The sequence below is a fragment of the Chelonoidis abingdonii genome, chromosome 19 (genome assembly GCF_003597395.2).
Source record: "Chelonoidis abingdonii isolate Lonesome George chromosome 19, CheloAbing_2.0, whole genome shotgun sequence".
Classification (NCBI taxonomy): domain Eukaryota; kingdom Metazoa; phylum Chordata; order Testudines; family Testudinidae; genus Chelonoidis; species Chelonoidis abingdonii.
The window spans coordinates 24,836,326-24,908,414 of NC_133787.1; the positions used below are offsets into that span (position 1 = coordinate 24,836,326).

At 41.8% G+C, this 72,089-nt stretch overlaps 1 protein-coding gene and 1 long non-coding RNA gene across 2 annotated transcripts in view; both read left to right on the top strand.

Moving 5' to 3' along the window:
* Positions 1 to 8,178, top strand: part of LOC142047959 (uncharacterized) — a 16,094-nt gene extending 7,916 nt beyond the window's left edge. The window contains exon 2 of the long non-coding RNA XR_012657292.1: positions 4,204 to 8,178. This is a non-coding gene — a long non-coding RNA (uncharacterized LOC142047959). The remainder of the gene's footprint in view (positions 1 to 4,203) is intronic.
* An 11,845-nt stretch (positions 8,179 to 20,023) lies between these two features.
* Positions 20,024 to 47,542, top strand: GPI (glucose-6-phosphate isomerase). The gene is made up of 18 exons (XM_032766675.2): positions 20,024 to 20,265; positions 25,312 to 25,402; positions 26,687 to 26,755; positions 30,549 to 30,668; positions 33,275 to 33,358; positions 33,479 to 33,625; positions 35,719 to 35,790; positions 36,986 to 37,030; positions 38,054 to 38,107; positions 39,598 to 39,658; positions 40,809 to 40,852; positions 41,169 to 41,321; positions 42,015 to 42,144; positions 42,327 to 42,403; positions 43,859 to 43,987; positions 44,947 to 45,022; positions 45,105 to 45,171; positions 47,116 to 47,542. The coding sequence occupies exons 1-18, from the start codon at positions 20,147 to 20,149 to the stop codon at positions 47,237 to 47,239; spliced, it is 1,662 nt and encodes a 553-aa protein (XP_032622566.1). The 5' UTR covers positions 20,024 to 20,146; the 3' UTR covers positions 47,240 to 47,542.
* The last annotated feature ends 24,547 nt before the right edge of the window (positions 47,543 to 72,089 follow it).

The window sequence follows — 72,089 nt, forward strand, 5'->3', positions numbered from 1 at the left end:
TATAAGGCAGTTTTAGTCATTTATACTCAAGATACATGTTAATGTAGGAGCTGTAATTCTTGACGAAAATGTTTTTTTTTTAAAAGAAATAATACTTAATATTTAGGAAATGGTCTGGTAACGCTTCCTCTAAGATTGCTTTAAAGAGTTTCTGTGCAATGGTTACTACAGCATGGGGGACTGAAAACTACTACATTCTTTGGTTGGCTCTGGTGAGGGTACTGTAGCAAAAGCAACTTGACTTGAACAGCCATAGTGGTAATCTTACCACCTTTGGCCTACAATGGATATTTTCAGTTATGAAAAGCTGCCAAATAAAGGAGAGTTTAGAAATGGAGAATGTGATACTGTGAAAATAATTTTGCCAAGTTCTAGCTGAAAAACTCTCATTAATGTCAATGAATGTTGCACAGTTGAAGCCCTACACAATTCTTTGATAATGTACAGGAAAGCGTTGTTGACACAACTTAGTTCATACACACCTCCTTCCTGAAGTTTCCTTTATGAATATACATTTATTTTATTACAGTAGTGCCCAAAGGCAACACTGTACAAACATACAGGAAGATATTTTCTCAAGAATAATTAAATATAAACCACAACCTCAGCTTTCCCCTGAATGGCTGTTTCTAAGTGTTTTCACTACATCTCCTACCTCAACTCCTGAGCTGAAATGACTGCCCAAGGTACAGAGCAACAATGAATCAAGCTCACTGGAGTTACACCAGTGCAAGACAATTGTAAGTGAAAGGAGAATCACGGGTGATGAGGCATACCTGGCCTGTCTAGCAGCAGGGGAACAATGAGTCAGAAGTCCTGCCTCTCCCTTCCTTCACTGAATAGTCCTGCCTCTTCCTTTGGAGTGTTAGCAATTGATCACATATTAAATTCTCCTAAAATGAGAGGTTTGGAGGTAAGAATGGTTTACTATTTTTGCTGTCCATAGTTAAATAGCTGCTGCACCTTACTCCTAGGGTTACTGAATGTTAAAGGTGTGAGCAAACTGTACCTGCCCCCTCAATTTTTATGAACTTCACACTAACTGATCACATATTGCAGTACAACTACACACACTTAGGATTCTTTAGCTGCATTTAGCAAAAGCAACCAAAAGATGTATGAGGATAGTAAGAATGGAAAATAATAAATAGTCCATTATATACTCATTCAGCTCTTTTCTACTATCAGAGATTGCATATGTTTAGTTTCTTTTGGAATCTGAATAAGAGAGAGAGACATACCATATGGGACCTTATTTAAATTAGCATTCTACTATCAATAAATTATAGGCATCTTAGGGACCTTTGCAGTTACAGCAGAAAGAGGACAGAACAATGGTAGGAATCCTAAAAATGGAGTAATAACATGCAGAAGGGAGTATCATGTATAGGGAGAAACTACAGCCATTCACCTTCCTTTTTAACAAGAGAACATTTTCAGAATACAGACATATTGCTGTAGTTCATAGATTTCATCATTTTGTTATAAACCAGAGAGAAAAAAATAAGTTGAAATGCCTAATCAGAGTGAGCATTAGAAAAGGCTTACTAATTAATAACAGATCCTTTTGTGACTCTATCACAATAACGTTCACTTTCTGCATGGTTAATATGTACTAACTCAGTATGAGGTAAAGGTGATATGAAATGTCTCATAAGAAATTTCTTTGATATTCCATTAGTGCCAATTTTGTATTCAATTCAAAGATGACCTCGATATGTTTCAATATATTTGTATTGTGCTATCTCGACTGCTTTTCCACAAATACCATAAGAGATGCTTGAACTATAGGTTGTTACACAGATTTGAATGATAAAGTGCACAGACTTTGTCACATATGTTTTTGTTTTCCATTGCACCAAATGCTCTACAGAGAGCAAGATGACGAATAAACTGTAATATCTACAGGTCTGCCCATCAGCAGCAACATCCTGAGCTGGGGAGACAGAATGGAAATGCAAACATCTTTTGTAGAAAGCAACCTTAGGGACCATACCATCCTGATGTGGAAATGGCACCCAATGAACACTCATGAACAATACAAAAGCACTGTTAATATGCCCCAGCTTTCAAACCAGCAGCACACATTGTCCCTGACTGTGCAGATTATTGCTGCTGGACAGTGAATGATCGGTGCAGTTGTGGGAGGATATGATTTGCCATTGCCAGGACCACAGGACCACAAATGTGACCCCTTTGCCCTCCAACAATGAACCCATGCCTTCTGTTGCAGAGTGGCCCCTCTGTAGGCAGGGCTGGCTCCAGGGTTTTTTTCACCGCAAGCAGCCAACAACAACAAAAAAAAAAGCCACGATCATGATCTGCGGCAATTCAGCAGGAAGTCCTTCGCTCCAAACGGAAGCGAAGGACCCTCTACCAAATTGCCACCGAATACCTGGACGTGCCGCTCCTCTCCAGAGTGGCCGCCCCAAGCACCTGCTTGCTAAGCTGGTGCCTGGAGCTGGCCCTGTCTGTAGGTTTTGGTTGGAGTGTGCTTTCTGCCGTGCACATTCGCCTCTAAGGGGGTTGTGTTTTTGTCTTTATACTGGGGAAATAATATATTGACAGGATCCAGTGTTTCCAATTCTGGCAATCTGATTGCAAGTCTTGTCATAGAATCATGGAAGATTAGGGTTGGAAGAGGCCTCAGGAGGACATCTAGTCCAACCCCCTGCTCAGAGCAGGACCAACCCCCACTAAATCATCCCAGCCAGGACTTTGTCAAGGCGGGCCTTGAAAAGCTCTAAGGATGGAGATTCCACCATGATCTGGTGTTTTCTTAAAGCGACAGCTCCTGGAATCATGGGATTATGTGAGCATTTCAACCCAAACTATAATTTGTTTAGGGCCCTGTCTCATGATTTTTGAATACTTGGGACTGGCAATTAGGATTAAGTTAAATTAATATGTGGATATACATCTTGACCATATTAGACACTGTCGCTTTTCCATGAGCATATAGACAGTGAGCATGTAGCAAACTGAATTTAATCCTTCCTACATATTTCAAATATAAGGGCAGAAATCTGGGCAGAATGCACATATATCCAGTGTATAAAAGAGACATATCTAATTCCAGGATTCACAGATATAAATACAGGAACAACAATGGAGTAGACCTAAAGCTTGTTAGCACCCTATTCTATCCATTTATCTTTTGAAAGATATGTCCTCGATCCTGCAATAAGATCCATGCAAGCAGATCCTGCCAAGATCTCATTGCAGGATTGGGACCTAAAATTGTATAACAGAAATTCATCTGCCGACATAAATATAGATCAACTAATATAGCTCCATCATATGTCTGATCCTATTCCCATTTAAGGTAATGGGGATTTTGTGATTCACGTCAGTGGGAGCAGGATTGGGTCCACAGTTTATTAATTAAGGATCACATTTTCAGATGGTTTCAATCTGACCTCTAATCCAGCAAATAGTTGAAAATCTCAGAGTGCTTAGAAGTTGAAAGAATTTTATTCAGCACCTTGCAGGATGGACTGCAAAATTTTACCTGCAATTTAAGGGTCTGCAATTATTTGCATTATAATCATTCCTGTATTACCACACATGTTCACAGTTCTTTTTGAACTCAAAGAACTGTGATACGCAGACAGGCAAATAAAAAATACAAGCAGAGAGTTCAAACAGAATATGGAGAGGGAACAATGTCTGGGTGGAGATCAGTTTTGGAAGGCTCCACAAAAGTAGTGAGATTTATAGAGAGACTATGAGGATAATTCTTGGCAGAGAGTGAGAAGCTGTCTTTTGGTATCTACATTTAATTTTTTAAAAAAACAGGTTAACGGTGTTATCCTATTTCTTCTTCTTCTAAAATGGAAGTATAAATTACAGGGCAAATTCTTTGAAATTGAGACCAGCTGTAGTATGTTTGAATGTACAGTTCCTGAGAGGATTTTCAACACTAGTAATAATAATTCTTAAAATAGCTTTAAAAATTTTTGATAGGATACCTCATCTTTCACTGACACAATTTATTTAAATTGCAATGATAGCAAATAATAATTTTACCAAATCCTGTTTATAAATGAATATCAAACTGTTTGTTTCTATTTTTTAAGACCTAGAGATTATCTTAGCATATTGCTGAACAACCGTTTATCTTTGCTCACAGTCTGGTTTATATTACTAGGGTATGTGCTGCGGTACACCAAATGGCATTATCCAATTGGCTTTTATCTGTAGGCCCCTCTCTAGAAGACACTAATTGGCACACCATTGCTACTCCAGTCATGTCTTTTATAAACCCTGTAGCAGCCCCACTGAGAGAGGAGGAAGAAGACTGGCAGTGGGAACAATAACAGCACATAAGTGTTAAAACTTTTAACTCCAGTGGTTCAGATACGAAACATTGCCACACATGAATGTTACTGCCTACCTGCCATTGCTTCCCCAATAAGGGTCCCTGATAATCTAAAAATCATATAGTTATTAATAATGTGCAAATAAGCAAAATATCATCAATGGAAGTCACATCCCATTTGCTCTAGAGAAAGCCCTAATTCTCCAAATAGGTGTGTTACTCAGTGCTAATATTGGAAAGAAGCGAGCATTCTTCAAAGAAGCAAGCATATTTTGAAGAATATATAGTGAGGGCCTGGTCCTGACCCCGTTGAGGTGAACAGCTATCTTATTATTAACTTAATAGTAGCAGGAGCAATTCCTAATTATATAAAAAATGTATTTTTGCTATTGACCAAAACAACTCTCAATTATACATTTATATTAAAATTATTTCATTTGTAAAAAGGACATTTTTCAGGAAAAGTTTGGCATTTTCTCAAAAAGAATTACTTTTAGGACCTTTACTCTCTATAATGTAAATATATTCTCAGAATAAGTATAATAAAAACCTCTTAGGAAAAGTAGTTATTGTTCCACAGACAGCAGGCATATTAGCCACTTCAAAAAATTTAATAACAGCCCTTTGCAATTTTTTTCTTTCAAAGTACTACACTTGAAATCCTGATTACACTGAAGTCAGTGGGAATTTTGCCACTGATTTCAATGCAGCCAGGATTTTGCCCCAACTAATTGGCTCATGTTACATAAGACATGCAGAGACACTAATTCCCTCTGTGGGCTTAGCAAGTCACCCAAAGTGTGGGTATAGTCCGGAAAAAATTGGAAAACAAAACCTTACTAGAAGGATCTCCTCAGTATGTACACAAAAAATGTTTACTTACTTTTTGGATTAATAGTTTTTACTAGTATTTAGTTTTATTAGCATGGCAGAGCCAATGCAGAGAGACAGACAAGAGAGACAGCTTTTTTTTCTGACTTGGGCATCATCAACAAAATTATTAATTTAGTTCTGATTTCAGAAACTTCATTACTTGTCATATGAAGTCAGAAAAAGCACGGATCGATGTTAAGATCCCGCTTTAAATATGTATGCCTAGGAATTGCTTTAGAAAAATCTCTTGGAGTATTTGTAAAATGAGAAAATTTGATCTGATTGCCAAAGAAGGGAAAAAATAAAGATAGAAACTTACAATGCTATTTTTCCAGAGTCACTTTTCAGAGTAGGACCTGACATCAACATCTGTGCTTCAACTTCCCTAATTTAAAAAATGGGGGAGAAAACACACTCATATGTTGTGAGAATTGATTAGTTATTTTTTTATATAATTTTTAAATATGCTTCAAATAAACTGTAGCTACCACTTTTGATAACACCACCATATCAAGCATATCCTTTTATAATAATGGTAGCTTCCCACAGTAAAATGTAAGAATATATATTCAGAGTTGCTGTTGTTTTTTCACTGAGGAATCCCTATGTCTGAGAAAGAACAATTTGTATTATATTTTGGGGAAAGTACAAAATTAAGAACAGGTACCAAATGAGAAGTAGAGAGCAGCGTTGCATTGCTCTCTAGTGCCATCTGCTGCTCCAGAAGGAGTAATACATGGAGCCTAATTCTGATCTCATTAAAGTCAATGGTTGTTTAAATGTTCATTTGTGTGCAAACGTTAATGTTTACAGCACAATTGCCAGGACCAGGAGAGTCTAGCCTGAAGGCAGAAATCTAAATCTGAAGCAATTCAGTACCGTCTCAATATGTGTTCGTGAGCAGCATTTGAACCTGTGATTTCCATTGTAGCAGATGCTATTGAACATTCAAGGTTTTCTGCTTGTTGTTCCCAAAGAAAACCCTGGCTTTTTGCTGTGTTTGATTCAAGATACTGGAAAACACTGGAAAACAGCAGGCTAAATTCCTCCCAGATGAAATCCTGTTGACTGTAGGGGAATTAAACCAGGGGTGAATTTGTCCTGAAGACAGGGGATGTGAATCTGGTAGCAGACAGGTGATAATGAATAACTAATAATAATGACCTTTATTTGAAACAGGCATCATGGAAAAACTTTGACCTGGTACCATTAGCAAAACTGTGGTCAAAAGAAGGAGGAAAATAATTTTTGCTTAGGAGAGGGTGATCCAAGCTAAAGTGAGTCAATGGCAGAACAGAACAATACTTTGGAGCCTCCACAGCCACTACAAAACACTGCACAAATCTAAATTTTATTATTATTATTATTAGTAGTAGTAGTATTTATTATTCCTTCATGAGGTGCTATGTATCAGTGAAGAGACATGGATCTGGAAGCAAAATTGCGTAACTGTTTCATACAGTTAGAGGTGACACTAAGTATATTTTTCAATAAATAAATTGACCAGCCATCACAAACACAGTAAATGATGAATAATAAGGAAACCACTATTGGATATTGATATGCATCCTTGTACAGATTTGCTGAACATGTACTTTGTGGCTCCAGAATCACTAAAAAGTGCTGCCTTTGCAGAATGCGACTCTCAGTAGACATTCCATGCACTGTGGACCTGATATAGGAACACAGGAATTGTCATGCTGAACCAGACCAATGTCCAAATAGTCCAATATCCTAGTAACCCGTGTCTGACCATGGCCAGCACCAGGATTCAGAAGAAGGTTTAAGAACCTTGCAGTATGCATATATTGGGTAATATGCCCCCCCTCACATTAGGGTTCACCCTGATCTCTAATAGAGATTGGCTTAAGCCCTGAGACATCTGATTTAATATCCTTTCCACAAACTTTTTATCATTAATGATGATAATCCTGGATTTTCTTGAGCTCCATATAAATGTCCAAACCCTTTCTCAATCTTGTTAAATTCTTCTCCTCAACAGCTCCCTGTGACAATGAGTTTCACAGTTTAATTACATGTTGTCTGAAACAGTATTTCTTTTTATTGGTTTTGAATTTCCCACCGTTTAATTTTATTAAATATTCCGTGGTTCTTTTGTTATGAAACAGGAAGAATAAAAGTTCTCAGTCTGATTTCTACCATTAATTATTTTATATACTTTTCTCATAGCTCCTCTTAGTTGTCTCATAAAAAAGGTAAACAATGCCAATATTTTTTCTCTGTTTTAACTGGAGGCTTTTCCATGTCCATGATCATTCTTGTCACCCTTCTCAGAACCCCTTTGAGTTCTGCAATATCCTTTTAAATATGGAGTGATCAGTACTGCACACAGTATTCCAGGTGAGGCTGCATCATTGATTTATATAAAGAAATGATAATATTCTCAGCATTATTCACTATCCTATTCCTTATTCATATTGTTTGCTTTTCTGACTGCAGCTATATAGAAAGCAGAGGTCTTCATTGCACTGTCTACAGTGATATCCATGTCCCTTTCTTAAATTAATAGTTAATTTAGAACCCTATGTGGTGTGTGAGTAGTTTAATTTTTTCCCCTCAAATGCACATTATTTTGCATTTATCAACAGTGAAATTAATTTTCCATCGTGTTGCCTATTTGTTTTGTTTGTTTAGGACTTTTTGAATTTCCTTGCAGCCCTCTCTGGTCCTGAGTAACCTAAATAACTTTGGATCCTCTATAAATTTTCCTTCTTCACTACTCACCCTGCTTCTGAGATCATTAATAAATATATTAAACAACACAGGACCTAGTCTGGAATCTTGAGATACTCAGCAGTTAACCTTTTTCCATAATGAAAATTTACTATTTAATTCCACTCTGCTTTCTGTCTTATAGTCAGTTTTTGTTTCATGACAATATTGTGCCTTTCACCTAATGAAGCCTCCTATGGGGGAACCTTGTCAAAGGCCTTGTGAAAGTCTAAATAAATTATGTAAACCGGTTCTCAGTTATGCTCTACTTTATTGACACATTCAAAGGATTTTAAGAGATTAGTGAGCCACGATTTTCCTTTTCACAATGTGTGTTGGCTAGACCCTATAATATCATGCTCTTCCAAGTGTGTTATTGTTCTGTTTTTAATTATAATTTCAACCAATTTGCCAGCTACAGATGTAAGGTTTACTAGTTTATAATTCCCCAGATCATCCCTAGAACCATTTTTTAGCTATGTGCTACCCCCTAATCCTATGGAACAATGGCTGTTTTTAATGAGAGGTTAGATATTTTTATAGCACCTCAGCTGCTTCATACTTTATCTTCTTCAGAACTCTTGGATATATACCAGCTGGGCCTGGTGAGTTATTGCTTTTTAAATTATCACTTGGAATATAACTCACTAGCACACAGGAGTAGTAAATCTGTTTACATAACAAGAAAACCTGGAAGGTGTGAGAAATCCACTGAAATACAGATGGTGGGCCAAAGTATCTTTGGTGTAAGGAGATCACACTGACTCAGCAGCTCCCGCTGTCCTGGTCTGTATTATTAGGGACATTTTTAAAAACTCCTTTATGAGTGTTAACGCCAGTTATGCTTCTTCGGTGTTAACAATGTTGGAAGCCTGAGTACAGAGACCACGCTGCCTGAAACTGCTCTGAATAGATAAAAATATCCAGTGTTTAAGACGCTGATGGATCTCTGCCTGCACTAGGGCTCCCGACATCACTGCTACCTTTGCAGCTGAACAGCTGTTAACAGCAGTGGAAAACTTTTGAAAAATATTCCTAGCTTGGACAGTGCCACTGGGAGTTGTGTTTGCTCACATCAGAGTGGGAGTTGGGCCAGTGATTGTATTCTCTGGGATTTCTGCAGTTACAGCCTTTTTTTTTCTCTCCAGTAATTTTTTTCTTATAAAAAGCAAGATTTCTTACACCATTATAATAAAATCAGTGCACTTCCAAAGTTTGGGAAATTCAGATTTAGATCTAAATCAAGTCTGAATGTTGTGATTTGGGACACATCTCTAGTATTTTTAGGTGAGATTTTCAAAAGCACTCAGTGTTGACAGAAATCTCTTCCCAGGATCATTAATGGAAGTTACCATTAACTTCACTGGGGGCAGAGTTAGGCTAGCAATGAAGGCTTTTGAAAATCTTTCTGTTAATGATTTTATTGATTATTTCCTTTATTCAGTCATATGCTAGTTTTATGTCCAGCCTCAAGTGATTAATATTTACTTTTCAGGCAGACAATATAATTTCTAAGTTACATGATTCTGAAAGGCATTTTAAAAGTACAGTGTAATTATTATACCATGTAATTAACTGTGAGGCATGGAATCATGCATATTAATTTATGTATGAATAACAAACAATAAATGCAGTTCTGCCATCTGTTGGTTAGAGTGATTAATGTTCTGGAATTGCTCAACCGTTGGATACCGTGTTTTTACTTCTTTCTAAACTGTCATATAGAATTGCTGTGCAATGTTAAAACAGCAGGGGCGGCTCTAGCCATTTTGCCGCCCCAAGCACGGCAGCACGCCACAGGGGGTGCTCTGCCGGTCGCTGGTCCTGCGGCTCCGATGGACCTCCCAGCGACCGGCAGAGCACCTCCCGCGGCATGCCGCCTCAAGCACGCGCTTGGCGTGCTGGGGCCTGGAGCTGCCCCTGTAAAACAGCTACTATTTTCCACCTGCCAAGGAGGCTGTATTTCAGGGGTGTGTTATTTAGGGTCAGATTATACCCTTTGTGGAGCCATTTTGCCAGGGAGCTGGTGGAAATGGCAAGAGAGCAGAGCATGCATGTGGGCTCAGAGGCTATGCACAGATGGGCCAGATCCTCTTGCCTGTTACCTATGATCTGCCAGGTTTGGAGATGAACCCTACAGTCTTTTCTGTGGGAGACACTCTGCTCACACTGACAGGATGATATGTGAAGAATCTTCACAAGGGAGGCCTTAGAGAGATTTCCAATACCTAGAGGCCTGTGGGTATTTCCTGTGGGAGTGGATGATCTGGCCATCGTGTTCACCTGTGTAAAGTCATTTGAGTCATATGAAAAGTGCTACATAGATAGCATTTAAAGTATAATTCTACTTTCTAGCCAACAGGATTTTCATACACTGTGGGCCAAATCTCAATGGTGCAGTGAAACATGATACAGCACTGGGAGTTAGAAGACTGGGATTCTAGTTCCATCTGTGCCACTGACTAGACTAATCACTAGATTAACCTGGACAAATCATGTGGGTCAGTATTTTCAAAAGTGCCGAGATTGAGACACCTTTGGTCTGATTTCCAGAAGGGCTGAGCACCTGCCCAATGAAGTAAAAAGTTTGAGGCATTCAGAATTAGTAGACACATTTGAAAATGTAGGCAGAAGTGACTTGCTCAAGATAACTGTGGGTGTCGTAACAGAACACAAGAGTTCTGTATTAATCCTATATGCAGACCACTACAGTGTGACTCTCTCTAGGTCTGATTCAGTCCCGACAGAAGAAAATGTGTCTCTATTGACATCAGTGAGGGTTGGATTGGGCCTGATCCTATCTGAATCAGTGGGAGTTTGGCCTGAGTAATGAGTGCAGAATCAGGTTTTTTCTACTGTGAACATGGAAATTGATCAGTGCTGAGCACCTTTGAAAATGTGACCACTTTATTCAGGTCCCTAAATGAGCGCTTTGAAAATCTGGCCCTGTATCTTGTTACCAAACCCCTGAACCATCCACTACACTGCTTCTTTTGCTATTGCTCAAGTATTTTGTTCTCTTCGTTCATATGTACAGTACAAGGTTTTGTAGTAAAATGACAGATGTTTGCTTTCTAGTAATAAGTTATTAAAATGGGTTTAAACAGATAAAATAGTATTACAAAACCAAAAAGGGAAAAAGATTAATAGAATGCCAGAAAATTTGAATGAAGGGAAATCAGTCATTTTGTTATAACAGACTTGCTTTCTCTGATAAATTAATCACAGAGATAATCTATTAATCTTTCCAATTAACCTTTCTGATATATGTAAAATGCCTATCAGTAGCATCTAGGTCTTATACATCTCATTTAGAAAGACTAATTTCCAACCAAAAGGATCATATTACCATCCCTCCTTTATTCTGAAGCTTTCTTCCAAAATGGAAATTTAATTTGTCTTTTTCATGAGAAACATAGCTGGGTCATTCTGCAGCGGCCACTAATAGGGACAAGCCTTTGTAAAGTGATATGCCATACATTGTGTTTAAACGTGGGCAAACTCAGATTCATTCTGATCTCCAGTCATAGGAGTCTCCATAATAGAAGTTCATCCACAAAAAACACCCTGTCTTAACCGTTAACATTTTTACTCCAGGTTCAGTTAGCCTTAGGTCTTGCTGACATTGGAGCATTCAATTGGTTGTATTGCAGTCAGTTATTTTGAATCACTCTGTCGATACTAGCCATCCTAAGTTAAAGATTTTGCCCGGCATCTATACTAGGGCTGCCTTAAACTGTTTAGAATGTATATAGCTCTTATGATAGCTGTCAGCTGTCAAAGACAACAACTGCTGCAGCTGATGAACCTCCTTAGTCAGAATCTCTTCTCTGCCCTCTACCATAAAATCAATTGAGCTCTTTAATGTGGACAAGGCCTTACTGTCTCTGTACAGTGCAGCTGTTATGGTGGTCTGTAGAGGCAGTCCCTGAGTCAGCTACAAGCCTCCTTCCACTGAGAGCTCTAAAGATTAGGAGTAGAACTTTGACCAGAGCATGTCACTTTTATGCCATAAAAGTGTGCATGGTGCATTACAAAAATATTTTTTATTCTAAAACTCTCCAAGGAGTTTATACAATCTGTTTTTGTTTCTAATTTAATCAGGAAATGAGTACAACTGGGAAGAATGGTAGGGAAAAAGCTATGAAATGATAGACTCAATTAAAAAATCAAAGGTGTATGAAATAAAGAACCAGATTTTAAAATCTGAAACAAAGGTAGGGCAAAAGAAAAGAAATGGACAGTAGAGTACACAGAGATTATAGAGTTGGTCAGCTGTGGAAAGCTTGCAAAATAAGTATTAGAAAGAGAGATTTGAAGGCAGACTGTGTTATGGGGTAGAAAAGAGTCACGCAGGGATCTCTAGGAGTTAGGAGTCAAGTTTCCAGCATACAACTTTCTCCATCCTATAATGCCATACGTATCCCATCATTTTTGTGCCTTTCTTTAAATCCCACAAACCCTCACAGTACTTTTTTTGTCCCTCATCTATGACAGAAGCATGGAGCCCACAGAGCTCTTCACTATGCTTGTGAATGTTCAGGATGCATGATTCTCCTGCTTTTGCAGACCCACAGAAAGTACCCAACAATGGGGGACTGAGGATTTCTTCAACGTCAGATTGCTAAGACGCATACAAAATAATTGGAATTTGTTGGTGACATTCATGCAGCAGCTGCTGACAGTGGAGCGTGACATCTAGAATTGAGAAACATTGCATTGTAATGCAGGTTTAGGGCAACAAGCAGTGGCTTCAGAACTTCCAGATGCAAAAGGTCTGTTGTGATAATTGGGCCGACAAATTTGCCCTAATTATGAACTGTCAAAAATATGTAAAAGTTCATGAGATGGCACAATAACAAATGTTAGTGGGAAAGGTATAGTAACAAATGTTGGTGGGAAAGGTATGAAAGGGAGACAGAAAGACCAAATTAGTCTAAAGTTAAAGAGAAAGTCCTTGAGTTATATCAGACGGCCTGTGTTAAGTTCATGCTTGGTAAACAAGAAAATGGGAGTCTGGAAATTAGTGAACCAAAATTGGTGTGTTGGAAACTAGGTGTAATTGGTGGATAAAATAATGAGAGGATGGTCTATTTCACTCATCACTCCCTTTTTGGATCCCTAAAGAAAGAGACTTTTGGGGGAAAAATATGGAAGAACAGAGGCTAATGGAGCAAACTTCACCATCATGTCTGCCTCCATGCCCATTTCCTGGGACCCTGGGCCTTTGTCATCCTAATCCAGAGAGATGTCTAGACCAGATCTGGCCAGAGAGAGGGACCCAGGTGATGTTGCCACCCCTACCACCAGTTCCAGCTGAACTCCAAACACCACATGCGATGAAATGGATTGGACTTTAACAACAACAGTAACGATAGCTGTAGTTCATCTCAACATTTCTTCTGTTATCCAACAGGACAGTTATTAATTACTATCTTTGATACTACCTAAGAGACTGTTAAACAGGTTTTTTCCTTCTAGTACTCTCTTCAGCTAAAGGGAAAGGGAACAAAAAAGTTGTTAAAATGAAAGCTTTACTTAATACTTTACTTTTCAAATGCTTTAATTTTTTTTCTTCCTTTCTGTATCTTTAATCTTTGAATGGTGTGTTTGCCATGTGTGGCAGGGGGCTGCAGGGGAAACCCTAATCAGCTCCTGCCACTCCAGCCCCTATCAGGGGAAATGGGTTGAGGCTTGGCACTAGCTAGGCCTGGCCTGGAAACTGGCCATACCTGCCAGCCTTGTTAACGGTCAAAAAGCTTGGGAGGAAGTGAGTAAGGAGGGGCGGAGACCAGGATGTGAGAGTAGGCTCAGAAGGAGCCTGCTACCACTGAGGCCTGTGAAAGGCCAAACCTGTAAATAATCTGTAAATAGTTGGAGTTTGGTGGTGAGGACCAGACACAGGAATAAAGAGCAAGGGTGTTGCACCAGCTTGGAGTGATCCTGACTCATTGGGGAGTGGGCCCAGGGGGCAGAACTCAGCAGGGGTGTGCTGAGCACCCCATTACACTATGGTATTAAGCAGGCTGAGGTCACTGTATACCAAACCCTGAACCTTGTTTGACACTGTTTAATGTTGGACTGTGATTAGGTTATGTTAACACATTTGGCCTTTAAGATCAATGCAATAGGCCACATTCCCGGAGCTGTGTGCTGAGCTTGCCCCAGACCTCAGCACGGGGACACCAGAATGAGAGGTCCATTGACAGTGGAAAAGCAAGTGGCAATCACACTCTGGAAGTCTGGAACATCAGATTGCTACCAGTCAGTGGGAAATTATTTTGGAGTTCGAAAATCCACAGTGGGAGCCATTAATCATCTACTGGTATGCAGGACTGTGACACTTGGCAACGTGCAGAACATAGTGGATGGGTCTGCAGCAATGGGGTCCCCCCCTGAACTGTGGTGGGATGATAGATGGCACACATATCCCTATTTTGGCACCAGCCCACCTGGCCACAGAGTACATCAACAGAAAGAGATACTTTTCTATGGTTATGCAAGCATTAGTGGATCACCAGGGACACTTCACTGATACCAATATGGGCTGGTCACCGAAAGTGCATGACACTTGCATCTTTAAGAACACAGGAGTGTTCAGAAAACTGCAAGCAGGGACATTCTTTCCTGAATGGTGGATTACCATTGGCAAGATTGATATGCTAGCAGTAATTCTGTGGGACCTAGCCTACCTCTTGTTCCCCTGGGTCATGAAGAGAGATACTGGCCATCTGGACAGCACCAAGGAAAGAGTCAACTACCGGGTCAGCAGGTGCAGAATGACAGATGAATGTGCTTTTGGTAGATGGAAGGGATGCTGGTGATGTTTGCTCACTAGATTGGATCTCAGTGAGAAAAATATCCCAATGGTTATAGCTGCCTGTTGTGTTCTGCATAATATCTCTGAGGCAAGGGGGGAAGCTGCCACCAGGATGGAGAGCAGAGATGCTGGGGCTGTCTGCTCAGTTTGAACAGCCTGACAGAAGAGCCATTACAAGAACTCAGCATGGAGCTAAGTGGTTAAGGGAAGCTTTGAAAGAGCACTTCAATGGTCAGCCACAAGAATGTTCTATGCTGGACTTTGGGTGCTGTTAGGCATTGTTTAGTGCTTGCCATATATTTATAACTATGACTTTGTGTTTTACTGAAGCTATGAATTATGCAGCACTTGCTGTACATTTATAAATATTAGACTGTGTGGTTCCTTGAACTTATGCGTTCTGGTGTGCTCTGCATTTATAGTACTGGGTGCTTTGAGTGCCGCTATGCATTCATGCAATATTTGTAAACTAATAAATATTTTTTTTTTTTAGATAGAAATTTGAGTGGCAAAAACAATGCAGAAAAAGAGTGCAAAAAAACAACAACAGGAAATGCCAGACAAACTTATAAAATAAACTAATGGAATCTGATGTTTAAAATTAGGAAGGCAGCAAACATTTCTGTCCATTTCAGTGCATGAATATACTCCATTGTGGCTACGCATATACCAGCCATGGTTCTCAAAGGTCAGTGTATGTGAAGCTATGGATTTCCTTGCTATCTACCAGAATGAAATGGTAGGGTCCAGGATGCAGCATGTGATGCCACGTGGTATACTGAGGTGTGTAGGAGGCTGCTACCTTAGAGTACTCTAAGGACTGCATAGGATGAGGAGTCCAGGATTTTTGGACCTGCAGGTCAACCAGGGTGTGCAGCTTGAACAGACCTATTATGTCCTGTTGCATATGCCTCTCCTTTTCCTGCTGGGATTCATGGGCCTTTCATGGCTGGAGACAAATTTGAATGTAGACACATGCACAAATAGCTGAACACAAGATGAGTTACATCAACCTAACTTTGTAGAGTAGACTAGGCCTTAGATGGAACCCAGGACTGAGATACAGGCAGGGGCAGAGTCATGGAGCATCTTAAAGGTGAGGAAAGGACTTTACATTTCATGTAGAAAGATAAAGAGATCCAGTGAGAAATTCAAGGAGGTTGGATTATGTGGTCAGAGCAGTGAGAATAGAACATTAATTGTAATATGTTGGATTGTTTGAAAAAAAAGGAGAGGTAGGACTCAGAGTGGCCAGAGAAGAGAGGATTAAAGTACTCCAGGAGTGAGGGAACCATATTATGAACCATATTATGAAGGCATTAGCACTGGAGACAGAGAAGAAGGGCATACTTTAGAGGGAAAAGCAACAAAATGTGATGAGATCCTTGATGTGAAAAGGACAGGAAAGAGTTAAATTAAGTTCAAAGCTGTAGGTTTGAGTGACTGAGAGGAAGAGAAGTTGTCAGCAGTGATGGAGAAAACAGGAAGGAGAAGTAAGAGGAAAGTTGAGAAATTCAACTTTAGCCCTGTTAAGTTTGAGAAAGCAGCAAGACATCCAGGAGAAGCTATTGACAGACTGGAAGAGATGTAAACTTGTGCAGATGATAGAAATCAAGTAGTAGTTTTGAGAATAAGCAGCATAGAGGTGGCATACTACCCAGAGAACAGCAACAAAAGGGAGAATGAGGAGGAGAGCATTGAAAGAGTGGTAACCTAGGTAGGAGAACCAAGGAAGGCTATGCCTGTACTGGCTCACATCCTCTCTTACTGGACTGTGTATGTGCTTGCACGTGCTCCCAATAGGCTTTGTCTACACTAGCAACTGCTAGATGTGCCACAGCCCCCCTATTGTTTACATCTAAACCCCAGAAACAGATTATGGAGGTGAGTAGAGCGTGAGTAAGCTAATACGCCTGGGGGACGTGGGTAAGTGTATGCGCCAGGCTCTGACATGGTTCTGCACCCAGGCCAGTTTGCAGTTTGGACAGGGTAAGGAGTATTTACCAGGTCTTGAGTTTCAACAGTCCACTCTCCCCCACTCCCCCATTTCCTCCAGCACACTAAACCCTTTTCTGCTCGACACTTACCCCATCTATAAAGTCCCTGTCCCCCTGTGTTCACTGGTAGGAGTGAACTACGCCAACCACATCAAAACAGCTTTCCGCAGCCAGGGCCGAAGAGATGGGGGGAAGCCTGTACAAATTACCAGGGCCTAGCGGTCCAGAAGGGGGCCCGGGGCCTGGCTTCCCCAGCTTTGTTGTCCCTGTTTAGCCGGTCCACCCTTGCTTGGGACGTGGGGGGGGGGGGGGGGACATTTTTTTCACCAGGGCCGAACCGCTCTCAGCAGCCCTGCGCAGGCTTTTATAGATCATTAGACTCTAGGACTGGAAGGGACCTCGCAGAGGTCATCGAGTTCAGTTCCCTGCCTCTATGGCATAAGGACCAAATACTGTCTAGACCCATCCCTGATAGACATTTATCTAACCTACTCTTAAATATCTCCAGAGATGGAGATTTCCACAACTCCCTAGGGCAATTTATTCCAGTGTTAACTCCTCCTGACAGTTAGGAACTTTTTTCCTAATGTTCCAACCTAAATCTCCCTTGCTGCAGTTTTAAGCCCATTGCCTTCTTGTTTCTATCATTTAGAGGCTTAGGTGAACAAGTTTTCTCCCTCCTCCGACGACACCTTTTAGATACTGAAAATGCTATTCATGTCCCTCTCCAGTCTTTCTCTCTTTCCCAACTAAATCTCAGAAAGCCTCCGGGAGAATACTTCAGCCTTCCTTCAGCAGGTCATGTTCTCAGACCTTTAATATTCTTGTTGCTGACTTCTCTGGATCCTCTCTCCAATTCTCCACAGCACTTTATTGAATGCGGTGCCCAGCACCTGGACCAATATCGCGATTTTAGGGCTCATAACCACGCCAGAGGTAGAGTGGAAAATGACTGCTCGAGGTCTTGTTTACAACATACCTAGTTAATCGCATCGGCCAGAATCACGTTTGCTATTTTGCACAGTTTCTACACTTGTGGACTCATGTTTAGTTGTTGCGTCCACTATGACCCATAGATCTCTTTCTGCCATAGCTCTCCTTCCTAGACCAGTCTTTCCCAGTCCTGTATGTGATGAAAACTGATTGTGTCCTTCCTATAGTGGAGCACTTTAGCATCTTGTCTTATTAACCTTCATCCGGTACACTCCTGTTGGATAGTACACGTGGGTATGGGATCTTGATCCAAGAGCAGCTGCATAGGGCCCCCCGCGCCCCCCGACAATAGCTGATCAGTGTGTGGTCAGACTACGCTGTCCTCCACAACTCCTCCTTGTGCAGCAGAAACATACACCTGTACTGGGAAATTTCATGGAGGCTGGAGCAGGTGGGTAGTGAACGGCACTTGAGGCTTCAGTACAGGAGGGCAAAATATTCAAAAGATCTCTCCAGGAGGGCTCATCAAATATGCCCCTTCTACAATGATCTGGATTGGGCACTATCAAAGGCTCCCAGTACAGAGCTTGAAGTGGCTCATGACCCCTTCCTCAATTATCAGGATGCTGATGAGGGCCAGAGCAGGACCATGGAAAATGCCCCCAGTTAACCCAAAAGACAAGGAGCGTGTGATACTGGGCTATGGGTGCCACTGATGGCCCCTGAACGGCTGGGAAACCCCATCCTGTCAAATCCAGCTATTATTTCTGGAACTTCTTCTGGAAACCATGCATGGGTAGATCACAATGCTAAATACCTCGCAATGACATCTGCCTGTGCCGAGGGACACCTTTGTAATCTGTACAGCTGCTGGAAATGCACGAGGGAACACTGGCACGTGCTTGGGGGGCTACAAAGGTCATTAGCCATTTGTTCCTGTGACAATTCACACATTAAAGATAACTATCACAGGGCACCCTTATTAGGGTTTGTGCTGTGGAGGGTAGTACCGAATTAAAAACAAGTAAGGCTAATTGCTAAATTGACATAGGTTTTGTAAAAGCCTGAAAAAGTAATCTACATGCATGCTCCCTTTGATTGGTATTTTACCTCTAATTTAAATGTTAACATTTTACAATGAATAAGGTGATGTGCTCAGCATGACTCAGGAAAATATGGTATAATTAAATAACAATGGATGAATACATAAAGTGCTGTATTCACTGTCACTCAGGAAAATGGGATGTATTTTAATATTCTGTGATGTGTGATTCCAGTAGAGCAGTGATACTCAGACTGAGGCTCACAAGCTGCAAGTGGCTCTTTAATGTACCTCCTATGGCTCTTTGCAGCACATGGTATTAAAACAGGGAGGTGGTGTTTACCTTAGCAGGGTGTCTCCCAAAGCAACTGGCATACCCTTCTGGCCACAGCTTCTAGGAAGGGGTGGGGACAGGGGGTGTCTGTGCACCGCTTCCACAGCTCCCATTGGCCGCAGTTTCCAGTCAATAGGAGCTGCAGAGTCAGCAGTCGGGGTGGGGGCAACGTGCAGAGACACCCCCCCCAGGGGCTGCAGGGACATGTTGGCTGCTTCCAGGAGTGGCATGGCATGATGGGAAGGAGGCAGTGCAGGGCAGGGAGCTGCCTTAGCCCTGCTGCTGGCACGTCTCTGTGCGCCACTTGAAGGGAGGGGAACAGCGGGTCTCCATGCACTGCGTGGGGTGGGAGCAGCGCATGGAGCCACCCCAGGGCACACGGAGACGTGCCAGCAGCCAGCCACTTCCAGGAGCACCATGGGGCCACCAGCCACGGAATGCAGGCAGCCTGCCAGCCTGGGCCCTGCTGCACCTCTAGCTAGGACTCAGGGGCAGGTTGTCAGATGAAATTTTTCCCGCATTTTGGGGGGGCCTCTGTCATTGGGGGCCCCATCCCACCGCACCATCTCTGATCCAAAGATCCCAGTCCAAAGGGAGGTCCCGTCACCGTGCCAGGCCCTGTACAAACACCTCCCCTCTAGTCCCTTCCCCGCAGAGCTAAATGTACTTCGATACAAGGCAGAAGGAGAGAGAGGCGGCGCCTCGCGGCTCGGTGACGTTATGAAGATCACAGTCCGCAGGGCACAGTTTGTTGCGTCCCAGTGCAATCTGCCCCCCAGGCAAGGGGCTCATGGCCAGCCTTGGGTGGGCGGGATCGCACCTGAGGGATGTCCCGGCCGGGGGGTGAAAGGTGCTAGCCCGCGGGAGCGCTGTCACGGCCCCAGCCCCCTGCCCAGGCGGGCCATTGGCTCGGGCGGACGCAGTCCACAGGCCAATCACAGCCGCAGGAGCCGCAGCCGCGTGTAAGTGCAGGCCGGAAGCCGGGGCGGGCGCGGCTCGCCAAGGGGCCGGGCTGGCACTGGAGAGGCGGGTCTGCAGTTAAGAAGCGCCTGTCCGCACCAGAGCCTGCTCTGCCCGCCGCATCGCCAGCACCATGGCCTTGTCTAGCGACCCCGCTTTCAAGAAGCTCGCCGAGTGGTACAAGGCGAACGCCGCCAAGCTCGTCCTGAGGCAACTCTTCGAGGCCGACAAGGGCCGCTTCGAGACATTCAGGTGAGCCCGCGGGCGCGCCTAGCGGCACCGCCCCGGCCCAGTCGCCTCCCAGGGCAGCGGGCTGGGGCTGCTGCAGGGGGCCTTCCCAGCCCCCGCTCCCAGGGCTGCAGGCGGCGCTGCCTGGGCCGGGACCGCTTGCTCAGGCCCGCGGGGAGGCTTTGCGGAGCCCTTTCCCGGGCCCTGCCACCTGCCCGAGTAGGGCCGCAAGGGAGCGGAAGACGCCCCGGGGCGCCGTCTCCCCGCCGGCTGACCCGCGTTGGCGCCAATAGCCCGTTCCCCTGGTGCCCGCCCACCCGGGAGTGCAGCGCGGAGGGGCTGGGGGAATCTCCCCCCGAGCTGGTGGTGCTCTCTGGGTACTGCTGCCGCGGAGCCCTCTGCCTCGGCGGACTGCCCGCCTGCCCTTGATTCATCCTTGCGGCACGGTACGTGCTGGGAAGCACGGCGCGGGCTGCGGCGGGGAGAGTGGCATTGTGGGTCCGCCGTGTCGCGGCCTCTCGCATCAGGATGCTTAGTCATGGGGAGCCCCGGAACAAGAGGGTACTGAACCCCCCCCCCTGCTCTGCTGTCCCTGAGCAGAGCCGAACGCGGCCCCCAGCACCTCTGCTCCCCACAGAGTTACTCAGAGCACGTTGTAACAGCGAGACGGGATTGTGACACAGGAAGGGAAAGCACAAAGTTAGGCACAGACCGCGTTTAACGCTGCTCAGCCTCTCTCGAATGGAGCCAAGATTACCCCTGCCTAGCAGGAGTGATTAGAATTGATTTAACGTACACGTGTGCTAAATAGTAGTTATTGGGCTTCTTCAGATGGCTGTAGATCATGGTGTAACTATAGATACCCTAAGCTTTTGCCTTCTGGTGTACAGATAATTTCCTGTTGGGCATCACTTGGGTGGGAGATTGATGCAACTGTTGGCATCATCTTGAAAAGGGGCTTCACACTGTATGAACTATCTAAGCATTTTAAAGAGTACGTTGAAGACCAAGATGTGTATTTCTCTACATTAGTGTCTATGCTTTCTTGTATGCCTACTTCCTCTATGCTGTGTGTAATGCTTGCCCTATGACCCTAGTAACAAGACTGTGCCACCTTGTACTTTAAAATCTAAATTTTTAAAAACAAATTCCAGTTTCTTTGTAGCAGACAAATAAAATTCTGGCTTGCAAGGTTTCCCTGTCTCTAATACAGCATTTGGGACTGAATTTGATAGCTTCCCCTTTTTTTTTTTTTTTTGTTTTGTTTTTTTTGTTGAGAAGAGAGCAGGGATATCTAGAGATGTGACTAATTAAGATAAAGTTGAAATGAGATTATCAATAAAATGTACATCCTTTTTAAGGCTAGAACCCCTATTATTTCACTCTTACTTTGTCAATATTAGGCAAGCATTCTGTGTTATCCTGTTTGTTACATTCATCAATGGATTATACTCCTCCTTTGCTGCACCTCTGCCTGATGAAAAGTCACATTTGCCAATTAGTTGGAGGCAAGCGTGTACCCTTCCCACAATGTCACACAAATTTGAACTCTTCAGCAAAAACTGCGTAGGTCTCTTGACAAATGCTGAGAGCAGTTAATCCATCACCTGGATCATAGTTGACTGTTCCTTGAAATTCAATCTCTAGTTCTGGCACACTGACAGAAGAAGCAGATTCCAGAAGCATGAGTTGTCCACTAAGAATACCTGACCACCAGCTGTGGAGAGTTCAGCACCAAAACTGCTGGCAGCAGCGTAACCCCAGCAAATCATAAATACATAGAGATCGCAGACTAAGTCAAGCTTTTCTGAAGTAAATAACCAGGGCAGCATATACAGTGCTGGCATGTGCTCATAACAGCTTGCCCCACTCAGGAAAGACCACTACATTCTGCACCAGCTGAGGTTTGAGTGCTTCTCAAAGATTGCCCTAGGTAGAATGCATTGCTGTAATACAGCTTGGCGATTACAAAGACTTAAATGACTGTTGTAAGGTCTACGTCAGAAAGGAACAGAGAGCCTCCAGGCTAACTAATAGCGTGAGTGTAGGGGGAGGAAAGCATTACATGTCACCTGGGAATTTGAGCAGTGATGGATTTAAGGTTGCAAATGGCTTCTTAATATTTAACACTGTAGGTGGGAGACCAGTATTCTGTATGGTACCATGGTAATGGCTTTACACAAACTGTTACATCACTTAAGTGTGGATGTGGCTTACGTGACAAGTCCGTTGTTTTCGCATGGGTAGCACCATCTAATAGATGCCGCATTGCAGAATGTGCACTGTAGCAGAACACTATTGATCTATGTGGTTGTTTGTTTGTTTTTTTTGATTTTCTTCTTAAGAGTATGTGACACTCTCTAAGTAAGAGTTTAAAATAAAATTACATTGTACCCCTTTATACTCTAGATGAGGTCTGGGTGGTAGTTAGATTTGTCGTGGTAGCCCACAGCAGCTACAATGATCAGATCGTCTCTTATAGAAGATAAGTTGGGAAGTTCCCCTTCATTTGCCTGGATGTAGGGAGCCCAAGTTTAAAAAATATAAAGTTAAGGTAAAATAATTTACCATACATTGAATAGAATATAGTCTCTGTTCCTAACTTCCTTGTGTTTAATTGTAGTCTGGGATTGTTCTTAGAATTCCTCTGAATTATGAAAAAGCTATTAATATACTAAAGGCATGATATTTCGTTGGTAAAGTACGTTCAAAATTTGGGTGCATTAAGGGATTTAGTATCAATTTAAAAATGTGACAAACGTAACATATATAAAATGTAGCTTCTTAAAGAGCCTGTCTCAACAGGTTTTCTACCGCTTTAGCTCAATCTGTTTAGAACTGTACAATCCCTAATATGGATGTAGTTAAATGATTAAAAGGTGCCTATACAAGTATAGCAAGCTTTATCAGTATAAAGGTGCTTGTAGCAAGCTATATTGGTATAAGCACCTTTATACCAGTATAACTGCAGCCACGCTAGGGGTTGTATATCTACAAGTGTAGAGAGACTAGCCAGAGACTCCAGTTGGTAGGAGCAGCTGTAGCAGCAGCCAAAGCAGGGACCTTTCAGACGTGCAGAGAACTTTCTACAGTTTTGACTGGACTTTCTCTGCCCTGTGCTGACTGGCTGCTTTTTTCAACTCTTCTCCCTCACAGTTGTATCATCTCAGCTTCAGCCACACCTGCCCCTCTTACTTTGTTCTCCCCTTGCTTGTCTTCCTCTCCCCACTTCCTTTCAATGTTTTCTCTCCTTTCACTTTTCTTTCCATTTAGTTGATTCACTCCAACTTACTTCCCCCACCAAAATAAAGTGTGAAACTAAAGACACTTGCTGCCATCACATTGTTCACTCTGCTTGTGTGTTATACCCATTTCCCCTACTCTGTCTTGTCAATTTAGATTGTAAGCTCTTTGGGGCAGGATCTGTCTATTACTGTGTTTATGCAGTGCCTAGCAAATGGGGCCCCATTCTTTGCTGGCCCTTAGAACAGATACTTTGGCATTAAAATTAACAACTGTAACACCTAATCAAAATAGTTATCAGAAAAAAACCTGTGGTGACCAGGCCCAAGAGTAAAAGCATACTTAACCTAAGGAAACTGGAAACCTAGACCCAGCATTAGAAAAACATATAAGATGTGGTAGAACAGGCAGAACACACTGGTGTGCTGTATTTGAAGTGGGGGGAAAAAGAATTGTAGTAGTCTTACTGTTTGCTTTTCTGATGCCTGTCCGTTGTTCTCTTTGATGGTACCCTAAACCTTTTAGCCAAAATATCTTCCTTTCCTCATTCAAATCTGTACAGTAATAATCTTAGAGAAAGAAACAAAAAATACTAAATTAGTGGATCTAGATATACATGCTTGACAGAGTTACTGCTGTTAGAATAATAACCCTAGGCCTTCATCTCCCCATCTTGCTCCACCCTCCCTATTTGTGGCCCCTGCTGGTTGTGCCACATCAAATTTATTTGGGCTAGGGGCTATTGCTCTTGTTAGATTCCTAGCACAGCTGCGTACTCCAAAATAGTGTGTAAATTGTGTTCAGACACTGGGGAAAGAAAACTTGCTGCAGAAAGACAAGACAATAGTGAACTCAGGATCAGAATCCACATTGAGGTGTTGAGTACCTGCAGCTTCCATTGACTTCGGTGGGACTTGTGGGTGCACAGCACCTGGAGCAAAAAGAAAAATAGTATAGCCTAGGGGCGCAAGATTCCTTGGGCAGTGTTGGAATGAGCTATAGGAAACCATTTTGAATTTCCCCATCACAGGAGAAGTGTGCAGTGAAGATAGTCCTCAGTGCATAGATAATTAGGATGTATAAGACTGGAGAATTCTGTTACTTTGAGGGGTATGGAATAATTAGAGCTTCCTACTATAGCACTGGGCTAATAAAGTAGTCTCATCTTCCAAGAAGACTCAAATGCATGGCAATACATGATTTGTCTTGATGCTACTTCTAATAAACACATCTTCATGTTGCAGCCTTCAACAGATATAAGGCTAAAAATGCTGATCTGAGATTTAGACTATATTCTTCAAACAAGGATTAGTTAATTTGGCAAGCTCCACTGGGACGGTGAGGATTAGATTACACAACTCAAATGAGATTAATAATGAATGGAGCAGAGTGCATTTTTTTATACTTGGCGTTGTAATTTTGTTTTTTTGTGTTAGCATGCTTGCTTTTGTCACACTTTGATGCTGGGGTGAATACGAATACTTGATTGCTTTCATCTTGTTGCACTTATTGACACTTATGCCAGTCACTTCAATATGATTGAAATCTATTAAACCGTGATAGAAACATTCTATTTAAACTCTTCAAGTAGAAAATGGACACTATAGTTTAACTTGTTGGAAAATTATAGTCAAATTAAAACACATAGTTTACCATCTAGTAAATCCTCTTATGAAACTTGTTGGGCAAAACTGTCCCTTGGGCTATTCTTACTAGCTTTTGTAGATATGGGGTTCAAATTATTTGGGTAGTCTCTCTCATTACTTTCATACTTAAAACAATAGCTCTGTAGGAACTTGCAGTTTAACAAACCATCTTTGTTGGCAGTGTGACTCTGAATACTGATCATGGGGATATCTTGGTGGATTATTCGAAGAACCTTGTTACAGAAGAGATCATGAAGATGCTGATAGAACTGGTAATTCCTTATCACCCTGATCTAATAAAAGGTGAAAACAAGTTGTAGAAACATGAGCTAAATCCTTCCTGACGCAGTTGGTTCTAGCACAGGACATGAAGGTCCAGATCAGTCAGGGTATTAGGAAACTGAAGTTTTTTCCCACCTTCACAAGGATTTGGTAGGCATCAGCCCATGAAGCCCTAGGATGGTCCGTAGGTATGTTCACAGCTTTGCTTCCTGGCCTCAAGGCAGTGTGACTTTGTCAGGAGCTATTCTAACAAAGCCTCCTCACTGGCCACGAGCCCCACCTCAGGAGGGGTTTGGCTATGCAGCAGAGCAACCAGCATTAAGATCTGCCTTAATACAAGATGGGACTCCTCATGGAATTGAGAATGGGAAGATTATGCCATGAGAGATGGCTGTTGTCCGCTCCCTAGCTGCAGAGCACTGGCAGAGGGCTATTCTACTCCCCCACTAGATTGTACATCTGAGAGCTAGCTCAAAGCACCACCACAGCCCTGTCTACATGCTGGCATTAACAATATAATAATTGGTCCATTCTGATGTAATGAAATATCTGTTTGTGGAGCCAAAAATGTTTATCTTGTCAATGAGTTGCTTTTAAAGATCAGTGCAGGTCTCTTCAATAACAAACTTTTTACATTATAAAAATAGGAACCAAACTAAATTAGTACAAGTGTCAAGTCCTTAACAGAATTACATCTGCAATTTAAAAGTAATGCATGAAACGTCTTTTGTTGCTTAAATAGTCATCCGAAAGCTTCGGGACTGTCATTTCTGAAAAGATTTGCACGGATAATCTCAGTTCAGTGTGGTGGTCAGATTTACCATCCTTCCTGGCTACTTAGTTAGTTAAATGAAAGATCAAGACAGTCTTGTATCTGTTATGCATCATATTTGGAAGTACTAGTAGAAATTTGGACCAGCAGTAAAAAATTACTTTCAATCAATTTTCTGTTTTTATTAAAATAAATAAGCTATTGACTGGTGTATTGCTGATGTTGACAAGATGAAACTGAGTAATTTAAAAAAGTTGATTGTCTTGTCAGTTTCACCTATACCACTCTCCCCTCCCTGATTAGAGAGTGTTCTTTCAATCTCCTTTAAAATAGGAGAATGAACCCTTACAGCTGTAAACTACTGGCAGCCAATATAACTTTTGTTGTTGTAGCCAGTTTATTTTACGGAAGACATTCTTACCTTTCTGATGCAGTTGGGGCTATCAAGGACAGAAGAAACTAACCCCTCCTAAAGTGAATGATATATTTTTACCCTTCTCAGGCAAAGTCAAGAGGTGTTGAAAATGCTAGGGAGCAAATGTTCACTGGAGAGAAGATCAACTTCACTGAGGTAAGGTTATTTCTGTCTCTGGCTATGTCACCTAGGTCAGTAGCTCTCAACCTTTCCAGACTACTGTATCCCTTTCAGGAGTCTGATTTGTCTAGCATACCCCCAAGTTACTTCATTTATACTACTTGCTTACAAAATCAGACATAAAAATGCACAAGTGTCACAGCACACTAGTACTGAAAAATTGTTTACTTTCTCATATTTACCATGTAACTATAAAATAAATCAGTTGGAATATAAATATTGTGCTTGCATTTCAGTGTATAAAGGGCAGCATAAACAGGTCATTGTATGAAATTTTAGTTTGCACTGACTGCACTGGTGCCTTTTAAATAGCCTATTGTAAAACTAGGCAAATATGTAGATGAGTTGATGTACCTGCTGGAAGAGCTCTGTGTACTCCCAGGGGTACACATCCCCTGGTTGAGAACCACTGACCTAGGTTATGCATATTTATGCTGGAGGAGTGTGGGGCTGGAAATTGCTACCACATGGCTACTTGTGGTGCACTGAACTATTAAATGAGGTGGTAGTATTTATTTCTTTGCTCATGTACATCACCATGCACACACAGGCTCTGGGGAGAAGACAAAAACAAGCAGTGATATCAATGGCAAATGTGGTGGGGTGGAAAGCTTGAGACCAACCTCACAATTTACTGGGCCCCAAGCTGCTGGCAGTGGAGGAAACTGGGCCAGTTGTTGTTTCCCACACTAGCCTGGTTCTGAAGGCATTCTGCTGAAGAGGGGAGATGGGACCAACTGATGAATTACAGAGCTCATGTTTGATATGGGACAGGGTATTAGATCCAAGGGGCCACTTCCTTTGCTTCTGCTTAAGACCAGTCATGGTGAAGCTTAGCAAATGACACAAGAAGTTCTAGTAAGAATTATGTAAGAACTTCTGCTTTGTGCTGTTGAGGAGTCTTATCAGTTATAGTTATAAACCCAGTTTTTTTGGAAACTAGCCACTTATTGCATCAAGAAAACGGATACCTTCCCTTTTTCTCTCTTCTCCCCCCCCCCCCCAGGTGTGAAAGTGATCACGGTATCCAGAGTCTCCCTTATTAGAACACTCTTGCTCAAAGTTGGTGATGTGTGTTGCATAGGACTTTAGTTAGGTTGGATAAAACAAATTAAGTAGCTGCTCATCTTTTTTTTTTTTTTTTTTTTTAATTGAGGATGGTAGAAAATCTGGGTGATTTACAATGTTGCTCAACCAAGCGAGTTGTCTTCAATATTAAAGATCCTTTCACATTATAGAGCTTTTCTGATGGAAGTTATTTGCTTGTTTTTATTGACTATATGAACTTGCAGCGACACTCTTAAACCCTTTGTTTTGAAGAGCTCAGCAGCTGTATTATGTTTTGCTTGTGAGTATTGAGTGTTTGTAGAGGTGTTTTGACATGTTGAGATAAAACAGCATTGGAAAGGCAGCTTCCCTTCCTCGTTTGTCTTAATCCCTTACACTTAAAGACAAAAGTAAAATTAAAACCTTAGCTGGAGATAAAATTGTTGCCTGCCTTTTTTTTTTTTTTTTTTTTTTTTCTTAAAGGCAAGCAGTTAAAACTTCAGTGGCTAGAATGACTACAGACCATTGTAAAACCTAACTGTTCTTCAGAAAGCTGAAGTCTGTGTTTGGACCCAGAAATAGGAATTTAGCCAGTTTGTGCAGACCTCAAATTTCAACTGTCTGAAAACTGGGTCTTTTGTGCCAATCAAACAAACCTCTTCGTTTAATTCTGACCAGTAATCCAGAAACAATGCTTGGAAGAGTTCACTGGTTCAGGTTCAGAATGCCATTACTATTTTTCTCCAGAGTTTCAAAGTTAGTGCAGTCATGGTGATTGTTCATCCCTCCCGTGTGCAGTCACCCAGCCCCAGGTGAGAGCACCCTGCTTTCTAAGATTATCTTGGATGAGCAGGGCACAGCTCTGCCCCATTCGGCTCTTGATTTTTATTAACTATATGGGGACTAGTGTGAGGGCTGGGTGTTGAGGTTCTACCTCCATTGGTGGCTCAATCTGGCCTGTGGCTTATCTCAAGATAGCCCATTTTTGACTACTTCTTATGAGGCTGCTCTCTCTTCCCTGCCTTGGAACAATATACCAGTCAAGATAATTGTTCACCAGAGAACAATCCTGAACTAACATTCTTTTAAAGGAGTGGACTTTGTTCCCTGCTTGGCCTCTAATACTTACTCCCTACTTCAAGGGCTGCTATGGTAAGAGGTAGTACTACAAAACAATCACCTCTGGTGGCTCTAAGAGTCCAGGAACACTTGCATTTATGAGATTCCTTGCTCTCCTTTGCAGTTAGCAGAACTACATCAGAAGGCTGACCTATAATCAGATTTGTGTTTAATTTAAACTCTATCTGGCCAAGCAGAACATCATGTCAAACTTCTTTAAAATCAGAACTGTCCTCATTACTTAAAAGGGATACCATCAAACAAAAATATTTAACATGTCCAAAGCAATAAAGATTCAGAATTGACTTGTACTCTAATTTAGAGAACGTTCTAAATCTAAACAAGCTGTTGACCACATTTAGGGTTGATCTATATTTTGATGCTGAAGGCATTGGCTTCCTGGTGTGCATGTATGCAAAAGTCCTATTTAGTGCATCCATGCATAGCAATGCCAGGTGTAACTCATCTGGGATGTACAACTTGGATGGTAAGCTACTGTTTAATGGTCACTGCAGCAGTAATAAATCTCTTCAAATGAAGTATTTATCAGTTTGAAAAGTTTTTAAGATAAAAATTTAAGTAGAAATCAGTCCAAGTACTAATATATTTGATTTCATGGTGGAGAGTGACCAGGACCATCCTTCATCCCCAATTTAAAAACAGGTTGCATCTCCATAACTGTATAGCTCAGGAAGCTCCTGAGTCTTCTGACCCAGCAGCCACCAAAGCTCTTAGTTTGGACTGAGTTCTATAATTTAACCCATAAACTTTGGCAGTTGTATCTTCCTTGTTGGCTTTACCTCACAATGCTCTTTTCATTGTAGCAAAGAACAGAGTGAGATGGACCAAGTGAATTATTCAACTGTAAATCCTCCATCCTAGATTACAGCAGCAACAAACTCATCACTGCAGATGGTGAAGACTTGAATTCTGGCCTCTGATATAAGCAGGGGTGTGGTGCATCTGAGACTAGAATTTGGCACTACCCTAGAATTCTAACATAGCACACAAGTATTTGGGGGCCCTTCACTGATGATAGTGAAATAGAAGAACATGCTTATCACATTTACCTGTCATGTGGCTGCTACTTATATATGCTTTTCCTTTGTATTGAAGGGGCTGTTACTGCTGCAGTCATTGAGAAACTGCTAAACTATCTTCAGTCCTGAAGACCATAATTTCTGCTGAACTCATTAGGCTTACTGCAGAAGTATAAATTGTAAATGTATTAAAACTACTTATCAAAAGATCAAGCTTTAACTACAATTTCAAATTCATTACCTCTCACAACAATCTATTGTTTGCCTAATATGCATACTACATACTTTAATTTTCTAGAAATATCTTTTGGACAGTTTTCCACCAACTCTGTCAGATCTGATCAGGTGCTTAGATACCACAGTGAGCATCTTAGAAATAGTGAGAGAGATGCAGGCTGCTGGTCATAGAAGACTTTCAAGTTAATAATCTGAGAGATCCTTAGATAGGCAGGCTTCAAAGCCTTTAATGCTATACTGCTGACTTCTGGGTGCTGTGTTTTGTGTATATATACTGCCGCCATTAATATTTTATGGTGTTTGTGTACCATGACTTCTTGTTTCAGAATCGGGCTGTGCTTCATGTTGCCCTGAGGAATCGCGCCAATGTTCCAATATTAGTGGATGGCAAAGATGTAGTCCCAGAAGTTAACAAGGTGTTGGACAAGATGAAGCACTTCTGTCAGGTATAAAGTCCTTTATAGTTAATTGATTTGACCTGTGTACTTGGCATAACTGTGTTCTGTTCCACTTATGATATGGACTACTACAGTACCTAACTAGTCTGAATGAGGGATAGTAGTAGCTGCGTAAACAAAAACAGATCCATATATGTACCAGTCTTCCAAGAATGGTTACTTTTTTCTCAGCAAGACTTGCTAGAAAAACTCTTTACTGAGTTTAAATGCAAACTTTTTTGTTTAAAGTAATATGTTACCCTCCTTCATAACTTGAGTTCCAGTAATATAAATATTGGACACACATGGCAGTGAGGCACCAAACACCTAATGACTTTTCCCTCCCCTTACTAATTAATCACTTGGTTGTATCTCATTTTACTATAGAAATCTTTGTCTAGAAAGAACTTCTCCCTTAAAGTCATTACTTACTAATGTGATTGCAGTCAGGAGGCTCCCAGCTCACTTGTCACTTGGCAGGTGCTCCAACAATTCTACAGTGTATTGTAGAAGAGGAGGTGTCTTGGGCTTTTTCCATGGTCTCTTCTAATCATGTAGCCTTTTTTTGGAGCATCTCAAGGTCTTGCATAAGGTATACGTAAGAGTCAACTCTGTTTGCAACTTAACAGTGTGAGAATTCTTTGGTTTGCCCCTGGCTAGTCTAAACCTTGCACCTTCTGCTCTCAAATCATAAATGACTATTGTCTTTGGTTTAGTACAGCACAATCTTTAAAATGTAGATGTCTGTCAAACTAGTTCTCGTTTACAGTGACAATTCTTTGATTAAGAACAAACTGGATATTAGCTTAAGATTTGGATGAATTTCATATGCCTGAAGGCCAAACTCAGATGTTTGACAGGGGCTGATCAATATTCACGGTTATGTGTATCTTAAACCTGCCAATACGTAACAAATATCAGTGAGGTACCGGGATGATAATGGGGTAAATCTTTGCTTGTGAGGCTGTCAGTTGTAAATCCTGCCCGGATGGTAGTGACCAAAAGTTACCCTTGCCAGATGATTGCTGGGTAGCCTATGTGAAATGAGTTTGGAGTAGATCCAGTTCTCAGTGGAGAAGTGCCCAAACCAAAATAACTGACACTAATTGGCATCTTTTGTTGGCAGCCTCAGCCCACAGTTAAGAATGGAATGGACTGTAGAAGCTCAACAGTCTTTTATCCCTTAGTTCTCCCTCTGGGTCAGGATTAAAAGATACTGGTGATATAGTGTGGGGAAGCTTCTACTGCTGTTTGCCATACCTGTTTTGCAGATAAGGACTCTGCATGCAGACCAGAACCCCTTGTCTGAGTGACCAAAATAATCATATTTAAACATCATTCTAATCTTCCCTGTGCTGGTGGAAACTAAAAGATGCTTGATCTAGCCTTATCTATTAAGGCTAAAAATATAGTTCCTTAACATGGTTTTAAGAGGCTGAGAATAGTGTGTGTGTGTTAAATTGTTCCATAACTATGTACATCTACAAGCTTTCTTCAGTAAAGAATCATATCTTAAAACATGTCTGGGGAAAAGTATTAGAATAATTGGAGCTCAGATGATTAATCTGATTGCAGAAAAGAAATAGCTTTAGAATTGGGTAACATTTTCAGCTCTTCTAGGTAGTGGATGATCATGTTGCAAGCTTCTCTGTGCAATGAGGTGGGATTAATGCACAGATGGTTGATGGGCAAATGCAGGTTGGTATTTTGGTATTATACCAGTTTGACAATTTATTTTTATTCAAAAAAACAAAAAAAACCCAACAACTTCCAGTAGCTGGCAGACCAACGAGTAGGGCTGAAGCACAGAAATGATTCTCTTAATCCAGGACCTGCGTACAATTGAAAACCTTTCAATACTTTGTTTAAACATAGATCTTGTATACCCTTGACACTTTCTAGAACAAGTGTTCTATTATATCTAGCAAAACCTACTTATTTTAATTAGAGGCCCAGTGCAGAACTTCAGATCCAAACACCTCTGAATTTAAGTTCCATTGCAAACCAGAATTTAATAGCTCAGACTCACCTCTTGATATTATGTAGAGTTTTTTGTTTTGTTTTAAATTTGGGTTGCTCCTTTGTTTCTCCTCTCTAACTTTCATATTTATTGTAATTGCCATGATGGAACACAGAGGAAGCATTACTATGGTCTTGCATACTGTTCTTGTAAACTTAGCCACTGGTATTAGTATGCAGTACTTTGGCTGTGGTATGAGGAAATCACTGGCCTATATGAAGCTTTAACATTAGTCACTGGCCTACAGTAAGGGCCCTATTAGTCTTATGAAAAATGTGCACTCCAGTTGGAGTTGAGTGAGTGGAGTATGTGCATATGTAAAGGCTGACCTTTGCCCTTTATAAGTCAGTATATTTGTGTCCACAATGATCAAGTCGTCTTAATAAAAACTCTCAATCCTTTTTTGTCGTCTTATGGATTTACTTTTTAGCTGTGCATTTGGTTCTTTAGTATTGGTTTGTTTAAGAGAAGAAACCTTTTGGGAGATTCTCTCAGGAGTCTTTGTGAACCTACTCTATATGTAAATGACAGTCTTGATATTGTAGTCATTGTAACTTGAAATCTGTGTATGTTTGTTGGTGTATTTAAACTGCAGAAAGTTCGTAGTGGAGAATGGAAAGGCTACACTGGAAAGGCAATTACCGATGTGGTCAATATTGGGATTGGTGGCTCAGACTTGGTAAGCTCTCAAGTACTGACTTACGCATAACTTTGTGGGGGAGTTGGGGTTAGTGTGCACATGTGCAGCAAAGCTGTTACAACTTAGCTGTTACAACCTAACTATATTGATGCTTTCCAGGGCCCCGTTATGGTGACTGAAGCCCTGAAACCATATTCCAAGGGAGGCCCTCGTGTCTGGTTTGTATCCAACATTGATGGTACTCATATAGCCAAAACCGTGGCAGAGCTTAACCCTGAGACAACACTCTTCGTCATTGCATCTAAGGTATAACAAATATTAACACTCGTGGGTGACTTTCTCAACTTGTAAATGGTCAAAATGGAGATCACTCAATATATAAAAATCGCAGCACGGGCGGTGGTGTTTGGACATTAGGAAAAACTTCCTAACTGTCATGGTAATTAAACACTGGAATAAATTCTTAGGGAGGTTGTGGAATCTGTAATTGGAGGTTCAGAGCAGGTTAGATTGGCACCTGTCAGGGATGGTCTAGATAATACTTAGTCCTGCCTTGAGTGCAGGGAACTGAACTAGAAGACCTCTTGAGATTCCTTCCAGTCCTACAATTCTAGGAAAATATTAACTTCTCCAGATGTTTAAATGAATGTGGTGTGGGGTTGTTTTTTTTTTTTTTGTCCAAAAAAAATACTTTTTTGGGTATGGCTCAATGTCTCATGTCTCTTTGTGTGTTCATATCCCATAGATGGAATTTGTGATGTCATGTGGCTAGTTCTTTAAAATTCAAGACCAGGTTTAGCATTTTCCCCATATTTCTGATGCATTTTTCCTATTTGTTAGAAACTAGTTTTGCTCAATTGTATGTACAATAGATCCTTCAAAGTACAGTATACTAGTGAGATCTTATTTAAGTAGCCTTCTGTAACATTTGTCACAGTAGCTGTTCTATATTACTTTTTTGTATTGTGATAGTCCCTCAGAACTAGACTCCGCTGTGCTAAGCTCTGTACAAACACAAAATGAAGACATCTGTGTCCCAAAGAACTCAATGTTAAATTTCTTGATCACAGTAAACATTGTAGAAGCTACAAATTGCCAGCATAATATTTTGTCAATTTGTAAGCATTCTGTACAATTTCAGTTTTACATTTTAATATAAACTTACTATAATTGCATTTCTAGAACGGTGCTTGAGGATGGTTTGCTTTAATTCAAGAACATCATGGCTGGGAAGGTCTTGTCTTTATTTTGTGTGTTGTTCCTCTTTGGGAAATAACTAAAACATACTGGCTTCTGGCTTGCCTGAGGAAGTTAATAGAGACAAAAACTTCATAGTTGTATGACTGAGGTTCCTTCATTTCTAAAACACAGCAGAACCCCATTGGTTTTAAAGGCACAATCCCTAACAAATTCCCATGTGTGTAATGCTGACTTTGCTTTGCTTGTATTGCTCATTATCTCATTTTGGCAGAAACATAGACCAGCAACTAATGTATGAAGTAAGAAGGAAACGTCAAAATGACCACTAACATTGTTTTGTGAGTAATTGAGTTCAATCATCACAGTTCAAAGGCTCAAAATATTGCCAGATTGAAAGAGTAACAGTTCAGTTTATTTGCCAGATTGTAGTTAGATAATTGGATATATTTGGAAGGGCATGAATGGTATTTTATTTTCTTAATAAATGTGTGTTCTATAACAAAATAATTTTGGAGAGGAATCAGAGTAAAATGAATGTTATGTTCATCCTTACAGCTATATTGTGATGGTTGAGTAAATCATAATGGCTGAAGCTGATCCTAGAAGAATTGCATGACTGACCTTGTTTGCACACTTCATAAAGCAGGAACATGTTTTCTTAATCAACAAAATGAAGTTGTGGCGAGAGTCTTAGCAGAAACAAAGTAGAATAGAATGTCCAAAATGTGAGAAATGGGAATGAAAACAAATAGAGCTAACAATCTAACTACATAGTTTTCCCAATTTAAGTTTGCAGTTAGAAATCAACACTAATCTTAGAGTGGAAATTATAGTCCAAACAGTTCATGCTCTCCTTCAAATATCAATTATATGAGCTAAAACTATGTACCTGCAAAAAAAAAAAAAAAAAATCCTTAATATTCTGTGTCCTCAGGCCAATGTTAATGTGAAATTTGGTGTTCAGATATTAGTATTTTTAGGTGTACATCTGTCTGTGCATGCACAGTGAGTGCACTCTTCCTTGAAATCAAGCTGCTGCTGTCTGTTTATATAAATTTAGGGTTACTCTGCTCTGACTAGCTGGAACAACCTGATGTTTTGGTAACCTAACCTTGTCTTGCATTCCTTAAACACCATACAGACTTCATATACTTTCTGTGAATGTGACTGTATTAAAAGATCTCTTTTCTGCTGTGCAGACTTTCACCACCCAAGAAACTATTACCAATGCAGAAACAGCCAGAGAGTGGCTTCTTCTTTCTGCTAATGATGTAAGTGTAGTATGCTTAAATTACATAACTGAATACATAACAGCGCTTCCCCATATCTGTTCTGAGCAAGGTCTGGAGCAGAGCCAATAGCGGTCCAAACGCATACTATACAGGTTAGCAAATGTTGGATCTGTCACATTTAACTAAATTCCATTACTGCTACAGTTACTGGTTGCATGTCTAATCTTAAGCAGTGATGAAGCCATTTAGCTGTTAAGATAAATGTTTGAGTTGCACCTAAAATCCTTTGTATAAAAGTACTTGAATAGATTGTAGCAGGTATCTCAGAACCACCTTGTATTATGGTACAACTGCCAGACTTCTGTGAGGTGGAGGAAACTTGAGGAGATGCTAGCCCACATGGAATGGCTTGCCAGTACTTGGCAAAACTTTCAAAGCTACACGCAGTTAGTTGAAGCAATAGATGGAGGCTGCTGCAGCAGATGTCCAAATTGTGATTAAAGGTCTTCAGGTCATACTCTGGCACCTCACTCCTTCCCTCACCCTCCTACCGCTCGTACGTTGAAGTGCAAGTCTTAGTTTTAACTAAAGAAGCAATCTCTAACCCACTCGCACTAGGATGACTGTATTTATTTTTCAAGATCAGGGTTTGAGAGCATTTCTCCTGTAAACTATTCATATAACATCTCCCTTAGTCCAGAAATACTTAACTTGAATCTCTAAGTGAGGTGCTGAATTTCAAGCTTGTCACTTGGGGTTGATCCATTTAAAGAACCAAGGCAAGGATTTCTGGCCTCCACTGACCTTTTGATGATGGTTGGGAGTATCTTTGCAACATAATTTCAAACAGACTCAGGCTGCTCCAAAACCTGGTCAGCAAGGGTTGATAAAGAGACCTATTCAGCACCTTGTCCGGAAGGTTGAGTGTGTTTCTCCAGGATATCTGCTATAAGAAGACCTAAACTATCTTTGAACCTTGCGTATAGTTGGGTCAGACAGACATGCTGCTGAATCTCTTACAATGTCTGTATTCATGATAAAATCAAGTTCACAGACAGAGCAAATACACATGAATTGCAACTGTCAACAATGTTTTCTTAATGCCAGCAGTAGCAAATATCAAAAACAGTCATCATTTATCAGCACATGTAGACCCGCTTCATGGCTAATCAGCAATGCAAAATATTTAGCAGTGTTCTGTGTTTAACTATTTTATATTTTTATTTTATTGAAGCCTTCTGCTGTGGCCAAGCATTTTGTCGCTTTGTCTACCAATGGTGTAAGTATAACACTTTTAGACCTATGCCATAGGTTCTAACAGTGGACTTAATTAAAACCCTGTAAGGTGTAGAAATGTATAGCTGTGAAAACAATCCCTCATGCTTTCAAGATCATCTTGCTCTTGGAAAGGGAGTCTTCTTACAATTTCATGTACAAGAGACAACAGTATTCCCAGTGGTGGATTATGGGAAAATCCAGTTTTCAAAAGGCCTTCAAAAGTTGGTTTATTTAGGATGAGAACTATTGCTCAGATCTGCTTTATATACTTTTAAATCAAACTGGTAAAAATCTATACTCCATATCATTTTCTGACTTAGTTCAAATGTTTGCTCCATTATTAACAAAGGGCACCACTTCTTGCTTAACTAGTTATGTACTCTTTTTGGTGAAGTCCAAAGTCCTGTTAAGTAGGTTTTAAACACCATTTAAATCTTTGCGCTGAGTTCTGCAATGATGAAAGTAAGGTGTTGGGTACAAGTAGTGTAACACATAGTCTTGGCATTTGGTGGGAATGTACAGTGAAAATTTGCATGCATAAAGGGGCTGTAGTGTAAAAAAAACTACAGTAGTTAGTAAGAACATCTATAAGAAGATAAGAGGACTGCATTTACCTCAAACCCTTCTGCAGGTTGATTTACATTTCCTTTCTCCTATTCAATCTCCATTCTGGCCCTGCTGCATGTAAACTATTCATTTTGCACAACACTGAATGCCATGTTGGTTCATTACACTACTTGCCATTTACAAATTTTCTGATCAGTTTACACCACTAAATTTAACTTCTTGTTTTGGGACCGCTGACAGATGGTACATTGACCAGAAGGAATGAAGGATCAGTCATGGCTTATTTTCTGGTGGAGGCTTTAAACTTCTGACCCAGAGTATGAAGTCAGGGAGATGTGTTGTGTGTGTACTTTAAGCTAACTATAACTTCAGCTACAGACGCATCCTGGAGTTGCTGTTTATGATGTCTGTGTTTTCTATTATGAATGTATTTACCCCTTTTTATTTTTTATTCTAGCCTAAAGTTAAAAACTTTGGAATTGACACTGAGAACATGTTTGAGTTTTGGGATGTAAGTAAATGTTTAACACTAAGCAATAGATGCTAACTGTTAAAATAACTTAACCTGCTTCAGAAAAGCCAGATTAAAAGGTCAGAATCCTGGGGGGAAAAATGGAGGTGCTAAAGTAAACCCACTAGTGCTTTAAGACAATAATATATTAGAAGAATCCTAACTAACAGCAAATTGAAAGGAATGTGTCAAAGTAGTGAGATATAATATATATATCAAATTGGCCATTCAGTTTAATGCCTCCCTATCAAAGGTCAGAAGAGGAGCTTTCTGTAGGCAGTGCTGTCTAGACAGCTGTTGAGTAACAGGAGATAGCTCATTGCTCCCAGCGTAGGTCTTACAAGCAGTTATTATAAGCTGTGACATTTGACTGTTGGACTCTACTGTATATAATCTAGATCAGTAAAGGTCAAATATCAAAGAACCAGAATCTGATCTGATATTTAGTGATGGACACAAATTGTAAGTACAGTGAACCTTCATCTCAAACCTTGTGAAAAATAAATATACCTGACCTATGCCTGTAAACATCAGACAGATTACTATATTGCTCCTTGTTACGTGCCTGACAAGAATTTTAAAACCTAATTTTAAATATGCTGTTATTGAAACCGTGAAAGCTATTTAACATCCAGATTGGTTTAACTCTTATAGCAAGGATTCTTGAACAGTTTCGTAGCCTGGCCAACTTGCCAGTGTTTTGTGGTACACCACCTCTCCCATTCACAATGCCTTCACATTGCTGTAGTTGACACAAGGATTACTTATAAGCAAAAGTAATATTAGGACAGCAGTTAAGGCATATTTAGTGGCTTTGTTTCAGGTTAGCAGCTGGAAGTGAGGTAGAAGCCAGTACCAGGTGATCTGCCAGCTCCCTGGATCACAAGCTTTGATCTCACTGGTTGACAGCCTCCAAACACATTTGCCTCCTAATGGATGCACATGAAACGTACCAAGCATATTCACCAATTGGATCACTGAGCCACTCTAGAATTATTTTATGGAATGGCTTTTTTTTTCACTTCTGATATTTAAGATTTTATTAAAGAAATCTTTCTCCTCTTCTTCCCCCTCCACCCCCAATATAACCGAACTGATAGTCCTTCATAGGCAATGGACACAGCCCCACATTGCCAAAAAGTGATTCTGTAAAAATGACATGTAGCTCTATTTTGGTTTGAACACTTAAGGCAGCTGATTCTGGAACCCATAAAAAGCGTAAGCATCTTCTGGCTCTGTTCTACCAGTTAAACTAAACCCATTCCCAGAGATGGTCTGGTGTGGGTGTGCAGAACAAGGAAGGACACAAATCTCCATACTGTATTAAAATGCAAACTTGTGTTCTGAAGAGGAAAAATAAATTTGGAAATTTCTATTTAAGATCTAAAGAGTGGAGTACTAGAGGAATTAGTAGAACTTGTTGTCATATGTTTAAACAAAGAATCCTCATATAAAGTTACTGCTATCTAAAACAATCTTTTTATTTGCAGTGGGTTGGTGGACGTTACTCATTGTGGTCAGCCATTGGTCTCTCCATTGCTCTACATGTTGGTATGTATCCATATTATATAAAAATACTCAACATGAGTTACATGATCAGCAGTGTGATTTACACACATTGAATATGATAAAATGATCTATAGTGAAATAGATAACTTGGCTCTTTGGATTTCAGTAGCACATCTCAACTTCTGAAATTGCACCCACAAATTTTGCCTTTGATAAAATGGCCAACCATGTATCTTGGCCACTTGCATGGTCAAAAATATTTTTGACTTCTGTGCAAAGTCAGTCATTTTTTTTTATTTCATTTTCTAAATGAAAACTAAACTTTCCTGGACACTGACGAGGCGATGAGGAGATAGTTGTTGTGCTTTTGAGATTGAGTATTGGGAGTTGCAGTGTGTGAAATACTACTTGGCTGTGTAAAACTAAATAGATTTCTTCCATTCTAACTAAGTGGCAGATAGGCAGTACCCTTCTGCCTGCCTGAGCAACCCAAGTCTGCCTTTAAATAAACGTTGCTGGCGTACTGATTTAGCTGCACTACTTGCTCTTGATCCAATAGTCTACAAAAGTAGCTCTGTACAGAGTTACTGCTTTCATCACCAGTTCCATTTTCTCTTCCTCTTCAGAATTTTATAGTGAAGAGGGACAGGTTTATCAATTAATTCTGTAGTGTAGTTGGGAGTGATTAGGGCATCAGTTTCTAATGTGCACTGATGAGTGGTGCCGGTTAAGGACCGCGATAAGACTGTATATAAACCAAGCTAGCCAAACTATTGATAAAGTTCTCCAATTTTTTTCTAGGGTGAACAGTCTCTAATTAATGAGACATAGATCGGAAAGCTATGCTATAGTAATTCAGATACTGATAACAGATACTGCCTCTGTACATTTTTCCATTTGTTACTTATTCTATCTCATTTGGCTTTCAGGCTAAGGTTAAAGTTATATTAAAAACCTTACTGAAGTTGAGCCCTGAAATTTTAAAGCCCAAACTTACTCAAAATTAAGTACATCCCAACCTAGAGGGCACAGAGCTGAAGATATAAAATGTAGTAGAAATGTAGCTTTCCAACTCAAAATTTCACTAACGAAAGGAAATCTTACAGTGTACAAGAATCTAGGCTGTATTGAGGCCTCATCTTCCAAGGAAACCATGTGTAAGCTGTGATCGTTAAAATGCCTTTTTTGTTAGGTTTTGACAACTTTGAGAAACTGCTTGCAGGAGCCCACTGGATGGTGAGTATGCCAATGCTTGCTAAATATTGTGTTCCCATTAACTTGCTACAATGTTGCTAGTAAGACTACTGGTGGTGACAAACTTTAAAGATCACCTGTGGAAAAGTACCTGTCTTCCCCAAGCTCCTTATTGTTTCTACTGCTTTGAAAACACTTTCTGTTGGAGCTCACCCCTTCCTTCTCAGTCTTAGATTGGTTTTTATTGCCACTCTTCAATTTGGGGGACAATTGGACCAAATTCAGAATCTGATAGCCTTATTCAAGGAAGTAAATTTCTTTGGTCACTATAGTTTTCTTTTTCATCTTTCCTACATAGGACAACCACTTTCACACTGCTCCTCTGGAGAAGAATGTGCCAGTTCTGCTGGCCATGCTGGGTGTCTGGTATATAAACTTTTATGGCTGTGAGACCCATGCACTCCTGCCATATGACCAGTACATGCACCGCTTTGCTGCTTACTTCCAGCAGGTAAGGCTCAGCTTGTACAGAAGGTTGTCTGTAAGTCTGGGCATAGATAGTTCACTGCCTTTTGAGGTCAGGGTGCACTTTACCCTAACAAGCAAAAAAGATTTTTTGCTGGTGATCACTGGAGCATAATATAACAGGCTACTTCACCTGGAATGGTCCCTTAGAATATGTGTTAACTACTTGTGCTAAACTAACTGTTCCATGTAGTATCTAGCTGTGACACTAGGAGTATCTTTCCTGGACTTGACGAAGAGCTCTGTGTAGCTTGAAAGCTTGTCTTTCACCAGCAGAAGTTTGGTCCAATAAAAAATATTGCCTCAACCATCTTGTCTTTTTAATAGCCTGGGATTGACGTTGCTAAAACACTGCATACCTAATATAATGGCATTTTGGAGGGTTCTCAGAAAGAATACTATCTTGGTAACAGACAGCAATACAACTATTGGCTGTATTCACAACCATCCATAGAGAGGCTCATAAAAATCCTATCTCAACACTGATTTTGTTAGCATCCTAACCTTCCTGATGTCAACAAACCAAACTACTAACTTTAATGTGTTTTAAAATTGGTAAAGATAAACAGAGTTAAAGTAAATGGAGAAAGTTGTTACAGGCCTAATAGAGGCTTCTGCAAGAACAAAAAAAGCCCATAGGGTATATCTGATTATAAACTTCTAACTTCATTACGTGTAGGGTGATATGGAATCTAATGGGAAATACATCACCAAGAAAGGCACTCGTGTGGACTACAATACTGGCCCTATTGTGTGGGGAGAACCTGGAACTAATGGGCAGCATGCGTTTTATCAGCTCATTCATCAAGGTACAACTGTAAAACTGGTTAACTGCTATGCAGAACACCTGGGCTTGGGAGGAAATTTCTGAACACCACATGCTGCTAGGGTGACCAGACATGGGTGGGACTCTGCTTCCTCCTTTTGCGCCCTCCCCTGCTTGATTTTAATACAAAGTATTCATAGGTTTCTAACATTGTCTTCCCTGTAGGAACTCGTATAATCCCCTGCGATTTTCTAATCCCAGTCCAGACTCAACATCCAATCAGAAATGGCTTGCATCACAAGGTAAAACTACTTGTGCTTGTGATCACTGGCAGTCATATTTCCTCTCTCTACTGCTGAAGAGGCTAGAGTTCAGCCAACACTACTATATATCAGAATTCATGTGTTTTAGACACTGGGCCACATTTTTAATGTGTCTGAGACTGCCCCCACGCGCAGGGTGTGGCAGAACAATCTGACTTGGTTACACAGAAGTTTTGTTCCTGCAGAACTTGCAACTCTCTATTCTAGAGGCAGACAAAATGTGGCCTGATGGTGCTTTGAGGGGTGGGGAGAGGGAGAGAATATTGCAGACTTAGCCTGCAGATTGCAAGGAGTCAGATGTTCAAAGGAGATCCCTTTTCCTTAAGAGATGCTCCTGACCTCCAAGGTTTTCAAGTCCTTGAAGAAAAATAGCCTTTTGGTATCTTTATGAATTAATCTTCTGAGCACTGTGTCCTATAAACCTGGACTGATTTTAATAAAGGTTTAATCAGTCCATTTATATTTGCACGCTTTAACATAACTACAAACTGATTTTCCATTAACTTTCCCAGTGCTACCATTTTATTTCAAGCTTCGGGGAGAGGTCCTCAAATTGATTTACTTCCAGTACCAATTTCTAACATAGGTTGCCAGTACTCCTCTTAAATTGCACCCTAGAGTCTTGTGACAAGAAAACACTGATTTCAGACAAATATAAAGAACTTTTTTTTAAAAAAAAGGGAGAAAATGCATTTTCTCCCATCATTCCTAGGCACATTAGAAATGATATATTATGGTGACTGATAGGTACTGCCCAAAACAGGTTGTGATCTCTGCCTTGAAGAGCTTGCAAACTAACCCATGTGATGCAATGAGGAAGTAGCATGATAGTAAAGAGAGGAGGGATGATAGGTAACTGCAATATGAATGTTTGTTCAGGTAGGGCTGGTATGTGGCATGACATTAAAGTTTCCGTCTCAGAGTTAATGCATTTCTCGGCTGGCTAACTTTGTATTGGCCTTGAGGAGAAGCTGGTGAATTGGTGTCATCTGATTAAGAACATCCCATGGATATGGGGAAGGGGGGTGACATGGAAGAAAGTGCAGACTCTTGTGGATGAAACTGGTAAAACACACAAGGAGCACTGCAGAGGTCAGATCTAGTGCTGTGGTTGTGGTGGTTTCTGAGGGTGAAATCCTGGCCCCACTGAAGTCTGATTTCACCCGAAATCTTTAAATCCTCCTTGTTATATATTCATGACACTGAAAAGCCTTCTAACTCTACTTGGAGGAAGAAAAACCATATTTCTGTTTGTGCTGTACCTGGTATCTCAATTTTAGCTCTAAGTGACTTGCCTGAGGTTGTGCAGCCTGGAATAGAATCCAGGAATCCTTGTGCACACCTGGCCTCTAAGCACTAGACAGTGCGCCCTCTCCATTAACTAGAAGGGCAGTAATTTGACTGGCTTGTTAATATCTAACTTCTTCCCATTAGATCCTTCTGGCCAACTTTCTTGCTCAGACTGAGGCCTTGATGAAAGGAAAGACTGCTGATGAGGCTCGAAAAGAACTGCAGGCTACTGGGCTGAGTGGAGATCCTCTGGAGAAACTTCTTCCACATAAGGTATCCATGTGGCGACCACTGTAATTCAAGTTACTCTGCTACATTTTGGTGTTAGCAGTGGTGGGTGGGTGTGTGTGTTGCGGATATTAGGGGAGAGTACTATTGAAATGTTTAAATGTAATGTTAGGAAAAATGGGGTGCCCTCTGGTGGCAGTTGGCTAGATATGAGCAGCTGCAAGTGTTAAATTTTTAGAGATTCAGAGGTCTCTATGGGGCAAATTCCTCTTTAAAAACCAAACCATGTCCATTGTTGTGCTACCAGAACACTGCAACCTTGCAGCACTTCCCAAACAGTACAGGCTTTTCCATATCTAGTCTTGGAAGCCTGATCTTACTGCACTTGCTGTCATCGTCATAGTACTGAACTTGTGCATTTAAAAGTCTGCTTGGGCCTAATTTTTAGGCCCAAACAAGACCCATGACCACAAAACCGAAATCCAAGTAGGCAGAGTTGTTTTCAGTCTGACCCTCCCCCACCCCCCAAACCTGTGCCTATGAGGACAGCACAGTGCCAGCTGTGTGTGCCAGCATGCCCTGCTCCTGTCATCTGCAGTCCCCTGCTCCGTGTGCTGCAGAGTGAGAGGTGCCGCAACTCCTTGGCACATTCACTCGGCATTGCACCATGCAGCTAGTGGCCACATCCTGATCTGGCCAGGACCCAAGACTTGTTGCTGAGCCCCATTGGGTTTGGGTCGGGTTGCAGGGCTCTACTGTGCATGCTCCTGGCATTTTACTACTATTATGCTGACACACTTATTACAATATAGTCTATGGGGATGACCAACAGTTTGAAATTGCTGTTATGTCCTTCTAATGCTCTTCATGTTGCTCTCTGTACAATCTTTAATTCAAATAAAACATAACTTGGTGCATGACTCTGGTGCTCTTGAAAAATAGATTCATGTGATTGATGTGAGAGACTGTTAGGGCTGTAACACTGTTTTTATTTTGTTTGAAAGGTCTTTGAAGGAAATCGCCCAACCAATTCCATTGTGTTTACAAAACTTTCCCCATTCATTCTGGGAGCCTTAATTGGTAAATATGTCTCATTACTAGTAATGTTCAGTGATGTTTTCTGATGAGGATTACAGTTAATTCTGTGGTGTTTTTTTTATAGCTATGTACGAACACAAGATCTTTGTTCAAGGAGTTGTGTGGGATATTAATAGCTATGACCAGTGGGGGTAAGTGTCTCCAATCCTTATGAACTAATGGCACTCAGCTTCTCACCTATTTAAAAAAGAAAGCTAAGGTAACAAAGCAAGTCAGCTACATATTCCTTGTGCTATCCGTCAAAGTGCAAAAGCTTTTAGTGTGGCTCGAAAGGCAAGTCTATGGGATAAAACATCTTATCCCCTGTTAAACCTATGCATGGCATCACAACAGAGAGTTTTGAGGAAAGATTAAGGGAAATCTACTTTTATTAGCTTTAAGAAACTATATGTGGAGGAAGAGGGAGAAGAAAAGGTGTTTTCAGCAATGCTTATAGAAATATTAGAGGTAGAGAGAGACACTGGGTCAGAGTTGACCAAGAAAGTGTTCCAAAAATCAATTCCCCTTGAGTAAAGGGCCAACATGAATTACCTTCCATGTATGGAAACCAATACTAGGCAATATGACAGCACAGCAGCTGCCAAGATACTGAAGCAACCGAAAAACCCACCTCTTGATTTCCTTTTCCTGTGCAGAGGGTTGTCCTCTGACCTAGGAGCCCTAACACCAATGTAGGCTGTATTGCAAATGATACCCTCCACTGCCACATGAGGTGCATCTTGTATATCTTGGTCAAAATTTTTAAAAATGACTAATCTGGGCCCCAAAAACTGAGGTGCTGCAACTTGAGACCTCTTACAGAGGCCTAATTTTCAGGAAGTGCTAAGCACCTAGCTCTGACTCATGTCCCTTCAAGAGCTCTTAAGTTGGGTGCTAAAACCACTAGTCACTTGAAAATCTTGATTCTTGATTTAGCAGGCATGGACAATACCTGGTTGACTTACCAAGTCACTAAATAAACCTTTTCTTGCCTCCTGGGTCACATGTGTTTTGCTGAATGACAGCAGCCCTTTGAGGAGTTCCCCACTTTTCTTCCTTTCAGATGAAGACTAGCCTTTCTCAGGGGCCAGTCAATGCCATTCCTTGTCACTGTTACCACTGACTATGGCTCATGACTTACACTCCAGCGTAGAAACTCCCAGGAGGAAGTAGAGGGGCTGGGATATGTGTAAGATTCAGATGAAATTTGTACCTTCCTCTGGAGAGGGCAGTGGAAGAGGATGAGGCCCTATAAAGCCCAGGACTCCACAAGGGACTCTATTCTCCACTCTGGAGATCCAAGACCCTGTTCCTGTTCACTGCAGGGTCTACTTTCTGCATCTCTCCTACATAGCTGTGCTACCATGCTTCTTCCAAAACATTGAGTTAGAAGCTGAACAGGGGTCTCTGCAGAGTGTAATCCTGTCTAGAACAGCATAACCTCTGCAAGGATAACCTGTGAGGTATGGAAAGGAGGAGGTGCCACCAGAATGAGGAATGATGCCTATATAGCCCACTGGTTAGGGCATCCATCTGGGAGGTGGGAGGCCACGTTCCTGTCCTGTGCTGCTCTAGTGACTCTAATTTATCTAAAGTGGAACTGCTTCAGCAGGAGAGAATGAGGGAGCCTCGCTTCAGAATATCCTGAGGCCCCTATTCAAATCTCTTCTCCCCATCAGGCAGAGTGGGAAACACACTAGGTCTCTGATCTCCATGGGGCTAAAAGTTAAGGGAGATGGCATCACTACCTCCTCTGGCCACATTTGAATGGGGATCTATCTAGTAGCCCATGGCAGGTAAGATATGCAGGGGAATGCCTCTCTTCCCTTGCTTTGTGGATCATGCTGGGGCTTAGGCATGAGTTAGGCCTCTGTGCACCTAAATGAGGCAGCAGTGTGTTTGCCCAGAGTCCAAATCTTAGGCACCTAGGGAACTTCCCCTGAAATTTTAGGTGCTGAGTGAGTTTAGGCACTAGCTAAGCAAGGCTTTATGGATCACTGTAGTATATAATCTGGAGTTTGTACCTAAATATCTTTGTGGGTCTGGACCTAAATGAGTTTGTACTAATTTCTTTTCTCCCCCTCCATAAAATGCAGAGTTGAGCTTGGAAAGCAGTTGGCTAAGAAAATTGAACCAGAACTGGATTCTGATGCTCCGGTGACATCTCATGATAGCTCAACAAATGGGCTCATTAGCTTCATCAAGAAGCATAAAGCTTGACCTGAAAGATTCAGAGGATACCACCAGTCTAACTGCCAAACACCCAGATCGATGTTGTAGTAATTGTTTTTCAGCAATCTTTAACCAAAATAGCACTTTACACTTGGAGCCCCGTAACTTGTTGCAGCTAATCCTGTTCCGTCAAATGTTACAAATGAAAGCTAGTTTTGTGAACGATTGTATAGTTGCCTTCTATTTTTGTGGTTGTCAAACTGTAAAGTGCAGCTAATATGTCCCTCACTACTCCCTCAAAGTTGATCACATGTACTAAAATCAGAAAATAAAAGAAAGTGGACAATAGAACCTTTTCACTCTGTTAAGTGCAAGCCTGATAATCCTAGCTTTACCAGTTAGATACTCTGAAACTGAGGGAATTAAATTCAGTTTGTGTCCTCTTCTTTTGAGACTGGTCTTACTGTAAGATAAGGGGTTTAGGATTAGGGGAAACTCCTTGCAGAAATCAAACAACTCAATATTGCAGCATTGCTCAGACTGTATAGCATGATACATTCGGAGAATAAAACCTGGTCATAATGGACACTCTAACCCCCAGGAATTAATTGTTATCCCTATCATGCTAAACAGATAGGGAAGGTTGACAAGTGTACTATGGTGGCTCTTCTGTATTTACTTGTTCAGATTCGCCATGAGCTAGGGATATACCAGACAAACAGCTACTCCAAAGAGGAGGAAAATTCTTTCCTGATGTGACATTGATGTTTTTTAGACTGCAGAAACGCTTAGATGTTTGGTATATTTGCATGCAACTTCTTATCAAGCTGCGAAAGCTTAGTACAACTTACTGAAAACGCCTCAGGTTTCCTTGATCTGTCTTTCAGGATCCTTCAGACAATTACACATACAGGAATTTGTACAGAACAGAAAACAGACTTGACAACAAGCCTTAAGTCTGTTAGGGAAATTAAAATCCCCTCAGCCACTGTGTGTATCATGTTAACGCTGCACAGGTGCCTTTCTTACAACCTCTATTTCTTCTTGATCCCAATCAAGACTCAAAAAGGGGAGGGGGGGCAGAGAGAGGGGAAAGCAAGACCAATTAACTTCTTAATTTAATGAGACCTGCACACCAAATACAGCTTAAAAGAAAACTAGCAGAAACCAGGCTAGAAGTAGAAAAGTTCAAGCTTGCAACCCCTTATCTGCATACACAAATGCATACTGCATCCATGTGAATTTGGGTCTTTGAGACATGGCACATGTATGACCGTCGTGGCTTTAATACTAATCTAACACTTCCTGCAATGCTAATAATTTTCCATACTCTCCTGTGGTTACTTGGAGTTGAGCTGCTATCCAGAAATATAGGAGTATGAACCTGAGCAATGTACTGCATAACAGCAACTTCCTTGTAAGCTTACTCAACAGGTGGAACGTAATGCAACTCTCCTGTTTCAAGAGACAAGTTTCTTGCAGCACCCTGCTGCTGACAAATAATCAAAATAACAAGTGACCATATATGTTCATTTTGGAATTTAAAATCTGTTTCAATGTGAATGTCAGTGAACCTTGCTAACCATGGCATGTTGTTAAAAGTTAGTCAAGGTATTCTAATTCTTATGGTATAACCAGGTGATCCTAAACACACCTATATAGACTTTTTTTTTTTTTAAGATTCTTTTCCAGCAACCTCTAGAAGTCTACACCACTTGCTCTCTCAAGTCAAATACTTCACCCTACCTCCTACTTTTGTGAAAAACTTAAATAAAAGAAACCACCAAGAGGGAGTTACTAGATACAACACTGCAGTTTATTTGTAATGTGAATTCCTTCAAGTGCTTAAGCATCTCACTGCTATAGTTCATTCAACAGTGACTGTCTTTTGCTCTCTTGTTAAATACAAATGTGAAACAACATGATCCCTTTTAATCCACAGTGTCTGTTATGCTCTTAGGTAGACAGAGTTCCTGTTCAATGTGCTTGGTAACCCACTTTTTCCTCTTTAAAATTCTTCCTTCTACCTCAAATGCTGGAATTCCAGTCCGTACCCTTCCCTCCCCTGCAAGTTATAAAATCCTGGTAGCTTTGCCTGGAGGCAGGGTATCAGTTGCACCAGTTAGACTGTTAGTAGAAATCCAGTTTTTCTGCCAACCTCTATACTGATTATTAGGATTAGAAGGGCAATTTGAGCATATTAAGTCACTTCTACCAAACCTAGCACAAGACTAGACAGCAAAAATTGGAGTGGAACTTTCCCTTACTGTGTTTTTGTAGGAAGCAGAGCCTTTCTATGGATGAGAAAAGAGATGATTTCTCCCCTCCAGCAAAGTATTGTCAGACACATGGATTTTCAAAGGTGCTTTGGGTTGACCATCTCTGATCTCAGTGAATCTTACAGTTGACATTGATGGGAGCAGAGTTAGGCCAGAGTGGAGTGCTCTTGAAAATCCCATCCACAATGTTCTGGAAACATTTCAAAACGGCCTTGAGAAGCAGAAAGACAACATGCTGTTGGTGGCACCTGTCTCTCTTGGATTTTAACTACTCTGGGTATTTATTTTTTTTACAAATATCCCCCTAAGCAAATAAAGCAGCTAGCAACAAGGCCAGTTCAAATTAATCCAGACTTGCTTGCAAGGGAGACAGTCATTTAACCTTAGGATGCAGAATAATTTAACCATGCTAAATTTTGTGCATTGTAATAAGTAGCAGGTGTTGGTGCCAATTAAGATCTTAAGCAGATTGGAGGAGCTGTATGCATCTCAGAAACCTGGTGAAACAGCACTAGTGGTAACCAGTCTCTTCTATGCTCTTGCAGGCACTTACAGGATGGGGCCCTGAAACTGTGAGGGTCATCATCAGCCAGTTGCGTGAGGAATTGTTGCTCATGAATCACCTGTGTGGTAGGAAGGCATTGCCAAAGCATAGGCTTTTCAATGAGCTGGAAGCAGCTAGCAGGCTTGTGTATGTGCACGCGTGCACACACGCATGCTTTGGTTTGATGAGAAGAGAATAATACATATCCAGATAAGGGGCCTTAGTGTTGCTTGAAACTGTTGAGGCTTGATCATGCAAACCCTTGTTCACACTATTTAATCCCCTGACTTCCGTTAACTACCACCACTAAAAATCTGCAGGACTGTGCCTTTGAGAAAGTGGGCACTGTTACTTCCCAACAGAGGGTGAAATGATGGTAGTGAGTAAACCACCCTTTAGAAGGCATATGTTTCTGGTGGCCTTTGAATTTCCTAATACATTATCTGGATTCTAAAATTATTCTGTCATCATCAGCTCTCTCACAGGGTGAAGTTTGACTACTCCCTCATGTTTCTAGTCAAACATCCTCTGGAATAGGTTTCTACTCTATAGGGAGAAAGTTGGATCTGGAGGGTAAATCCTCAGTTGTTCCTCTACAACTGTATAAGCAAACTTCTGGTTAACTTTTTTGGCCAGACATTGTAATGTAGCTCTGTCTCTTCACCTTTTCTCTTTTGAATTTTATCTAGCAACACTCCCAGCTGTTTATTGCTTTGGTACTATGCCTATTTATAAATATTTTTAAGAAGCCTCGCAAAAAGGGGGGGAATCCAATAACCACATTACAGGCTGCTCCATACTGAAAGGAACCAGTTTCCAGCTAGTATAAAGAATAGGACTAATAGGCAAGCAGCTGCAACAGATGCCAGTAATCCTCCTGATCTATCACTCAACTCTTACTATGGTTGATGGCTTTACTGTGCTCATACAAGCAGGTTAATTGGGTAGGTAGCAGCTGATCTTGCTTAATTGTTGATTGGGAAATAAGAATACCAACACAAAATGTGTGTTTTAATTAAGTAATAGCCCATATCCTTGTTGGCTTCATAGCCTGACTATAGACTGCAATATGTGTTCTAAAGGCATGTTTGAAGTTTTGTTACCTGGAAAGGGGTATAGAGCCAGACTATTGGAATATACAGATTTGAAAACTACAGGGTCTTGTTAAAGCAACTTTGAGTTACCCCCATCAAACTCCATGGACTTGCTTACTGGGTAAGTCACGCTGAATATTTGATTTATTGATTCAAAGTGATTGAGAGTTTGAAGTGAGGGGATTTTTCTGAGAGGAGGAAGGGGGGAAACTTATTCTCTATGTAAACTGAGAAATAGCAGCTACTGGCTCTTGCATAAGTGGTCCTACAGGTTTCTGCCACAATTGCCTCTGAAAAACAATTGTGGAAGTGTATAACATTCTGATGGGGGAAGACTTAGCAGCTGGGAAGTGCACGTTAACTCAGAGTCAGAGGAAGAGACTACCACTGGCTTTATTGAATTAGTGCTTTATTAGCAGCACTGATTCTGACCTCAGCTTGAGAGCCATACACTGGTGAGCTGCACAAAACAAATCCTTAATGGTCTATGCAACCATTGTGTCTGTAGGATATTGATACTGTCAGAATCAAAGGATTTTTCCACATTCAGGATGTTTTTAACATTGAAGGGAGATTCTTGTTGTCAGTCACTTTTACAGAAAGGCCCATGGGCCTAACAACCAGGACTTCTTTACCAACATCTTATATGGCCTTGAGAAAAATCATTTCATTCCTGTAACTCCATTTCCCCATATATAAAACAGGGATACTGCTACTTACCTACTTCACTTCCTGTGTGTGTGTGTGTGTGTTGGGGGGAAGGGTTTCCAGGTATCCTAGAAAAAAAACAATAACTATTCTAGCTGCTGTCCTACAATGAGCCCCTCCACATCCACCTGGAAAGGGAACTTGGACACTAAGTCCTTCCAGTGTCAAGCACCCCAATACTATGTCCCAGAAAGTAACTCTTAACTGGGCCCATTATTAAAGTGACACATGCTCCAGCTTCCCCTGGCCCCACTGAAAAATCCTCACTCACAGCTGCAGAGGATGATTGATCATTCTCTTTGCCTGGCCCACCTCTTAGAAATGCAGTAAAAGTTGCTGTGCAGGATGGGATGATAGAAAAAGGGAGCTAGCTACTTTGATCTATTTCTCTGGTATTTGGACCTTTCTTCCTACTGTTGCTCCTGTGTGATTGATGGTGGGTGATATAGCAAATGTATATGCTTATTAAAATGCTTCTTTGTCAGGGGTGGCTCCCCCCTTCTAATGCAGTGTCTTGTAAGCAATCCTCAGGTAATTGGTTTTGTTGCTGTGGATTTACCAAAGTATTCAATGATCAGGGACCATTTCAAGGAAACCTGCTTTGATCCAGTGGATTATTGGTATCTCCCATGGTTGTAACAGATCCCTTCTGTCCTGGGGCTGTTTGCACTTGCTTTTAGTCCCATTCTCCCAGCGCTGCACTCCACACCCATAGAGGATGTGGTTTACGTGCAGTGCTGGGAGAGCTCTCTCCCAGCGCTGCTGCTCCGACCACACTCACACTTCAGCAGCGCTTTGAAATTCCATGTGTAGCCAGTGCCTGTTGTGGTAGTGGAATTGCTGTGTGGTAACCTAAAAATACTGAGACATAATAATTTGATGAACACTGTATGTGACCTCACTGACCTGGTCAGTGAGGGGGCATTATTTTGTGAATGATTCGACTTTCCTGTGGGAATACATTGATCTAGCTAAATAGAGGGCAGTGGAAGTTACAAACAGGAAGAAGACAGCAGCTCCAGATAAGAAACTTCCCCCTTCTCTGCCCCCATGCACACTTGAAAGACAATAGGCAAAGCTACTGGCTTTGAGGACCTACAATTCTGTCTCCAACAAGTTGCAAGCCTTGTTTTGCCAAGGCTGGGAACTAGCAGATGAAAAGGAATGAACAGTTTTTGAAGGAGATTCTCCCTGCAGCAGAGGCAGGGGGAATAGTTTGTGGGTTGAGGGAACAGACTACACCAGGAGTCTTGGTGTGTCTAAAAGAAGGGTAGACATACTATGTGGAAGATGGTTAGATTATTGATAAACCAGACCTGTGTATAGTCTGGCATTGTTTTAAGACCTGTTGTCTCTGATGTGCTTTTTTTTGTAATAAATAGTACTTTGCTTTAAATAGGCTGATTTGTCCCTGCTTATCATTCTCATTGCACCCAGAAGGAACAGACTTGCAGATGCTGGACATAGGTGCTCAGACCTGCTGAGATAATCGTGGCCAGTATATGGGGACTGCAGCCCAAGTCTGGTCTGAGAGTGGGGAGGGCCTGAGGTCTTCACCCTGAAAGGGGATGCACTTCACAAGACCAGAACAGTCAAAAGTGCTGTTAGCCTAGTTACTGCAACTCTTGTCAGAGGAAGCTCCTGCATATGGCCAGACTCCGGTGTATTTCCGAGTAAGTGGAAAATACAAGAGCTTGGGGACTCTCAGGAGTGGGGATTCTAGCTCCAGTGGATTTATATTTTTTTCTATTAGGTAATTTATATTGCAATATCATTTGATCCTTTAATAAAATCCCCTGTTGCATGACAGGCTAAATGATTTCTGTATGATCTGGAGATGGTGATAAAGCCTTATGCTGCTACTGAAAAGACAGAGACTGCCTCATAAAGCGAGGTTCACACACAATAAGGTCTGGGCCAGCCAGTAGACTGATTGCTTTTGGAGACATGGCCAGGACCAGACTTGAGAGAGGAGGTTGTCCTATTATTTATTTGTATTACAGTTGCTCCTAGAGGCTACACCCAAGATTGGGATTCCATTGTGCTAGCATGTTAGACACAAAGTAAGAAATCTCTGCTGTGGAAAATTTAAAATCTAGACAAGACAGATATCGGGTGGGAGAAAGGAGGATAATAATTTCTTTTACAGAAGGGGAACTGAGGCATTGAGAGAGTAAATGTCTTGCCCAAGGTTATGCAGAAAACTCTGTGGCAGAGCCAGGAACTGTACCTAGATTGCTTGAGTTCCAGCCAGAGCAGCTTAACCACAGGGCCATCCTTAACTTGAAGGCCATCAGGGAAACTGAGATATGTAGATGGTTTTATCTGAAGTGGATTAGGTTAATTTAATGTGATGGCTCTGTGGTATCTGTATTGGGTTTGATGATTTAGGCCTCGACCCTGCAAGCCCTTAGTTACATGTGTCATTCTTACACAGATGAGTAGTTCCATTAACTTCTGTGGGACTACTTGTGTGCATAAAGGTAAGCATGTAAGTGCTTATGGGCCCAGAATCATTCTGTGTCTCGCTGATGGTGTTCTACCCATGCTGCTCTGCAGGTGATTGAGGATGGTAGCTTGACTGTGTAAATGTCTTCAAAGTCAAAATTCACATATGAAGAAATGTTAACAGTTCATGGAATATAAATTATTCCATTAAAAGGGAAAAGAAATAAAATCAGGTTCATCTTCCATTCCCACCAGAAATACATGTAGTACAGCCTGAGAATGCAAGCTTAAAAAAAGGAACATTTTGCATTGTAACGTGAACTACTAACAGACTGGCTCTGAGTGTTATGATTACAGTGATGGCATCTTGCAGCCCTTCTGTTTGCTGCAAATTTGGCTGGAATTATCAATAAGAGATGCCATTTGGCAAAAACTTTGGTCATCTAAAATAACAAGGGTTGTTATATTTTTCAAACTCTGAAGCAATAAATAAAGAATTCCAGCAGAACTGCATTCTAGTCATAGCAGACTTCAGTGTGATCTTTATGGTCTGAGCTTGGACTGCTTGAAGGGAGCTCATCTGAGCAGAATTTCCTCAGGGCATGTAGACAGCCTGAGCTGAATCTGTCAATATATATATATTTTTTTTAATGCATCTGCAGTCTGAAGGGTTAGACAAGTGTGCCATGAATTTGTATACATCATTGAAGTAAACAGACAATTGTTTAATCATTCATTCATTCATTCATTCATTTTGCCCAGAAGAATGAGGGAATCCTGGTATTGAATAGCTGTAGAAAGCATTCAATTCAGGCAATTGCTACTGTTTCTTGTTGGGAGACAGAATTTGGCCAATTGTCTCCTCTGGAGCAAGGGTGGGGTGGGTAAGATAAGCCAGCAAAAGGGCTCGTGCGGGTTATGTTACTTGTACCCTTCAACTCCTTGTTCTGCAGGCTGAGGCAGCAGGAGAGGTGGAGCCAAGACGAGGCACATTTTCTGCCTCTGCTTGCCCACTCCCTGTCCAACCCCCGGCAGGTTCCAGCAATGCACATAGTCAACACAGGAGCATAATGGGGTCTCCTTAGGGCCCCTTACTCCATGCAAGGGCGCACAGCAGGGCTCATGGCTGAACAGTGAGTAATTTCATCAAATACCCTGACTGATTCTAGACTATGTCTATGCTGTAAGAAAAGACCCACAGCAAGGATGCAGCTGGGCCAGTTCAGGCTCGTGGGCCTTGGCTTGCAGGGGTATAAAACTGCAGCCTAGATGCTTGGGTTTGGGCTGGAGTCTGGGCTCTGTGACCCTGCGAGTAGGGTGGGTCCCAGGCCAAATGTCTACACTGCAATTTTTAGTCCTGCAGTCCAAGCCCCTTGAGACTAAGTCTGATAACCTGGGCTCTGAGACACGGTGCTGTGGGCTTGTATTGCAACATAGACTCTTCTATACAGCCTACAGGACTTTTTAGAGCAGTAAGCTGGGGTAAAACCATTGTGGGGTGGGGGGAACTAAGTGACTTTAGGCCTGGGATTCAACTGCTTGAGCTGAAAGAATTTAAGTTATCTGGGGAAAGGTGAGTGAGTGTGACTGGTTACTGGAGTGGGCATTATGGAGGTGACTGGTAGGTTCTCCCATTGACTAATATTGTATTGGGTTTCTCCTCTCCCTAATTACAGGTGAGGCCTTGTGCTTCTGTCTTTGTACCTCTGCCTATCAGTCAGCATTTTGGGAGAGTGAGAAGTGTGTCTTAGGCACCTTCTTCTGGGTGGATCTTGGATTGTTACCCCAGGGAGAGCCTGGGAAGTCAGGTTATAACCCCTCTTCCCAAACTGCCTGATTTCTCTCCCCACCCCCACTAGGCAGATGTGTATCAACAGCAGTATGTCAGTGCAGCCTGGGGCAGACAGCATAAATCACATATTAAACTCTTCAGCCACAAACCTCTCAACCATTGGTGGTAATGTCACAACGCTCCTGAATTGAGTGAGACTGTCCCTGCATGAAGAAGCTGGGAGGCTTAGAGTGAACAGGGCAAGTGGCCAGAGGCCAAAGCATTCCTTGAGGCTGGTACTGTCTGTATGTTGTAGCTTCCTACTCAGATTTGAACCTTAGCGTTCATAAACTGAGAAGCTAGCATGAACCCTCTAAGCTTAATGACCAGCTTAGATCTGATATCGCTGCCACCAGCCAGGAATTTCCAGGGCCTGACTCCCTCTCTGGTCTCCCAAAACCTTCTCTGGGGGACCCCAAGACTCAGAAGCCCTGAGTCTCACACCAAAGGGAAAACAACCTCCTCCCCTTGTCTCCTCTTTATCTCATCCCCAGCTCCCCCTCCCTGGGTTATCCTGGGCGATACTGTACTTAAACTCCTTGAATGCAAAACAGAGAGGGCAATCAACCTCCCCCCCTCCTTCTTCCCCTGAGGCTGCACAGATTCACCCTCCGTAAATCTAACACAAAGAGAATTTCCCTTCCCTTCATTCCTTAGCCTACCCAGAGAAAACTCAAACAGGTCTTAAAAAGAAAGCTTTATATAAAAAGAAAGAAAAACACATAAACATAGTCTCTGTATCAGGTTGACAATACAGGGTCAATTGCTAAAAAAAAAAAATGAATAAACAACCTTATTCAAAAAAGAAATACAATTTAAACATTCCAGCAACTACACACATGTAAATACAAAAACAATATAAAAACCTATATTGTCTTATACCTGTACTTACAACTAGGAAACAGAAGATTAGAAGCTTGAAGATAGAAAGATCCCTCTCATAGCCGAGAGACAGACAAAAGACTCACACCCAAAAACTTCCCTCCCTGAGCTTTGAAAAATCCGGTTTTCTGACTGGTCCTCTGGTCAGGTGTGTGGTTCCCTTTGTTAACTCTTTACAGGTAAAAGAAACATTAACCCTTAGCTATTGTTTATGACACTGTAGAATCTTTTATTTCTGTGAATTGCTTATTGGTTCTTAACACTGTTCATCTGGGACCTGCTCCAGCTCCCACTGACATCAATGGAAGGAGTCCCATAGATTTCAGTTGCTATTGGATTGTGTCCTTGGTTATTAACTGCAATCTTGGGGAGATTCCTGTGGCCTGGAAACTCAAGCTCTACAGAGAAAATATTTTGTGCCATCCTGGAACAACTGAGCTAATGTGTATGGCTCTTACCTCTCCATCAGCCAAGGCCACAGTGTGGAATGCAAAGACCCCAGATGAGGGGCATGTACCAAATTTTCATACAGGAAACTTAAAATGCTGCAGGATCCCCTTTCGTATAAATAACACATGCTCCCTCACCAACCTCAGTTTTATGACTTTTTTTTGTTTTGTTTCTGATGTAAATAATTTTCAACAATAAAAGCAAGGGGAACACCAGCTTTGTGTGAAACCCTCGAGGTAACGTTGGGACTAAAATGAGGCACTCTGCTATGAGAGCGCCTCAGTGATGCTACTGCTTACTAATACATTTCACTAGCATTAATTCTCTTACTGACTCAATCTAGGATAAAACAGAATATAAATGGTCATAAAATTAACTTTGGAGGTAACTTTTTACAAAGAAGGGAAAATGCAACATTAAAGGGATTTTAATAAAATTTTTCTCTTAAACCCATAAAAATCTTACTCCCAGCTGATACTGATATTCCCTTCATGTTGGGTGGACTTATCCCTAAGGAAAACTGTAGGAAACTTTAAAGTGTCGGGTTCTATTTAAAACCTTGGTGGTCCTTAACGGCTGCCCCCACTGTTCCAGGCTGGTACAAACTTAAACAGAGCTCTTTGTTGCTCTTGAATGTGACATAATCCTTTCATCTGGCATGCTGAATGAAGAATGCACATGGCTTTTTTGCTAACCCTGCTGGGCTGCCTTGTTACACCTTCAGAGCAAACCACCCCACAGTAAAAAGCTTGGACTCTGTCATCCACCCTCATTCCAATAAACAATTGATAACTACAGCATCCATTAGCTTTAAAAAAAAACAAACCCCTACTTAAACCTGTGTCTCTAGGAAACAGCCACTCGTCTCCTTCTTTCTTACAGATGCAGAGTACTGGAAATTATATATATATATATTGTTTGCATGTTTGCTAACTTGAAGCTCTTTGAAGAATCCTACAGGGAGATCAAAGACAAAAGATTAGAAAGTTTTTAATAAAGTGAAGAAGGATCAGTTTAGATCAAAGGGACCAGCTGACAGGAAATAACTAGGTGCCATTGTTGGCTGACACTTCTATGCTGTAGGGTGATTTCTGTGTTAATGGGAGGTCAGAAGGAGGGTTGCTTTACATCTTATTGTCTCCAGACTTTGCGGACTGGGTGTGTCTTTGTAGTTTAATCCTTTTTTTTTAATAATCAAACCCATAACATCACAGTTTGGCTCAGCCATATGATTTTTCTACTTAATTTTATTTTGACTTTAAAAACTGGAACACACCAACAGATTTTTTTTTTTTATTTAATTAACTGGCGAGGAAGTGGTTTAAATAATCAGTTGTCAGAAATACTGGGCCACATTCATCCTCAAGTGAAACTCCCTTGAGTTCAGTGGAATTACAGTCAAGGGGTGTGTGTGTCTGTGTCTGTGTGTGTGTGAATAGAGACATTTACTCACAGTTAAGTGCTTGCCTACACAAACATTGTGCCACTTTAACTATACTGGTATAATTAAAATAATTCAGCCCTTTTTGAGTGGATGCAGTTACACTCAAAAGGTACCCATATGGGAATAAACTATACCAGTTAAATTACTTCAGCAGAAAATCACACCCCTAACCAAAATAGTTATACAGTGCAAAAAAAGTGTGTGTAAACCAGGCCTATGGACTCTGTTTTGATCTTTGGCATATGTACCATTATGAAGACCAAGAGGAAGAAGCTCTGCATGATGTCTTTTCCTTTTAGTGTAGAAAATTATATTGTAACTACGGTTCATTTGGCTTAATGCATATTTTTAATACATTTTTAAGGACAATCTTGGGCTCAACAGCTATTCTGCACCATTTCGGGTCCCTAAGCAGATTCCCATATGCCATTGACACTGAATTTCATAGGTGCATGGAGCATCCTCCCCTTTCATGTCTTCCCATGCGAAAAAGGACTATGACAATCCCAATCATGTCACTGTCAGCAGGAAACTTAAATGGCCTGAAAAGGGAGAAGGCCAGGTCCAAGATGCAGAGACTATAACGATGGTTTGTACTGTGATAGCCCCTAGGAGCCTTAGTCACTTCCCAGGACACCATTGTGTGAGGTGCTATAAAGACATGTGCAGTGGTTCCTCCTTCTGCGTTGGGAGTTTCTGCTGCCCATCTTCATAACAGCTTTCTAATCATTAAGTATATTGTGTAGCCTAACATAAGTTCCATTTTTACACTAGTGTATTAAAACAGTATTGTAATTGTGTGTCCAGGGCCTAAAACAGTGGGCCTCTGACTCGGGCCTCTCGGTGCTACTATAATTCAAATAATTACGTTGTAATATTTTAAGAGAAATGTATTTTATTGACCACACCTTTTGTAAAGTTTATGTAATAGTAATCACCATGCAAAATCATGACAACTTAAGCATTAAAAGAAAGGTGCATCCTTTTAATTCCAAGAAAACCAATTGGAAAGATGGGGGCGGGGAGTTGAATGAAGGGGGAGAGAGAGAAAGTTCTGCTTGAACTTCAGCACTGGTACTGTATTTGGTTAAGGTACATAGGTATCCTATTATCTACAGCACACAGTGACAGGAGTACGTCACTCTTCAGGCAGAATGGATATAGGTCAGGCTCAGTGACTTTCCTTGGCTGAACATACATCTGTTACCTGAGGGCACTTTTGAAGGTGCCTCTCAGTGCTGTATACTGACTGATAAACTGCACAGAGTGCTGCTGTTTTGGAACCCCTTACAGATATGTGCCCACGGGTGTTATGTAGCCTAGGGACAGCTGACTCAGTATGGGTCCTTCATCTGGAAAAGCAATGCTGCTAAACTAACAGCTGTGAATGGTGCATAGAGCTGGGGTGATTTTACTTTGAATTTTTGTTCCCATTTTTCTGAATAGGACAGCACCCCAACAATGGAGTCTCCCAGGCTGCTAATCTGGTACCTTTAAGAATCACTTGTCACTTTTAAGAAAAGCAGTCACTCTTGACTAATTTAAAATTATTGCAAGATCTGATATTTGGTGCATACAACTGATAAAAGCAAAGGGCCTCCAAAATGGTCTCTCTGTAATCATACCTTTCTTTGTGACTTCCTGGTCCTTACTGACTCCCACAGGGCAGAGTCGCCTTCTTATAAGAATCGTTTTCCCAGCATGCCTCTCTAGGACCAGCCCTTTAAATTTGATGGAGCCAAGTCACTGGAGCCCTAAAGTGGCCATTTTGCAATTGATAGAGAGATTGAGCAGTCTTCCGGTATGCTTAACATCTGTTAAGTTTCCATTTCTTATTGTTGAGGAGATGGCACAGTCTCATTCTTAGTGCTTAATTTGTCATCTCCAGTTATTACCACGATTATTAATATTTGTGTCCTGATAGCTTATAGAGGCCTCAACTAAGATCACAGTCCTCTTGTGCTAGGCAGTGTACAGACAGAGCAAAAGAGCTGCTGATCTAAATATGCTAATATTATAACTTTTTTCAGACTGTGGGGATGAATCTGGTAAGTATTCTCATGGTGAAGTTTGAATGCTTTGCCAGTGCACCTCAGTATTAGCCTGGGATATTTTTAATAGTCTCATCCTGGGCCCTTCCTGAATGGAGAATGATGGACTGTGTGGTGTTTCTATGATCTGGATATTTAGACATTGGTCAGAGGATTAAGGCCATTTATGGTGGGGATACCATATAGGGAATAGTGAGAAACCATATCTGCCCGCTGGGGGGTAATGCTGATCATTTAATTCCTATTTTGGAGTGTGACATCCCTCTTCTCGCAGTCCCATATCTGGTATTCTTCATTCTGTTTTATTTAGGTAGAAAACAAACCAGCCATAAATTCTGAAAAGTAAAGAAAACTACAAAACAAGAGCCTCCTTATCTTGGAGCCCAGGGTTTTGGATTCTAATAAGGATAGTAGGTGGCTGAATATTAATGATTTCTTATTATTCATCACGAATATTGGTAGTGCCTAGAGGTCTCATCATGGTGGGAGGAGGGGCTTGTGCTGTGCACTGTGTGAACATATAGACCAGGATTTTCAAAAGTAACTACTAATTTTGGGTACCTTGATTTTTGGGTGGCCAATTTGAGACACTCTGAAGGGCAATCCCTGAGTTGCAGGAAATTGCTGAGCAGCTGCCATATGAAAACAAAGCCTCTTTACAGTGTTCTAGAAACTCAAAATCACCAGTCACTTTTGAAAACTTTGTCATTGGCTGTGGCCAGTTTCTGCCCTAGAAAACTTACAATGAAGAGACAATGTGCTTTTATTAAGCATCTCAAATTGAAGCCAGATTTGCCACCGAAGGCAGGTTCTGAAAAAGGGCTGAGAGAATTTAATAATAATTGGCATTTATATATAGGTCATTCAAATAACATGCAAACTAGAATCTCTTCACTTGCCTCTGAAATGCAGCAACCTCTGGGGTGAAATTCTAGCAGAGCAATAGCTGTCCTGTAGGTAGGGTTAAGGCTGGGCCAGCTTTCTGTTTAAAGCGCAACTTTTCCTAAGTACTCTAAAATCTATGCCATTACTCAGTGTGCCTTGAAATGTGGAATGCCTCCTGGGGGCGTAGGTTTCTGTTAGTGATCCAGATTTGGAGGCCAAAGGGTTTCCCAGATACCACCCCTGGAAAAACAAACAAACAGCTTTTCTTAAAGTTGAGAGATTTAGGCAACCTTATTTGGTCACAGAAATCAAACCAGGGCTCAGTTCATCACATCAGGTCTCAGACATTTGCGGGTTACCTCAACAGAGTGCACAGCACCCATCAGCCCTTTGGGGGGAATCAAATTAATACATTCTGTGAAAAAGTTTTTGCTTCTCCAGTTAGGTTTGTTGCAAGCCTCATGCTTATTCTCACTCCTCAGATTACACTGAGCACCTGCAGACACAGAAATTGACAAGATTGTTAGCCTCTAAAGTTTCAGCCCAGCTCAGTAGCTCAAGGGGATAAGAAGCAGTGTTCCTTTGAACCTGACCCAACCAGACCAGGTCAGTTTGAGCTCCACCTTGGACCAAAGTCTGGAAAAGGCTAAGAGACGTAACTGCTAAAAAATTGTCTGTCAATTTTTATTACTATTTGTGAGGAAAGTAATCCAAGCAGTTAAAAAAACATACAGATCAATGCTTGCTGGAAGGGGAGTAGGGTGACCAGATGTCTCGATTTTATAGGGACAGTCCTGATCTTTGGGTCTTTTTCTTATATAGGCTGCTATTGTCCCCCACCCTCTATCCCAATTTTTCACATTTGCTGTATGGTCATCCTAAAGGAGAGAGGCATTTTAGGGATTGAAATGGGGAAAATAGTGGTGAGTGAGGAGTTGTGGGCTGCGTCAAGGGGAGGAGGATAAATGGAAATGGGTGGTATTAAAGTTGGGGGGGCTCAGGTCTGGGTTCCCTGCCCCACCAATGGTGTCTGAGACTGAGCCCCACTCCCTCCCCTTGTTAGTGTGTCAAGAGCAGGAACCCCCTGCCGGTCTATGGGTATGTGGCCCCTTTCCTTTCCCCACCTCATGTGAGCCTGGTTCTGGAGCGGGTCTTGCCTTTCTTGGGGTGTCTAGGCCTTCTAGCCATCTGTTAGATGGGAGCCAACATGGGGGAAATCATACTCCAAGCTAGATTTGGGAAGGGTTGCCTTTCTGGGGTATCGGAGTCCCTTTCTCTACCCTACCCCAGATCTGGGGAAGCCCTGCCTCTCTGAGCTTAGAACAGGCATGCTTGGAGCATGCACCGAGAACACACTGGCTGGGATGAGGCACTGAGAACGGGTATGCTTGACAGGGCCAGTGTTACCATTTAGGCCAACTAGGCGGTTGCCTATGGTGCCAATATTTGGGGGCACCAAAAAGCAGCACCCCCAATTTTTTTTTAAGCGCCTTTCAGCAGCTGCTGTGCTGGGAGGGGGAGGGAGTTGGAGTCTGAGCTGCCGGCAGCCAGCCCAGGGGTTCCCCTGGGTCAGTGCGCTGCTGCTGGCAGCCAGCCAGGGGTTTGGGGTGCCGGTGGTGCGCTGACCCAGGGGAACCCCTGGGCTGGCTGCTGGCAGCTCAGACTCCCTCTCCCTCCCAGCGCAGTGGCCACTCCATCCCATGCGATTCTTCGCATTGCCGGCAGTGGCGCTGGTGGCTGGGCAGAGCTCTGCAGCTCTGCTTAGTACATGTGACATGAGCCTGGTGATGGGCACGACAGCAGGGCTTCTGGAGCAGAGGTGAGCTGGGGTAGGGAGGTGCCGGATGGCTCCCCGAGGGGGGAGCTGCTGCAGGTGGGAGGGCATCTCAGGGCAGTGGAGGGGGAGCAGCCGCAGGAAGGTGCCTCAGGGCGGAGCTGCTGCAGGGCTTGGGGGGGGGGGAGGGTGCAAGGTGGCAGTTTCGCATAGAGCGCAAAACTTCCTTGCACTGGCCCTGATACTTGACACCTATCAGAAACTCTCCAGCACTGGGAAGGGGATATAAGAACACCTTCTGAGGTGACTGGAGCAGTTCACACATCTCAGAGCTATTGTTTTAGGCTATATTCATCCCCATTGGGTATTCTTTCACTGAGAACATCTCATTGAGATGAATTGGCCATTTAAGACCTCTCTGAGCCTGCAACTTTGAAGTTTGAAACCCACCCTAGACAGAAATGGTCTAGATAATACTTCGTCCTGCCGTGAGTGCAGGAAACTGGACGAGATGACCTCTCGTGATCCCTTTCAGTCCTATGATTTTATGAAATCTGAGAATGACCTGGAAACAACTGGGAAAAAGCTGCCTCTGTCAAGGTTTTATTTTTATTTTGGAGAAATATAATCTGAGTACAGTAGAGTATTCGGAAGGCACTGAAACTGTTTTTGAAAAGAAAATAAGTTACGCATCCAAATGCTTACTAGGAGGGTGGGGTAAGTAAGGGTGCAAAAGAAGATAGTATTAGGAGAGGAGGGGTTTAGGTCTGCAGTGATGGATGGGGGTTGTTGGGGAGGGGGTTAAATGGGAATGGATAGTAGGGAGGGAAGAGGGTTTGGGGGATTAAGGGAAGGGAGTGGGGATGAGTGGGAAGATGGGAGGGGTTGGAGAATGAGGGGTAACAGAGAAGGTTGGCCTTTGAGCCCTGAATTTCTCCTTTTCCATGTGCATGCTAGGATCTAGGGGAGCCCTAGGTTACTGCAGGGGTCTGAGCCCCTCTCCCTGCCCCCAATGTTTGGAATCTGGGATGTAGGGCCTGAAGGTAAGGCAAATGTAAACATTTGAAAACCCCATAAAATATATATCAGAGGGGTAGCCGTGTTATTCTGGATCTGTAAAAAGCGACAGAGTCCTGTGGCACCTTCTAGACTAACAGACATATTGGAGCATAAGCTTTCGTGGGTGAATACCCACTTCGCCAGACACATGTAGTGGAAATATCCAGAGGCAGGTATAAATATGCAGGCAAGAATCAGTCTAGACAAAGACTGTGAATGGGTAGCCAACTACAAAAGCAGTTTCTCCTCCCTTGGCGTTCACACCTCAACTGCTAGAAGAGGGCCTCATCCTCCCTGATTGAACTAACTTCGTTATCTCTAGACTGATTCTTGCCTGTATATTTATACCTGCCTCTGGATATTTCCGCTACATGCATCTGACGAAGTGGGTATTCACCCATGAAAGCTTATGCTCCAATACGTCTGCTAGTCTAGAAGGTGCCACAGGACTGTCATAAAATATATAGTTAAGACAGATCATTACCCATATGTGGAGTGGTGGAGCTGGCCAGTGTGTGTGTGAAGGAGGAGTGGACTGGGTGGAATTGGAACATGGCTGGGGAAGCCTATATGGTGCAGAGGCAGGAGTCTCAGCTGGAAGTGGGTAAGAATTTGAAGGGCCCAGCTCAGTGTGCAGCTTGGGCAACATAACCAAGGTAGTGTGAAGTCCTCATATAAGCTGCTGCCTGTGAAATGTCTACCAAGCAGAACAGGGCAGGAGCAACTTGTTACATGTCAATGGCTTCTACAGTGCCAACTAATGGCTTAATGGAACAAGAAGGAGAAGGAGAGCTGGAAATGTTGGTGTGGGAACTATATGTTGTGGGGAATGGTGGGCAGGAGGTGGAGAAGGAGAGAGAAACACCAGTCTTTTCTCAGACACTTAAAGTTACCGTAACAACCATGTAATAAAACTGTCAAAATTTTGGGGATATGCAGTGTTGTAGCCATGTTGGTCCCATGATATTAGAGAGACAAAGTGGGTGAGGTAATATGTTTTTTATTGGACAAACTTCTGGGACACAGATCATAGATGAAATTTCTCTCTTCAGCCCTGTTAGCAGTGACACATTGCAAACATTTCGAAGCACAACCATTATCCTATTCACTATAACAAAATGTACTGGAAAGGCGAGGAACACTGAGGAAATACATAACAACTGTGTGGGCTACTGGAAAGGCCAGTGGACTGGGACTATTCCTAGCTCTGCCACTGGCTAGCTGGGTGGCCCTGGGCTAACCACTTCACCTTTCTGTGCCTTAGTTTCCCCAATCTGTAAAATGGGGATAGTAATGTAAACTTTGAGATCTAATGATGAAAAGCATTATTTAAAAGCTAGGGCTTTTGGTTAGTACCTACCTGCAACAGCATATCAACTGCAAACCTAGGCGAGAACTATAAGTGCTTTTTTAACAAACTTTTTTTAATAGAGAAAACCTTAGGAAATTAGATGGTTAATAACTTAGTTAACACTGAGTTAAGGTTGCCCAATGGTAGCTTGTGCCTTTTCAGAATGCTGAAGTCAGCAAAACTCAAACTTCTGAAAACAAGAAAATACAAAGTTAAGATAAATGCCCACATTTAACTTTGCCCTTGTGGAGCAATGCCCATAACACACATACTCCCACTCAGCACCCATCCATTACAATGAAAAGACAATCTGCACTTGCCCTGTGCTCAAACTCTGTCTTCGTTCCCATGACAGAATACCACATTTGTGAAGTGATTGTTAAATTTTACACCCTTTTGCAACTCCCTTTGCTCATGAACATAGGATATCATCTAACCCTATACTTCCCCCTATCCATCATTACATCCTCAGACTGCTCTCATAGCCCACTTCACTAGTGACATTACCTACAGCAAGGAGCCCCCAGTGCTCTGCTACTGACATAACCTGAACAGTTCTGTGCTGAAATGATGCAGATTGGAGCCTCAGGTACACGTGCACCTCTTTCCTCATATCATAATTACAGCTGTTCCAAGCTGCTTCAACATTCAGTACAGCTGCACATCTAACATTCAATACAGCTATACTTAACACACTGAGTGCATGCAGATAATTCCCAGCAGCTGTTGCCTGTTGCAATGGGCCAGTGTTAAGGTTGGGTGGGTCTTTACCTTAACTCTGTACTTCCTGGTTTTCAGAAGAGTGAATTTTCTGAACTCAACTTTCTGGAAGAACTTGAGCTATCACTGGGCAACCTTAATGCTGTGTTAACAAAGCTAGTGGCCATTTAATATGACATGTTTAATAGTGTACTGCAGTGCTATGGGACAGTTTAAGACAGGAAGCCATTAAGAATACTATAACCAGTTGAAACTGTAAGGGAATCTGGGAAGTAAGAAGGTAATTATCTGAGCTGGAATTTGGAGTGGCAGATTAAGAAAAGTGCCATTGAATCTTTTCTGATGATAAGCAGTTAGGACATCAGAGACGCAGCACTAGTGTTTCCTAGTAGCACCCTAGTGCTATGGTTTGGCAGTGATTCAGGCCAGGTCTACACTGCGACTTTAAATCAGTTTAATGGCCGATATACCGATTTAACGCTGTATCCGTTCACACGACGTCATCATTAATATCGAGTTAAACGGCTCCTTAAATCGATTTCGGAACTCCTCCCAAACGAGAGGAGTAGCGCTAAATTCGATAGTGATAACTCGGATTAGGGTTCGTGTGGACGGAAATCGACGTTATTGGCCTCCGGGCGGCATCCCAGAGTGCAGCACTGACCGCTCTGGACAGCAATCTGAACTCGGATGCAGCGGGCAGGTAAACAGGAAAAGCCCCGCGAACTTTTGAATTACATTTCCTGCTTGCCCAGCGTGGAGCTCTGATCAGCACGGCTGGCGATGCAGTTTGAAATCGAAAAAGAGCTCCAGCATAGACCGTACGGGAGATACTAGGTCTGATCGCTGTATGGGGAGACAAATCTGTTGTATCCAGCTCCGTTACAGAACACGAAATGCCAAAGCGTTTGAATAAAAAACTCCAGGATACACAGCGCTGTGTGACAAGCGTAACGGGAAGCCAGAGACTCAAATGGACGCTCATGAAGGGAGGGAGGGGGTACTGAGGACTCCAGCTATCCCACAGTCCACAGCAGTCTCTGAAAATTATTTGCATTCTTGGCTGAGCTCCCAATGTCTGTAGGTTCAAACACAGTGTCTGGCGTGGTTCAGGGAACAGCTCCTCAGTTTATTTCCCCCCACCACCACGTGAAAAAAAAAAGGGAAAGATTGCTGTGCTATGGCGTTTGCTCAATGCACTCCGCGAAAAAGGCGCCAAAGGGTTGTCTGCTGCCTTCACAAAGGGAGGGGTGAGGCTGTACCCAGCACCACCCGGGGCAGTGTTTTCTGCCCCATCAGGCACTGTGCTCTCAACACGGAAGTGGGAACTATGGGATAGCTGAGGAACAGCTACCCACAGTGCACCGCTCCTGAAATCGATGGTAGCTTTGGACCATGGACGCAAACAATCGATTTCGGGATCCCACTGTGGACGCGCTAAACCGATTTTATTAGATCTGTTTTGTAATATCGGTTTAAGCTAATTCGAAATAATCATGCAGTGTAGACGTACCCTCAGCAGGAAGAGGCTACCTACTAAATGCCAACACTGCTTTCTGCAGCACCCATCTGCTTGTCTTCTCTAGAGGTTTCCCATCTAAATAGTGACTCATCCTAATCTGTTTACGAGACTGGGGGTATGTCTACACTACTTGCTGGATCGGTGGGTAGTGATTGATGTGTTGTGTCTTGTCTAGATGTGATATATTGATCCCTGAATGCAGTCCCAGTCAACTGGAACTCCACCAAGGTGAGAGGTAGAAGCAGGGTTAATGGGGGAGCTCCAGATCCTTAAATGGCCCCCTCAATGATTGAGCTCACAACCCTTAGTTTAGCAGGCCAATGCTCAAACCACTGAGCCATCCCTCCCCCTTAATAATTAGAGAGAGATACCTATCTCATACAGCTGGAAGGGACCCTGAAAGGTCATCAAATCCATCAGCCCCCTGCTTTTACTAGCAGGACCAAGTACTGATTTTGCCCCAGATCCCTTAGTGGCTCCCTCAGGGACTGAGCTCACAACCCTGGGTTTAACAGGCCAATGCTCAAAGCACTGAGCTATTCCTCCCCCCTGCACAGTTTATCATTTTTATCTATCTTCACCTAGCCAAGGATAAATTGTCACCCCATGAGAAAGTAGCAAAATGGAAGATAAATTCCTTGCCCTGCTTGGGGTTGGCTGATATCCATGTCTTTGTACACAAGAGCCAGATCCATTGGTATATTGGTGCCACTCCTCTGAGGTAAATGGAACTCTGTTGATTTGCACCAGCTGAGAACCTGGACCAGCAGGGTTCATTTTGGTCCATTGTTATGTATAAATACTCAGAGGTGAACTTAGCAATTCAAACCTAGATTTTATTTATTTATTTATTTATTTTTTGATTTACAACAGATCTGGAAGTTGTCTTCTGGGTCATCTAGCCCAGTGATTCTCAACCAGGGGTTCAGGGCCTCCTGGGGGCCGCAAGCAAGTTTCAGGGGATGCACGAAGCAGGACCAGTGTTCAGACTCACTGGGGCCCAGGGCAGAAAGCCTAAGCCCTGCTTTGCAGGGCTGAAGCCTGGGGCCCTGAGCCCTCCTGCCCAGAGCTGAAGCAGAAGTATAAGCAACTTAGCTTTGCTGGGGCCCCAGGCAATTCCCTGCTTGCTACCCACTAACTCCAGCCCTGGCTTTTATATGCAGAAAACAGTTGTGGCACAGGTGGGCCATAGAGTTTTTATAGCATGTTAGGGAGGGTGGGGGATCAAAAAGAAAAAGGTTGAGAACCCCTGGTCCAGTCCATCCCCTACTACAGTAGTTCAGGATTGCCTTCCACACTAATCTCCTGTTTCACAGATTGGGCTTTTAGGTGCACTTAAATTCTTGATAATATTTGATTGGGCTTAAAACAAAAAGGAAAAGAGAAAGAAGGAACATTATTTCCAAACGTTATGGACTCTGTCCAGGTATATGTGTGTAGGGAGATGTACTGAGGAGGTACAGGTTTGTTCTGGAAGGAACTGGAATCTGGACAGCCAGTAGGCACTCACTTTATGGTGGGTGTAGGCTGATATTTTTTGAGAACTATTGGTAAGGAAGAATTCCACTGGAGAAACTGATATTGATGTTGCTCATTCTTCCAGTAGGTGTCGCCTGGACAACAGTTATAAGGAGGATTTAGTAAAAGGCAGAGGGGAGGATTCCCAGCATTAGACAGTATAGTCGGTGTTGCCTTAGGTTAGCCACAGGGAAGTCAGTGTGTGTAATGTAAATAATACAAATGTAAGCAAACTAAAAACACAGTTTAAAGCAAAAATACCAGGGGCTAGAGTATTGTGATGATGATGTGATACTTTTTTCTGTTTTTTTTTTTTTGTTTGTTTGTTCCCCCCACCACACCCCCAAGTTTGAACCTCATCTCCAGAGATGCTGATCACTTGCATCTCTCATAGTCTTGTCAGTCTTTATCTCTCTGGCTCAGGTGTATTATCTGCCTTTAAATGTAAATATAGATTGAAAGCTCTTTGGAGAAGAGACTGTCTTATGCTACGTCTTTGTACAGCTCCAAGCACAACTGGGCCCAGTCCTAACTGTGGTCTCTCAGCACTACTGCCCTACTAACACTATGAATGCTTTGCGATAGAGATACAGGTAAACTCATGTTTGTTTCTAAATATGTATTTAGAAGAGTGCTAAATGCATGTAATTTTTGCCTTTGACAATCTGACTCAACTACCAAGTTATGGTATGTAAGTTAATCAAATTTTACCAACCCTGACATAGCAGTAAGAACACACATACCAATAATGTTTCAGGATCCTGATCCTCCAACTGGATCCACTTGAATGGGCCTTTACATCTGTCTGGAGTGCATTTGACTTCCACAGTTTTCGTGCATGCATAAGGGTTCATCTGAGCAGGACTGAGGTCTGTATTTGTTGGTAGGAAACGTATCACTTAACTAGTAGAAAGTATGTATGTTATGCTTTGTTTGCCTACTAATGAATGGAGCTGCATTTTAACTAGGGTGACCAGATGTCCTGTTTTTAAAGGGACAGTTCCAATTTTTTGAGACTTTTTCTTATATAGGCACCTATTACCCCCATCCCCTATCTCATTTTTTCATAGTTGCTATCTGGTCACCCTAATTTTAACCCAACTTTAGCATTAAGTACCATTCATTTTTTCATTGTACACCTGAATTTCTTTTTCTTTAAGCAAATATTTTATGAAATAATTAATTTATGACCATATATTTTTACCTAGACCTTTCCTTTTAATTGGCTTTAATGTAATTTGCAGACTGTGGGTAATTTAATCTGAACCCTGAAATGCTATGTTTATATACCTGTAGAAAATAATGCTGTAGGTAAATCATTAGTTTGTTATGGCATTCTAACGTCATTTTTTGTCAAAAAGGTATAAACATAAATGTCATGTGGTATCCTAACTCAAATTAAGTATTAAGGTAAACTGTTATCTTATTAAGGCATTTAAAAATTATTCAGAGTTTTTTAGAAAATAATTGAAAATATTTTTTTAGAAGTTTTATGATTATTTTTTTTAGTGTTTTTAAATCTCTTATCCTGTGCATAGATTTTGATATTTAGACACAGTGTCCTGCAAAAGAGCATTTCAATCTCCAGGGTAGAGCTGGTTGGAAAAATTGAAACATTTCCTATTTACTTGGAAAAATTGTTATGAAAATCAATAATTTTTCATTATAAACAAACTTTTTTTGTAAAAATTCAGGATTTGCGTTTAATATTTTTTTGTAACAAACATTGAAATTGAGAACATTCCTACTAGTTCCACTGCAAGTCTGTGAATCTGGTATATTTAATGAGAACTAAAAAGTAAATACTACCAAGAGAGAGACATGGTCGGAGGAAATGCCAGGCACAGTGAAAAGCAAAGCATAATGAATAACTCCTATCTCCTTATGGTTAGAAATGCAGGTGTAAATCCTGCACACCACAGAAATGTGTTATTTCTCTGAATATTTACTTGATTATCTATGGGATCTACTGAGGGCGAAATCCATCCTACTGTGAAGGTCTGGTGCAAAGTACTCTGCACCAGTTCAGCTCCAGGTAGGCAGTGCTTGAGGAGAAAGGGATTGCACTGCCTTAGCTGCTGTGCCTCTGCATCTCTTAAGATGTGCTTAAGAAAAGGTTCCCGTACTGGTGCCATGCAAGCTAGTAAAGGCGGCCATGCTAAGGCAGGCTGATGAAAGACGCCCCGCATCCACTGGCTCTAGTACACTGCAGAAGTGATAAGGAGAAGCTGTGGTCACTATTCTGATCTATAGGAGCATTTTACATTGGGAGGGAAATTGTTTGCTAGGAGAAGCACTGGATTGGGGACAGTTCTGTTTCTCATGAAGCAAGTGCTTC

Bases quoted from the DNA above. Each gene is read 5' to 3' on its own strand.
- GPI (XM_032766675.2), top strand. From the start codon at position 20,147: ATGGCCTTGTCTAGCGACCCCGCTTTCAAGAAGCTCGCCGAGTGGTAC. The intron at 42,404-43,858 runs GTAAAACTACTT...TCTTCCCATTAG, and splicing joins GAAATGGCTTGCATCACAAG to ATCCTTCTGGCCAACTTTCT. The intron at 45,023-45,104 runs GTAAATATGTCT...TTTTTTTTATAG, and splicing joins CATTCTGGGAGCCTTAATTG to CTATGTACGAACACAAGATC.